This window comes from Procambarus clarkii, chromosome 29, assembly GCF_040958095.1.
Source record: "Procambarus clarkii isolate CNS0578487 chromosome 29, FALCON_Pclarkii_2.0, whole genome shotgun sequence".
Taxonomy (NCBI): Eukaryota; Metazoa; Arthropoda; class Malacostraca; order Decapoda; family Cambaridae; genus Procambarus; species Procambarus clarkii.
This window is the reverse complement of record NC_091178.1, coordinates 4,471,605-4,543,693: the sequence shown is the minus strand read 5'-3', so window position 1 is coordinate 4,543,693 and position 72,089 is coordinate 4,471,605. Positions and strand designations below refer to the sequence as shown.

General features: G+C 43.3%; 3 protein-coding genes across 3 annotated transcripts; 1 reads left to right on the top strand and 2 right to left on the bottom strand.

Annotated features, from left to right (window-relative positions):
* Window positions 1–18,406: 18,406 nt before the first annotated feature.
* On the top strand, window positions 18,407–18,790 carry LOC138369565 (uncharacterized). Its single transcript, XM_069332984.1, has one exon. It carries the CDS (start codon window positions 18,407–18,409, stop codon window positions 18,788–18,790), a length of 384 nt encoding a protein of 127 aa, XP_069189085.1.
* A 29,996-nt stretch (window positions 18,791–48,786) lies between these two features.
* Window positions 48,787–68,275, bottom strand: LOC123764951 (troponin C, isotype gamma). The gene is made up of 6 exons (XM_045753189.2): window positions 67,549–68,275; window positions 56,779–56,806; window positions 55,564–55,707; window positions 53,981–54,106; window positions 52,501–52,632; window positions 48,787–52,078 (listed from the first exon to the last, which is right to left on the bottom strand). Exons 1-6 carry the CDS (start codon window positions 67,549–67,551, stop codon window positions 52,053–52,055), a joined length of 459 nt encoding a protein of 152 aa, XP_045609145.1. The 5' UTR covers window positions 67,552–68,275; the 3' UTR covers window positions 48,787–52,052.
* Window positions 50,663–52,044, bottom strand: LOC138369564 (zonadhesin-like). Its single transcript, XM_069332983.1, has 2 exons — window positions 52,015–52,044; window positions 50,663–51,418 (listed from the first exon to the last, which is right to left on the bottom strand). Exons 1-2 carry the CDS (start codon window positions 52,042–52,044, stop codon window positions 50,663–50,665), a joined length of 786 nt encoding a protein of 261 aa, XP_069189084.1.
* Window positions 68,276–72,089: the final 3,814 nt, after the last annotated feature.

Sequence of the window (72,089 nt, the reverse complement as noted above, 5' to 3'; positions counted from 1 at the left end):
ATACCAGTTGCGTTGCTTCTGGGAGTATGGGTTCGAGTCACTTCTGGGGTGTGAGTTTTCAGTTGCATATTGTCCTGGGGACCATTCAGGCTTGTTCGCATATATATATATATATATATATATATATATATATATATATGAATGAAAACTCACACCCCAGAAGTGACTCGAACCCATACTCCCAGAAGCGACGCAACTGGTAACTACAGGGCGCCTTAATCCGCTTGACCATCACGGCCGTCAAAAGGAAGTGATAGCCGAGGCTATTTGAGCCACTTCCCCGACGGCAACTCGGATGGTAATCTTGGGCATAGCATTTCACCAAATCACCTCATTCTTTGGGGCACACGTGAGGAACACAAATGCGAACAAGCCTGAATGGTCCCCAGGACTATATGCGAATGAAAACTCACACCCCAGAAGTGACTCGAACCCATACTCCCAGAAGCGACGCAACTGGTAACTACAGGGCGCCTTAATCCGCTTGACCATCACGGCCGTCAAAAGGAAGTGATAGCCGAGGCTATTTGAGCCACTTCCCCGACGGCAACTCGGATGGTAATCTTGGGCATAGCATTTCACCAAATCACCTCATTCTTTGGGGCACACGTGAGGAACACAAATGCGAACAAGCCTGAATGGTCCCCAGGACTATATGCGAATGAAAACTCACACCCCAGAAGTGACTCGAACCCATACTCCCAGAAGCGACGCAACTGGTAACTACAGGGCGCCTTAATCCGCTTGACCATCACGGCCGTCAAAAGGAAGTGATAGCCGAGGCTATTTGAGCCACTTCCCCGACGGCAACTCGGATGGTAATCTTGGGCATAGCATTTCACCAAATCACCTCATTCTTTGGGGCACACGTGAGGAACACAAATGCGAACAAGCCTGAATGGTCCCCAGGACTATATGCGAATGAAAACTCACACCCCAGAAGTGACTCGAACCCATACTCCCAGAAGCGACGCAACTGGTAACTACAGGGCGCCTTAATCCGCTTGACCATCACGGCCGTCAAAAGGAAGTGATAGCCGAGGCTATTTGAGCCACTTCCTCGGCTTCCTCAAGCGACCAGTTGCGTCGCTTCTGGGAGTATGGGTTCGAGTCACTTCTGGGGTGTGAGTTTTCATTCGCATATAGTCCTGGGGACCATTCAGGCTTGTTCGCATTTGTGTTCCTCACGTGTGCCCCAAAGAATGAGGTGATTTGGTGAAATGCTATGCCCAAGATTACCATCCGAGTTGCCGTCGGGGAAGTGGCTCAAATAGCCTCGGCTATCACTTCCTTTTGACGGCCGTGATGGTCAAGCGGATTAAGGCGCCCTGTAGTTACCAGTTGCGTCGCTTCTGGGAGTATGGGTTCGAGTCACTTCTGGGGTGTGAGTTTTCATTCGCATATAGTCCTGGGGACCATTCAGGCTTGTTCGCATTTGTGTTCCTCACGTGTGCCCCAAAGAATGAGGTGATTTGGTGAAATGCTATGCCCAAGATTACCATCCGAGTTGCCGTCGGGGAAGTGGCTCAAATAGCCTCGGCTATCACTTCCTTTTGACGGCCGTGATGGTCAAGCGGATTAAGGCGCCCTGTAGTTACCAGTTGCGTCGCTTCTGGGAGTATGGGTTCGAGTCACTTCTGGGGTGTGAGTTTTTATTCGCATATAGTCCTGGGGACCATTCAGGCTTGTTCGCATATATATATATATATATATATATATATATATATATATATATATATATATATGTATATATATTGTACTTTTTACAGTTGTATATAATTATACATAGATTAGCTAATAATAAAATAATTAACATTACTATAAATACATCCTACGTATTAGGAATGAGCTATGATCGCATGTACAATATCAAACACGAAGGAATATAAAGACATTTAATAAATTCCTAATTTTCACAGAATACACTTTGTATATTAAATATAATATTCATTAATGTATTTTAATTATCCCAAATTGTTAATTTACTCTATCTCAGTAAGGAGTCTGGTGTCATCTTAAGTGTATTTATCGCTACTGACATGATCCGGGTTCGATTCCTGGGCCGGGTGTTACACCTGATGCTTCTGTTCATCTAGTAGTAAATAGGTACCCATGGGAGTTAGACAACAGTGGTGTGGGTTGCATCCTGGGGAATCTCCGTCTTCAAGGGCCACCTCGATAAGCCAGCCACTCAGAACACACTGTTACCGAGCGAGGCCTCATGCCGCACTCAGAACACCTCTTGAACCAAACTCTCAAGGAGCCAATATAATGACAACTGTTTCATCTTAACCTCAATGTGTGACTGTCATTTAGGTCATGGCGTTTGCCTTTCCATTGGAGACTTTCGGCGCCGTGGAGAGGGGGGATCTGCTGCATGGGTAACAGCTTCTCCACCTTAGGATAACAAGGATAAACTATTCAACACTTATGGTACGCGAACAAGGGGACACAGGTGGAAACTGAGTACCCACATGAGCCACAGAGACGTTAGAAGGAACTTTTTCAGTGTCAGAGTAGTTAACGGATGGAATGCATTAGGCAGTGATGTGGTGGAGGCTGACTCCATACACAGTTTCAAATGTAGATATGATAGAGCCCAGTAGGCTCAGGAATCTGTACACCAGTTGATTGACAGTTGAGAGGCGGGACCAAAGAGCCAAAGATCAACCCCCGCAAGCACAAATAGGTGAGTACAAATAGGTGAGTACACACACACACACACACGCACACACTCATATATATATTCCCAGGATGCAGCCGTAGTAAATGTCTAACTCCAAGGTATACCTATTTACTGCTAGGTGAACAGATGGTCAGGTGAAAGACACTCTCCCCCCTCCGTTTGTTCTACCTGTCATCTTACCAGCTGCAATAAATATCTAATTTTCTCTTTCTTTTTTGTTCCTTGGGTCATCTATATCTACAAAACAGAATATATGTGTGTTTGTCTGCCTGGCCGACACGCCGTGCGTATTAGTGCCCTTGGTGTCCTTACATTCTTGCTCTGTTGTGTACTCTCGTCCTCGTGAGGACGAGGTACACAACAGAGGTACACAGAGGTACACAACAGAGGTACACAGAGGTACACAACAGAGGTACACAACAATGTAAGGTGTACTCTCGTCTCCTCAATGTACCTTCTTGTATATAATTTAATAAAATATGTTTATGGTTGGGGGGCCAGACGCTTGAGGACAACCTTATTTAACTTTGCAGGGTGACATGTGGGTGTTAGAGGACTGTTATCACTGGGTCAAGGTCAGGTTTTCTTGAGGGGGGGGGAGGTTTCTTGAGATGATTTCGGGGCATAGCGTCTCCGCGGCCCGATCCTCGACCAGGCCTCCTTTTTGTTACAGATCCCCAGGAAGAAGCCCGTAGGGTCCATTACCTTCCCCCTTTAAGTGGGATCCGCTCCCATGGCGACTCCCATGAAGTTGAGGGGACATTAAATAGTGGCCGCAGCGCCAATAGAGCGTCAGGATCTGCTCATAATATAACAGAATTCAGATATTGCGCTGCAAAAACGCATGTTCTGAAGCCAATGTTGCGCTCAAGAGGCGCTTAATGTAAACATCATTTTTACCTTCATTTTAACGAAATTTTACTTCGCTTTATTCTTCACATTACTATCGTTTAGTTGATCAATATATTTCCCCCTTATTTTCATCGGTTTCTTGCATTGTTTATTGGTCCATGTCACCATCGTTCTTTATTTTTTTCATCTTACCTTTTAATATTGCCTCGTTCTCTGACCATAATGAACCCCACAACAAAAGCGAGCAGCCCTTACCTCTTCCTGGGGCTTCATCAAGAAGACAATGCCATCATTAGCGCACAAAGGCTTCTTCTCGAGCCTCCCCCTTCCCCCCCTCCCCCCCCCCCCGGGGCCAGGTACGCTAAATTAAACTCACCGAGTCCAGGAATTCCTATGGTTCATGGTTCCTGGAAGTCTGACGTCCGTGAAGCCTTAAGACTTTACCTACTTTATCAGTTCAGAGTCTTGTGTTGTAATGAGATCAGGAGGCCGTATGTTGTAATGTGATTCAGGAAGTCATATGTTGCAATGTGCTTCAGGAAGTCATATGTTGCAAAGTGTTTGGAAAGTTAGATGTTTATGAGACAATATAAATCTCTGCCACATAAGTGTAAAAGTTTTATATTCCATCCCGTTCTCATAACCAATGGCCAATGGCTCGTTAATCGAGACGATAAACCCCTTGTTTACGACAAGCCATCCTCCAAGCCATGACATAAATCAAATAATAACCTACTAACAGAACGAATCTTTCATACGATATAATTAAAAACAAAATCTATACTATAAATTAGTATTATTATTATGGGTTCATGCATAGTTAGACTTAGGGAAGGTTAGGTTAGGTTAGGTTAGGTGATGTGGTTACACTGATTTTGTGCAACCCGTCCTCGACTCAAGTCCATTACATCCAGCGGTCAACCCCACAGACGCATTCATAAATTTTAACATGCTGTTCATTCAAAACGGGAATTTTCTCAAGTATAAATTAATATTATAATATATTTAGCATATTGTGCATATATAGGCATAGGATAGGTTAGGTGTTTAGGTTCTGTTGGCGATTATTTGTATTTGTAGTACGTGGGTGAAGCATTTATAGCGTTGTGGTTCGAACAAAATTCGTCAGTGAAGCACTTGTTCCGGATATGTTCGAACTTCAGCAGTTGTGAGTCGTGTGTAAATCGCTTTTCATTCATAAACAGTGGGTTTGGCGGGTGCATGGAATGGACTTTTGGGTCTTTGTTTGGAGGACGAGCTGCTGTAAATGCCAGCCCGTCCTCCAAACAAAAACCCAAAAGTGATTCTATGCACCCGCCAAACCCACTGTTTATGAATGAAAAACGGTTTACACACGACTCACAACTGATTTCGTTTGAACACTTCCAGAACAAGTGCTTCACTGACGAATTTTGTTCGAACCACAACGCTGTAAATACTTCACCCACGTTCTACAAATACAAATAATCGCCAACAGAACATGAACACATAACCTAACCCACGCCTAGCTATATATAGAACTTTAATATGTAATAATATTAATTTACGTATGACAACAAACTTATTTGTAATGCACAATACGTAAACAATTATGAATGCGTCTTGGGGGACGATTGCTGCTTTAACGAGCCTGGCCTGAGGACAGGTTATTAAGTGCTTCGCCCTAGGATTGCAAACACAAATAGCTGCCAACAGAACCTAGACACATAAACTAACCTATCCTAGGCATAACTATACACACAATCATTAATATACAATATTAACACACATTCGAGAAAATGTAGTTTAGGTTCCCCCCTCCCCTATGTGTTAAAGCTGTGTGATGGTAATCTTGGGCATGGTATTTATCAAGCCGTTCAGGCTTGTTCGCATATATATATATATATATATATATATATATATATATATATATATATATATATATATATATATATATATATATATATATATATGTCGTACCTAGTAGCCAGAATGAACTTCTCGGCCTACTATGCAAGGCCCGATTTGCCTAATAAGCCAAGTTTTCCTTAATTAATATATTTCCTCTAATTTTATTCTTATGAAATGATAAAGCTACCCATTTCATTATGTATGAGGTCAACTTTTTTTTTATTGTAGATAAAATTAACGTAGATATATGACCGAACTTAACCAACCCTACCTAACCTAACCTAACCTATCTTTATAGGTTAGGTTAGGTTAGGTTAGGTAGCCGAAAAAGTTAGGTTAGGTTAGGTTAGGTAGGTTAGGTAGACGAAAAACAATTAATTCATGAAAACTTGGCTTATTAGGCAAATTGGGCCTTGCATAGTAGGCTGAGAAGTGCGTTCTGGCTACTAGGTACGACATATATATATATATATATATATATATATATATATATAATATATATATATATATATATATATATATATTATATATTATATATATATATATATATATATATATATATTATATATATATATATATATATATATATATATATCACAGATTTCTCAGGTCAGGTGATACAAATAGTTTCTATTACATTTCTTATCTGTAACTAACCTGTAAGTAAGGATAACAGGGCGTCGACCAAACTACGAATAACAGGACATCATCCCACCTAAAGATAGCAGAACATCGTTCTAATTAAGGATAACAGAGCATCGACCCAACTAAGGATATCAGGGTCACAACCAAACTAAAGATAACAGGGGCAGCGTCTCAACAAGAGCGGGTGTCAATCAGACATAAACGTTAATTTAGTATATATAAGTTTACGCAAAATACTCAATTTGGAATTTGAGGGAAATTACTATATATTGTTGATTTCAACTTGAACTCATTTTATTTCATTAACTCTTGTGAATAAGTCAAGAAAAGGAAATCCATTCCAATAATAAAATGTTGTCGATTTTTGACCAGAACACACACTAGAAGTTGAAGGGACGACGACGACAAAATGTTGTCCTTTGTCCAGTCTTAATTACTGCACTAATTTAATCACAAGCCTTACATCCATTATTAACAAGGTATGTGTAGTTATAAATTCGGTTAACACCAATTAAATTGCAAATAAATGGAAAGATTTTTTGTTAAATATTGTCACATTGCAAATATTAATTAATATCCAGTTATTAATAAAGGTAATATAAAGGCATGCAATTGTTTAATCACTTGCTGAGTGAAATCAACATATTTACATGACTGGATGTTGGTGGTAATTGGATTGACCCATTAACGAACACACACGTGTATCCTGTCTGCATGTATCTGGTGACCCCCACTTACATCAAGGGTCATGCACCGCCCCCCATCTTGAGACCCACCTAGGAACCCAGCACGCCAGTACTAGCAAGATCACCGAGGACCCACACCAGTAACTAGCAAGATCACCGAGGACCTCGTCAGTACTAGCAAGATCACCGAGGACCTCGTCAGTAACTAGCAAGATCACCGAGGACCCCACCAGTAACTAGCAAGATCACCGAGGACCCCGCCAGTAACTAGCAAGATCACCGAGGACCTCGTCAGTAACTAGCAAGATCACCGAGGACCCCGTCAGTAACTAGCAAGAACACCGAGGACCCCGCCAGCACTAGCAAGATCACCGAGGACCCCACCAGTAACTAGCAAGATCACCGAGGACCCCGCCAGTAACTAGCAAGATCACCGAGGACCCCGTCAGTAACTAGCAAGATCACCGAGGACCCCGTCAGTACTAGCAACATCACCGAGGACCCCGCTACTAGCACTAGCAAGAGGCCTTTATCGTATCGACATAGTGGATCTTGGTGGAGGTGAAGGGCTGCGTCACCCACTCCGTCAGGGTCACCAGGCTGAAGCTGCCCACACGCAGGCAGTCACGCTGGAGGAGACCAAGAGATAAATACATTATTAAAGTGATATCATTTTGCAGGAAGTTATGTAATGCTGCGAAGTTCTTGTAACTTGATATATTAGTATTTTAACGTTGCAACAAAAAATTTTAATGAAAAGTTATAGTTATTTTCTAGTAAGAAAAGAAATAAAAAAAATAGTTGTTTATTAGTAAAAAAGAAAAAAGATAGTTGATTATTAGTAACAAAAATAAAACAAGATTGTTGTTTATTAGTAAAAATAAAATAAAAAAGTATAGTTGTTTACTAGTAAAAAATAGTTGTTTAATAATAAAAAAATAAAAATAATAAAAGATAGTTGCTTACTAGTATAAAAAAAATTATCATTTTGATGACTGAGAAAATGTTTGTGAGAAGGCGACTGAGCAAATGTTTGTGAGAAGGCGACTGAGCAAATGTTTGTGAGAAGGCGACTGAGCAGAAAATGCTGAGTGAAAAGACGTTTGTTTGTGTAACTGAGTTAATAAAATTTGAAGTAAAACATATGACAACCATATGTTGGAGGAGGCCAGGAGGCCTGGTCGACGACCGGGCCGCTGGGACGCTAAGCCCCGGAAGCCCCCTCAAGGTAACCATTAATTGTAAGGATTTTTGTTTAAAGGGCTTAATATAGAGAGGAAGAGAGAGAACCACTGAAGGAAGAAAGCAAAGTAAAAACCAAAAAGAGAACTCTTTGCTTTTACTATCCACCTGTTTCATATACAGACGAGAAATTGCAACCAGATGCGCATAAGAACATTATAAAGACAACTGAGGAAGGCCTTGTGGCGTCCATGATGATTGATTGATGAATTTAAGCCACCCCAAGAGGTGGCACGGGCATGAATAGCCCGTAACCCCCATAATAGACAGATACGATTGATATCGTCAGAAATTCATTCATACATATGTCTTACTGATGCTTGGGAACTGCTATGGGTTATAGCAATTCTCAAGCGTCCCAAGCAGTTCTTTGGGTTAATTTCTCCCGTAGTTTGTTCTGTATAACAATAACTCTACAACCAAATCAGTATTTATCCAGACTTTTCCTGATTTCAACCTATCGAATTTATATCCATTGTTTCGTGTTCTAGATTACTGTTGATATATTTAAAACCTTGTTTATATCCCCCCTTTGTCATACACTTTCATCCATTTGAATACTTTAGTTATGTTACCTCCCTATTCTTGTCTTTCTTAAGAATGTAAATTAAGATAGCAGACACTAAATCACAATAACAGGACTGAACAGTACACATCCAACCCACACACATGAAAATAAAGGACAACCGTCCCTATCTCAAAAAAAAAAAAAAAAATCTATGACAGACTGTAAAGCACAAATTAAGGACTGCGTCACTGCAAGGATGGCAGGGAGCATAATTACACAATAATAAAAACACTGTTGAAAATAATTGGTCCCTCGTCGGCAGTTATACATGTCCTTGAGACTCCGGCTCAGTTGATGATGAATTATTTAATGACTTGGTCTATGCAGCTATATAAGTTTGGATTTGAAAATGAAACTTCATATGAAGGCGAGAAACCTTATTTAGTGACCTGTTTATGACAACTTATTTAAGAGAACGTTCTGCATTGCTTGGGACACAAATCCCGAAGTTTATGATAATTTCATGTTTCTTCTTCCATCTGAATGCTTCCTTGTTTATAAATGAAGACAAAGAGAGGGAGAGAAAGAAAGAGAGAGAGAGAGAGAGAGAGAGAGGAGAGAGAGAGAGAGAAGAGAGAGAGAGAGAGAGAGAGAGAGAAGAAGAGAGAGAGAAGAGAGAGAGAGAGAGAGAGAGAGAGAGAGAGAGAGAGAGGAGAGAGAGAGAGAGAGAGAGAGAGAGAGACACTCCTTCCCCTCACCTGGGTGATGATAGTGGTGGTGGTGGTGGTGTATGTGGTGGTGCTGGTGGTGGTGACGGTCAGCAGGAGGTGGTGGGTGGTGCGGTGGTGGGCGGTGAGCATGTGGGTGATGGCCAGGGTGGTGACGGTGGTGGTGGCGGTGGTGCAGACGGTGGTGGTGGTGCTGGTCTCCACCACCACATCGGTGTTGGTGATCAGCTGGGTAACGGTCACCACTGAAGCCGACGGCACTGTCACCTCTGTTCTCGCTAACTAGTTAACGAACGGGGGAAACTAATTAGCGAGAGATCTGTTGCGAGAACAAGCGTCCCCACATCTCCACAAAGCTTCCATTTTAACCCTTGTGACAACATATATATATATATATATATATATATATATATATATATATATATATATATATATATATATATATATATATGTATATATATATTATATTATATATAATATATATATATATATAATATATATATATATATATATATATATATATTATATATATATATATATATATATGTCGTACCTAGTAGCCAGAACTCACTTCTCAGCCTACTATGCAAGGCCCGATTTGCCTAATAAACCAAGTTTTCCTGAATTAATATATTTTCTCTAATTTTTTCCTTTGAAATGATAAAGCTACCCATTTCATTATGTATGGGGGTCAATTTTTTTTTCTTGAAGGTAAAATTAACGTAGATATATGACCGAACCTAACCAACCCTACCTAATCTAACCTAACCTATCTTTATAGGTTAGGTTCGGTTAGGTAGCCGAAAAAGTTAGGTTAGGTAGCCGAAAAAGTTAGGTTAGGTAGCCGAAAAAGAATTATTTCGTGAAAACTTTGCTTATTAGGCAAATCGGGCCTTGCATAGTAGGCTGAGAAGAGCGTTCTGGCTACTAGGTACGACATATATATATATATATATATATATATATATATATATATATATATATATATATATATATATATATATATATATATATATATATTGCCGGAACCCTGGCTGTTCGGATTTCAAATCATGAAGTGAAAGCATTATAAACCATTATGACTTTATCACACATGAATGACAGAAGGAAATGCATTACACCTGAGATCTTTTCGGTGTTTCTAGTGTCACCTCACCTGTCTCATGTGTCAAAGCTCGTCTCTGGTGTCACCTCACCTGTCTCATGTGTCAGAGCTCGTCTCTGGTGTCACCTCACCTGTCTCATGTGTCAGAGCTCGTCTCTGGTGTCACCTCACCTGTCTCATGTGTCGGAGCTCGTCTCTGGTGTCACCTCACCTGTCTCATGTGTCGGAGCTCGTCTCTGGTGTCACCTCACCTGTGTGGTGGAGAGTTGGAGGGCGGGAGGGTGGATGGTGAGGACTGTGGTGGAGGCGACGGTGGTGAGTCTGAAGACCGTACTGGTGACGAGGGAGAAGCGGGTCTCGTACACCGGCAGCGCCTGCGTCAGGAAGGACGTCACTGGGTGCGTCGAGTACGCCTCCTCCATCTGTTGGTGAGCAGTAAACAGTTGGAAATTCTTCCGGACTCAGCAGTGCTGTTGCTCTCTTGCATATATAAGAGTAGGATAAATTACAGAAAGGCCAGTGTCCTTTGGACGGGTGCTCTTGAGGACTCCTGAAGTCCCATACAGGTTCCTGAAGTCCCATACAGGTTCCTGAAGCCCCATACAGGTTCCTGAAGCCCCATACAGGTTCCTGAAGCCCCATACAGGTTCGTGAAGCCCCATACAGGTTCCTGAAGCCCCATACAGGTTCCTGAAGCCCCATACAGGTTCCTGAAGCCCCATACAGGTTCCTGAAGCCCCATACAGTTTTCTGAAGCCCCATACAGGTTCCTGAAGCCCCATACAGGTTCCTGAAGCCCCATACAGGTTCCTGAAGCCCCATACAGGTTCCTGAAGCCCCATACAGGTTCCTGAAGCCCCATACAGGTTCCTGAAGCCCCATACAGGTTCCTGAAGCCCCATACAGTTTTCTGAAGCCCCATACAGGTTCCTGAAGCCCCATACAGGTTCCTGAAGCCCCATACAGGTTCCTGAAGCCCCATACAGGTTCCTGAAGCCCCATACAGGTTCCTGAAGCCCCATACAGGTTTCTGAAGCCCCATACAGGTTCCTGAAGCCCCATACAGGTTCCTGAAGCCCCATACAGATTCCTGAAGGCTCATGTAGATTCATGAAAGCTCTTGGGGCCTCATAAACGCTCCTGAGGAAGCCTGAAGGCTCCTGGAGTCCCTTGAGCGCTTGTAAAGACCATTTAACGTGTCAAGACTTCATCATCAAGTCTACCAAGTAATCATCGCTGTCAGGAGATAAGAAGGAGAAGTTGTGAAATATTCAGTAATTTCACAAGGATGTAGCGTTACACAAGACTGTTCGCGCTGTTTAATACCAATGATTACTTAACCTCTTGTGCTCTTGCCAAAACTACACATTCTTTTAATTAGTTGTAAGTAATGACTTTGTGAGAAAGAACAAACGTTGCTTTTGATTCGCGATCTCATATATAAGGAAATAGGCATTTGTTATCTTTTATCTATTACTGTAGCGCCTCTGGTGATGTTCGTGAAACAGATATTTCACAATATCTTCGCAAGAGTGTGTGTTGTCTGAAGTCTTTTGTAGTGTGAACTGTGTCCACGTGCGAAAATGCCCATGTCTGCAAATGCTCATGGTTGAAAAAGCTCATGTGTGAAAATTGCCATGTATGAAAATCTTCATGTGTGAAAATGTTCATGTGTGAAAATCTTCATGTGTGAAAATGTTCATGTGTGAAAATCTTCATGTGTGAAAATCTTCATGTGTGAAAATCTTCATGTGTGAAAATCTTCATGTGTGAAAATCTTCATGTGTGAAAATCTTCATGTGTGAAAATCTTCATGTATGAAAATCTTCATGTGTGAAAATCTTCATGTGTGAAAATCTTCATGTGTGAAAATGTTCATATGTAAAAATGGGTAAATTGGGATTCCATTCACTTCGACTCTCTTGCTCAGTTCCTTCCATTCCTTCTGAGATCCTTCTACTTACACTGATTCTTCATTATTCCCTTTACCCACCTCTCCTCGTTCACTTGTTCCCCTCATAATTCCTCATCATCTCCCTTGTTTCCCTCGTTATCGCTCCTTTATTTTCTTTCAATATTCACTCCCTGTTCCTTCACCTTGTTTTGTCTACTCCTGTTACTTGTTTCTCTGACTCTTATACCTTCTCTGGACAAGGTCACTTCCCCTCTACTCTGCCCTCGTTTCCCCTTCAACGCCCAGTTCCTCCCCTTGCTTCCCCCTCACCGCCCCTTGCCGTTTCTCCCCTTTCATCATTTCACCCTCACTCCATAGCACACAGCCTGGCCCCTTCATGGCTCCAGCTTACACGAAATCCACCTGACGGCAGTCAAGAGAATGTACAAAGCGTTACGGACCCCAACACACTTCCCAGAAACATGTAACATGAAACTACGTACGTCTGACGCACATGTGGGTTATGAATGTTTCTGTGTGAAACGTTCATTCAAAGAAACATGAAAACACATACACACACACATACACACACAAGTCTGTCAGACCTTTGCTTGATTCACCTATACAACAACTTTCAATAACGTTCCCTAAACGTGTGTGCCTCTGCACACACGTTTTCACCTGAGTGGACATCACGACAAATGTGTGCGCTCTCTCTCTCTCTCTCTCTCTCTCTCTCTCTCTCTCTCTCTCTCTCTCTCTCTCTCTCTCTCTCTCTCTCTCTCTCTCTCTCTCTCTCTCTCTCTCTCTCTCTCTCTCTCTCTCTCTCTCTCTCTCTCTCTCTCTCTCTCTCTCTCTCTCTCTCTCTCCTCTCTCTCTCTCTCTCTCTCTCTCTCTCTCTCTCTCTCTCTCTCTCTCTCTCTCTCGCTCTCGCTCTCGCTCTCTCTCGCTCTCTCTCTCTCTCTCTCTCTCTCTCTCTCTCTCTCTCTCTCTCTCTCTCTCTCTCTCTCTCTCTCTCTCTCTCTCTCTCTCTCTCTCTCTCTCTCTTTCTCTCTCTCTCTCTCACAAAACGCATTCATCCCAAATTGCAGACAACATTTATATTCACGTCCACATTAATAATTTCACGCTCATCACATGCTGCGTTTTTAACTACATATTTGATTACGACAAATATTTTGCAACGTTGCAGGGATTAGAATGCAACACGTGATGCACTTTTGTCGAGATTGCTTTGACCTTGGAGGGCTATACACACTCATGATCACAGGGTGATCTTGTTGTAATCCGCATCATTACGAGTCACTTCCTCTTGCTTTTCTCTTTAACTCCCTCGCTGAAGTACTGGCGTATCTTATTAACGTATTCGGGAAAGTATTGCGTACCTTGTCAACCTCATTGTTGGTGCGAACTGCGTACTTTGTCAACTCATTGTTGGTGTCGAACTGCGTACTTTGTCAACTCATTGTTGGTGTCGAACTGCGTACTTTGTCAACTCATTGTTGGTGTCGAACTGCGTACTTTGTCAACTCATTGTTGGTGTCGAACTTTGTCAAACTCATTGTTGGTGTCGAACTGCGTACTCTGTCACCTCATTGTTGGTGTCGAACTGCGTATTCTGTCACCTCATTGTTGGTGTCGAACTGCGTACTCTGTTACCTCCATTGTTGGTGTCGAACTGCGTACTTTGTCAACTCATTGTTGGTGTCGAACTGCGTACTCTGTCACCTCATTGTTGGTGTCGAACTGCGTACTTTGTCAACTCATTGTTGGTGTCGAACTGCGTACTTTGTCAAGTCATTGTTGGTGTCGAACCTGCGTCCTCTGTCACTTCATTGTTGGTGTCGAACTGCGTACTTTGTCACCTCATTGTTGGTGTCGAACTGCGTACTTTGTCACCTCATTGTTGGTGTCGAACTGCGTACCTTGCCAATTACGCTCGACCAATGGACGGTAGAGCGTCCAACTTGGGTAAATAAATAGAAAACTACAGCAAAGCAAATCCCTAGGACATGTGTTTCAGCGGCGTACTGAGATAGGGGAGGGTTGCAAATGGTGTAACTTTGAGGATAAGAATAGATTAGTTGCACCGAGCGTTCATTAACCTAGTCTGACGAGTATTGTTGGATAATTACTTGTTCTCCCCCAGTGTCTGTAAACTACATAGACGGGTCCAGGTAGTTTTGTTGTGTTCACCTAGTTGTGTTCACCTAGTTGTGCTTGCGGGGGTTGAGTTCTGCTCTTTCGGCCCGCCTCTCAACTGTCAATCAACTGTCACTACACACATATAAATTGTACGTCACCCACAACACCTGCGTCACGAACAACAGGAGATTAACAGGCACTTACCTGAATGCCAATTTCAGTAGGACAAGCGACCCCTTTAACTTGTATATTAGACGTCTGCGGCTGTAGTGACTGCTGGAACCCCTGACGCGGCCTGGACGGCTGCGCCTCCTGCGGGAGCTTCTGTTGAACCTCAGGGGGATGTTGAACCTCCTCGGACGATACATGTTGCTGCTGGAGGTGTGGGAGTCTGAGATTCTCCGGAGGTTCTTTACGCTGGAGGGGAAGTGCCGTCCGGACGGGAGTGTTGACGGGAGGGTACAGGGACACCTCATCCCTCGTCGGCGCTGCCCTCAGACGGAAGACATGTACAGCTGGGGTACCAGACGTCGTCCCGGCCACCAACAACAGCAGCAGCAACACTCTGCAACGACAGAGGGATGACAGTGGTCATTATTGTTCACAAGTAACAACCATTACAATTGTATCACCAAGACATTCATCACTATCGCCACAATGGTGACGTTGTCACCATTAATATGACAGAATCACTGTTCTGTTATCCCTATCATCATTAGTTTATACGTCGTCACTATCATGGCTCTATTCATCCCATCACCATCAATACATCACTATCAATGCTCTGTGTTATCACTGCCTCGCTCTATATATACCTTAACTTGTTTCAAGTTATCCCTAACAATTACACCAACATAAACCAATCCTAATTCAATTTAACAATCGCCAAGCAAATCAAATTAACCATGACTAAAGAAAATCAACTTAACACACATCTAAATTGAACGACAGAAATTGCAAGGTTAAAAGGCAATTGAGAGACACATTACAACTTACTAACTGTTGTTGTTGTTTTAGATACAGCTACTTGGAACAAAATGTTCCAAGTAGCACGGGCTATGGTGAGCCCGTAAGTGGACTTAGACTTACAGGCGTGAACACATCGTAGAAGGTTGGTGTCTGGTGTCAGCAGAGAGCCTCTCCTCGACGCCCTCACCTAGACAACTGGGTTGGCATGACCTGACCTCAGGTAAGAGGTCATCTGAGGTCATTAACCTCAGCCCAGATGAGCACCCGGGAGAATATCTTTGATAGGGATCCTACGGGCTGGGCTGATTGGTTTTTAGGATATATATGAGGATGTACTTTTGTCCACGTCGACGTGGGTGTGTGTTTATGTTTAAATGTATATATATATATATATATATATATATATATATATATATATATATATATATATATATATATATATATATATATATATATATATATATATATATATATATACACAAATATTATATATATATATATAAATATATATATATATAATAATATATATATATATAAATATATATATATATATACACAAATATATATATATATATATTATATACACAAATATTATATATATATATATATATATATATATATATATAAATATATATATATATATATATATATATATATATATATATTAAACAAAAAAAATATATATATATATTTGTATATATATATATATATATATATATATATATATTTATATATATATACAAATATATATATATTATATTATATATATATATATATATATATATATATATATTTTTTTAAATATGGAAGGGAGTACCACCTCTAGCTGGAAGAAGGGGGACCCATAGCCTCGGAGGAAACCACGCATAACGCATTAGAGGGAATGTTTAGATCCCCTCCAATACAGTTTCTGTGTGCTTTTCTCCTACCACCCCCTTCCTTTTTTATTTTTTGTGCTTTATTATGCATTTGATGGTTACAAGATATACATGGGTTGATACAAAATAATAATGCAAAAGGTGCTTAAAGGTTATGGATCTCTTGAAAACACAACACTGGGAAACATTGATATATGTCACAGACGGGTTCGATCATTGTTGCAAGTCAAACACTTCTTCGAATTCCTCTGAAGTTGGACTAGTGCCCAAGACGCAACAGGCATTTCCCCTCTGAATCGCAACACTGAGGCGCTGGAACAAGAAACTTTTGCTCTCTGGTCTTTTGTAGCGCTGATCAATTTGTCCCCCAATTCCTTCAGGAACTTCAATGCACATTTTCCCCACGAACCGAGGGTCTCCGAGCCGATCGGAACAAAGCTGTAGCAGTGTGCTAGACCTCTATATTTAATAATTTTCTGCGATTCCCTGAAAGAAGCAGCACCACCGCTTTCACGTGTGCTGTAGTGGAGGTAGGTACTGGCCAGTGTGGCAGCGCACGTGTAGTCCCATACCACTTGCTTACCATCCTTCCAATATATATATATATATTTATATATATATATATATATATATATATATATATATATATATATATATTTATATTTATATTATATATAAATATAAATATATATATATACACACCACACACACACGCCAGGTGTGTGTGTGTGTGTGTGTGTGTGTGTGTGTTTTTAGTTGTGTGTATGTGCATGTACGTGTGAGTTTCTAGTTCTGTGTATATGTATGTATGTATGTGTGGGTTTCTAGTTGTGTATATGTATGTATGTGTGTGAATTTTCCTGATAGTGCCCACAGGCAGGGAGGGTGGGAGTGAGGGATATTAAGACGCGACTCCCAGCATTTGGATTCCATTTTCAGTTTCAATTTGCTCATGAATTTCCAGCGATACAAAATGTTACACATTTTCTGCAGATGTTCCCCCTGTCCCCTGGAGCCCCCCCACAGGTGCCCCCCACAGGAACCTCCAGGCCCCTGTGGCTTGTGATAACAGGGTTTGTGATAACAGGGTTTGTGATAACAGGGGTTTGGGATAACAGGGTTTCTTAAAGAATTGTGTAATTACAGAAGGATATGCTCGTCCAAATAATTGTGTGAATAACGTAATAAATAACACATTGCTCCACAAACCATCAATTCCTGGACAAATTCTTAACAGCACGCCCAAACGCTTCAGAGTGACAAGACAAACATGACAATACGTACAGCCCCGACCTATAACACCACAGGACCGGGTAATCTCTCACATCACATCAAATAAAAAAAAGAATGATGCTAATTGAGTAAAGAAAATAATTTTTGTTTTTGTGTCCTTTTGCATCTAGTGTCAATGTAATTAGTGGCCTAATGGGATTGATGGGCCGGGGACAGTGGTGTGCTCTGGGGGAAGGTGCCCTGGGGGTGTGCCCTGGGGGTGTGCCCTGGGGTTGTGCCCTGGGGGTGTGCCCTGGGGGTGTGCCCTGGGGGTGTGCCCTGGGGATGTGCTCTGGGGGTGTACCCTGGGGGTGTGCCCTGGGGGTTGTGCCCTGGGGTTGTGCCCTGGGGGTGTGCCCTGGGGGTGTGCCCTGGGGGTGTACCCTGGGGGTGTGCCCTGGGGATGTGCTCTGGGGGTGTGCCCTGGGGTGTGCCCTGGGGACCTGGTCACTAATTGCTTCCACCTGGTCTATTTTTGGCTCATACTGACCTGATATGAACCTCTCGATTCTCATCTCACAAGCATTTTTTCCGTGTTTCCGTGTCAGGTATTTGTTTCATCCAGTAGTAGAGTTGGGTTCGTTCTCGACTCACAATCGCGAATCCCGGGTTCGAATCCCGCCAGGGGCGGGGAGACAGAAACTGTTTGACTCGTTTCTTTTCACCTAATGCCTCTGTTCACCTAGTCATCAATAGGTACCACGGGAGTTAGTCAACTGATGCATCCTGGGGGAAGGGAAGTAGTTCGACATTGAAGGGAAGGAGAGGCCTCGATATAAGCCTAACAACAACAAAACAGAGAGTTATATGAACAAATGTGTACCCTGCTCTCCTGGCAAGAGTCCCCCGGCCACCGCCTCTCGCAGGTCAACCAGCTCCTTCAAAGACCTTCACGTGAAATCTTAAATGAATAGTAAGGAGGGTAGAAGAACAACGGCCTTCACAGACAACTATATGCCAACCCACGCCACTCCTGTCCGTTCCTGCCCACTTCTGCCCACTCCTGCCCACTCCTGCCCACTCCTGCTCACTCCTGTCCACTTCTGCCCACTCATGCCCACTCCTGCCCACTTCTGTCCACTCCTGCCCACTCCTGTCCACTCCTGCCCACTCCTGCCCACTCCTGCCCACTCCTACCCACTCCTCCTACCTACTCCTGCCCACTCCTGCCCACTCCTGCCCACTCCTGCCCACTCCTGCCCACTTCTGTCCACTCTGCCCACTCCTGCCCACTCCTGCCCACTGTCCACTCCTGCCCACTCCTGCCCACTCTGCCTTCGCCTTCGTTAAAGCGAGAAGCGTGATACGAAGCCATACATGCGTGTTTGCTTAAAATTAAAGACATTTGTTTACAGTAAAATATCTGTAGGCAACTGGTGATTCAACCTGTCCTCACACTTAATGCTCGGCAATATTGACACTACCGACCTCAGCCTGGAAATTTGCATGTTTTATTCAAATTAAAACTACCAACCCGCCAAACACACACCGAAACTACGACGTTGGTACAACGTTCGAACAAGTTTTAACACTTAATCCTAACCAGTTATAACAACTAATATAGCAAGTTGTAACAACTTTCTAATACGTCATAAACACATTAAGTCAAGATGTAACAACATTATTACAAGTTGTAACAAGCGGAAAATAGAGACAGTTTTGGTTTGTGTTTCCAGGGAAATTACTTACATTTTCCGGACTAATGAGAATCGAGCAGACTAGGATCGTAACGCTATACGTTGTGCGAAACCACTTAAAATGCTACGCTTGTCAGGTAGTGAGAACGGCTATCTTGCGTTTCTGGATAGTGTCTACGTAGTTAGAAAGTCCATTATTTGGAAGGTTATATAATAGATATGGGATCCCTAGGGGTGTTTCTAGCGTAGGTTAGACACGTGTATAAATGAGTTTGGGTGGGTATATATACATAGCAGCTGACTCGTATAGACCAAAAGGTCTTTTCTGCAGTTTCTCTATTTCTATATTATTATGTATTGTATACTTTGTTCTGGAAGCATCTTAGAATTTTAAGAAAAAAATGGGGGGGGGGGTCGTGGAAAATCTTCCCCTCTTTTAACCCCTCCCCATCAACCACAGCCACTCTCCCTCCGTGTGTTTGTTTGTTTGTTTTTCATGTCTCAACTGTTTCTTTCCTGAAAGATTTTTCCACTGTTTAGTACCCAGAATTACGAGGTTTAATAGCAAGCATTTCCTTTTGAACATTAGATTTCTCTACGGAAAAGATTATTTTTATTCTGGTCGTGTGTATTGATCTGATGGTATATAGACCTTGTCGTTCAGGTCAATATACCACCAGATATGGTCGTTATGGTTGATATGGTCGTTCACTAAGCTTGCTGTTTATAAACTTGGTCGTTTAGTGGTCTAGTAATTTATTAATCTGGTCGTTTTTTTTTTTATCTGGGTTGTCTAATGACCTGATCAGTCATCAACCTGGCCGTTGTTTCACCTGGTCGTTCGTTCACCTGGTCGTTCGTTCACCTGGTCGGTCAATGACCTGGTTGTGGGAACCTTTCATCTGAAGCACCAAATAGTTTAATATTAAAATGCCACTTTTTAATGTTTTGTATTAGTAATTAGTGCTTAATTCACCATGTTCTCGTCGCAGTGTTGGAAAAATTATCATACCGAAAAAAATTGAATCTTTTAATTTTCAGACTTTTATGTCATAAACGCACGAGTTAACACAATTCCATAGACTCTCGCTTGTACACATGTCACTATAAACTCTTCAGACCCTCAAGGATTCGAACCTAGGCGGCCAGGGGGTCTCCCACTGGTCGTCGCAACCTGTCCTCTTAAAAAAGAACGTCGCTTTTGGCCGTTTGCCCGTATGGCCGAATATGGACGTAATTTGAAAATAAAAAAAAAATAAAATAAATTTAGGATTTTTTTTTCAACAACAGTAAGTTAAGGGTCCTCTGATAGGTTAGGTGGGCAGGAAATTCTCATAAAGTTTCAAAACGGTATGAAAAACGTTAATGGAATGTTTCCTTTTCTAAGCTTGCCGAGTAAGCCGGACGACTCAAACAGAAAACGGAACAGAACGTCACTTTTGTGAGTCGATTTCATTTCAAATTACGTCCAAATTTGGCCATAGTGTGCATACCAGCGAAAAGTGACGTTCTTTTTAAGAGGACGGGTTGGTCTAGTACCAATACCACTCCACCGTCGATTACCTAATGGTGGAGACCCTGGCTGCTAAAATTCGAATCCTTGAGGGATCAGACGCTAGAGGCTAGCCTCTCGAAATTTTGCAGGACGAATTGGTTAAAGACAGTACAAAGAATGGTAGGGGTCAAGCCCTCTACCCTCCTCCCCCCTGTTTATTAAATAGTAAATTCCACTAATTTCCAATCTCACTATATATATAAAAATCCATCTTCACTAAGTTTCATACATGAATGGAGATTAAAAGAAATTACACATGAGTCACTAACTTCAAAAAAATATATATATAATATAAAAGAGCAGTCAAATATTTAGGACAAAAATATCTTCAAGCTTCAACAAATTCCCAAAGTAGAACTTTAGCAAGAAAAGACTGCAAATGTTTTGCAAATTGCGAGATGCTGGCTGGTGCAAAAATACGCATTGCAAGTTGCAGGAACGAAGTTGAAAATAGCTCTTTCTCGGTATTGCTCTGTGCAACTGCTGCCTCCTGACTTCGCTGATTACTAGATGGAAGTTATCAAGGAAAAGTTAAATATCTCTCAATTTACGGAATTTATATAAAGATATTTTAATGAGTTGCAACGGAGCCACAGAGTGCTTAGGAATAAAATAAATAAAATAACACAAAACATACAAAAAAAATAATAGGGGTGGTAGGAGAAGAAAAGATTAAAGAAGTGTTCAGTGAGAATCCACAAGGTCTTCTCTGAATACTCTTTATTTTCTTCTTCGAGGATGTGGGTCCCTACAATTGCACCAATATATATATATATATATATATATATATATATATATATATAATATATTATATATATATATATATATATATATATATATATATATATATATATATATATACTGACAAAGAAAAGAATAGATAAACATAAAACCTGACGATGCAATGAATTGCATTTTAAACATTTCCTAGCCCCCCCTACTCATCCACTCTCATCCACTCTAGTGAGAGTGTCTCATCCACTCTCGCACTCCCTCTCCTTCCTCCACCACTCAGTTTCCCTACCTACTACTACCCACTCTCCTCCCCGCACCCCATCACCCCTTCCCTTACCCCCCTTCCACCCACCATCCCACGCGGTCCCCAGGCGCACCCAGCGAGGTCAAGCTCCTGAATCAATCATCAGGTCAACCTGTGGTCCAGTGTCTGATTGGCCGGACATACCTGAACATCGTCACAGCTGATCTCTAATTTCTACACTCCCCCACGCCATGGAAATCCTTCTACGTACTAACATTGAGATTAAAATGGAGTCCAAATTGCGCAGTATTTGGTCAATAAATGTGACATATTATGGCTGATAGTGCTCTAATTCAGCGGGGTTATTTTTGGTGGGATTCGTAACGAGACGTGACCCTGTTCTGTGCTCCTCCTGCAGCGTTGGCGACGTGGCTCGCCTTAACAGCTTGCGTCTACGGCAGGAGCCGCCTGGAGGAGGTCCCTGGGGGCGCCGCCCCCGTGTGTCAGCCGTCAACCAACTGGGTCAGGGTGAGTCCACCTGTACCTCACCTGTGTTAGTGTCAGTGTACACCTTGTATGTGCATGCACGAGTCATTATACAAGACACGTTGTATGAGTCTGTAATCATTGTATCACTGTTCGATCGGGAGCCGATCGGCCGAGCGGACAGCACACTGAACTTGTGATCCTGTGGTCCCGGGTTCGATCCCGGGGGCGCCGGTGAGAATCAATGGGCAGAGTTTCTTTCACCCTATGCCCCTGTTACCTAGCAGTAAAATAGGTACCTGGGTGTTAGTCAGCTGTCACGGGCTGCTTCCTGGGGGGTGGAGGCCTGGTCGAGGACCGGGCCGCGGGGACACTAAAGCCCCGAAATCATCTCAAGATAACCTCAAGGTAAGCCTTATAGTGACCATTGCTAGTCGAAATGAAATGACTCTAAATGACCCCAGCCAAGATTCGAACCCATATGACACCCAGCATCCCCCACCCCCTCCAAACTATACCAACTATATCTCATCTGAGGGGGGATACAGTACTGTATCCCCCTCAGATGAGATATTGAGGTACTCTCCTAGTTGCACTCACCTAGTTGTATTTGCGGGGGTTGAGCTCTGGCTCTTTGGTCCCGCCTCTCAACCACGGTGGCCACAGTGCCGTGAACGTCTGGTTTAAGTAACACTTAGCTTACCAGGAGCTTAAATTTTTTTGGCGTTGAGGGGGCAATGGTTGATTCTTCCTTCCTTCCTGGGTGGGGCGGTGACCCAGGTAAGGAACACCCAGGTGGTGCCGACGGTGGTGTACAGGACGGTGACGACCCCAGAGGTGACGGTGGTGACGACCTTCCTCACCAGGACCGTGGTGAGCCCCTCCACCACCACCCTCACCGCCTCATCAACTCTCTCCCTCAACCCCTCAGTAAGTGAAGAGTCACACACAACTCCAATTGTGCTGTAGGAGCTTTTGCATAAGTTAAACTGTTTAGCTAGATTAACCTAACCCAGTCTAACCTAACCTAACCTAACCTAACCTAACCTAACTAACCTAACCTAACTAACCTAACTAACCTAACCTAACCAACCTAACCTAACCTAACAACCTCCTGCCTAACCTAACCTAACCTAACTAACCTAACCTAACCTAACCTAACCTAACCTAACCTAACCTAACCTAACCACCTAACCTAACCTAACTAACTAACCTAACCTAACTAACCTAACCTAACCTAACCTAACCTAACCCAACCTAACCTAACCTACCTAACCTAACCTAACCTAACCTAACCTAACCTAACCTAACCCAACCTAACCTAACCTAACCTAACCTAACCTAACCTAACCTAACCTAACCTAACCTAACTTAACCTAACCTAACCTAACTTAACCTAACTCACCCCAGTCTAACTGCAACGTAGGATGAAGGAAGTGTAGAATATTTGCAAATAGAAAAACATAGAAAGACCATAAGAATGGAAGAAACTAAAGAAGGCCTTGAGGTCCAATGTAGGCAGCTCCTGTGCAGATTCATCAACGTTCACTCGTGTATTCATCAACGTCCACTCATGTATTCATCAACGTCCACTCATAATTCATCAATGACCACTCATGTGTTCATCAACGTCCACTCATGTGTTCATCAACGTCCACTCATATATTCATCAATGACCACTCATGTATTCATCAACGCCCACTCATGTATTCATCAACGTCTACTCATGTACTCATCAACGTCCACTCATGTATTCATCAACGTCCACTCATGAATTCATCAACGTCCACTCATGTGTTCATCAACGTCCACTCATATATTCATCAATGACCACTCATGTATTCATCAACCCACTCATGTATTCATCAACGTCCACTCATGTATTCATCAACGTCCACTCATGTATTCATCAACGTCCACTCATGTATTCATAAACGTCCACTCATGTATTCATCAACGTCCACTCATGTATTCATCAACGTCCACTCATGTATTCATCAACGTCCACTCATGTGTTCATCAACGTCCACTCATGTATTCATCAACGTCCACTCATGTATTCATCAATGCTCTCTCGTGTATTTGTCCTACAAACAAAACAAAATAGCTGTTAATATGATAGTGTAGAATTGTAATCTGCTTTTGTTTTTTTAGCATTTAATAATATTATACATTTCTGTTGTGTTTGTTTTGTAAAGAAATATTTTTTTGTATATTGTGTGTGTGTGTGTGTGTGTGCGTGTGTGTGTGTGTGTGTGTGTGTGTGTGTGTGTGTGTGCGTGCGTGCGTGCACAGATCCAGGTGGTCACACACCACGTAACCACGACCCTCTACGTCACGTCTGCGACGCTCTACACCGTCACCGACCTCAGCGCCGTCACCTCCTCCCTCCACCTGACGGAGGTGGTCCTCGACACCACCTACGTCACCCACACCAAGACGGTCGCCCAGTACTTGACGCTGACGCAGACGCTGACGCAGTTCCTCAACTCCACCTCCACCTCCTACCTCACTACTGCCTCTCTCAGCACTGTCACTCAGGTCAGTCACTCGCTACGTCACTCAGGTCAGTCACTCGCTACGTCACTCAGGTCAGTCACTCGCTACGTCGCAATGGAAGGTCGACGGTCTCTACAGTTTTATTACTAGTAATCATATACTTAGTTTGTAAGTTTAATAAAAACCAAGATTATTATTATTATTATTAGTAGTAGTAGTAGTAGTAGTATTGTTATTATTATTTAATTATTGTTTAAAATCATTATATCGTAGGTCATTAAGCTTGACCTGTGGAGTTCCATAAATAATATACATTTGACTGACACTCTCAAGACAGCAGATTTCTCGTACGGAACCGGTTCATCATGCATGTATAACTTGCTACTCTTATGAACCCCGGAGGGTACAGTTGCTGAACCCATCATGATGGGACTGTGCACCCATACCGCCATCACCCACTAGATGGGTATACACAGAAATACACTTCATTACACACAGAAATGTGTGTAATGAAGTATGGGCGAAGAGGGATAATGGCCTGTTGACATAGCTCGAGTGCATGAGGGGGAGTTGTGTAAAAACCCTGGTTTGTGTCTCGGAGAGGCTGCAGGATCCAGTAAGTTCAGTAGAACTTCGGTTTCTCACTCTTTTGACCATGTTGTAGCTCAGTCGATTAAGGCAGCGTCTGGGATGCTCCCGGACGCAGGTTCGAATCCTCATCACGGCCCTTGTGGATTTGTTCATAAGATGGGTATATATATATATATATTGGAGGTCCATCAACTAATTAGACTTAGAAAAATAATATTTATAAACCCCTTTTTTAGCTTGGCAATTTTACCATGATAATTGCCTCTCTTCCCTCCCTCAGACACGGACACGGAGCGAGTACGTGACGGTGACCGACACGGAGGAGTACCCGGTATTCCAGACCTTCACTGAGACCAGTCACGCCCAGTCCTGGACCGTGGTGACCGTGACGTCCACCCGCAGACCATCGTGCTTCTGGTGAGGATGACCCTGGGGGAGGCTCCCATCCGTGTCCCCTGGGAGGTGACCATGCAGCCACCTTCCAATCGTGCCCTGGGAATGTGGGGGCAAGGTCGTCCCAACCTGAACTCATGGACGTGGGCTCTTGAGCCGTCGGACCCTAACTGTTGGGAACCTGTGTGATTCAAGTTCGTCCCAAACCTGCCCCCTGGCATGTGGCTCAGAGACATAGTGTACCTTTGATACCCTAACCCTTACATGGGTATGTGTGTGTGTGTGTATAAGAGGAATCAGTAAAGTCGTCTGTATGGGAGTGACCTCAGTAAAGTCGTCTGCATGGGAGTGACCTCAGTAAAGTCGTCTGTATGGGAGACCTCAGTAAAGTCGTCTGTATGGGAGTGACCTCAGTAAAGTCGTCTGCATGGGAGTGACCTCAGTAAAGTCGTCTGTATGGGAGTGACCTCAGTAAAGTCGTCTGTATGGGAGTGACCTCAGTAAAGTCGTCTGTATGGGAGTGACCTCAGTAAAGTCGTCTGTATGAGAGTGACCTCAGTAAAGTCGTCTGTATGGGAGTGACCTCAGTAAAGTCGTCTGTATGGGAGTGACCTCAGTAAAGTCGTCTGTATGGGAGTGACCTCAGTAAAGTCGTCTGTATGGGAGTGACCTCAGTAAAGTCGTCTGTATGGGAGAGACTTCATTATATTCATCTGAGTGTGGGAAAGATAGTGCAATCGGCTGGTAAGAGTAAGTGATGTGTGATGTCACTACGCTCCGTACAGGTGACATCCCTACCTCCCTCAGAAGGCATCACTGATCCATCAACAGCTAGCAATACTAACCATAAATTGATGTCAGTGACCCATAATCAACTGACATCACTATCCATCAGACTGCTGAAAGAATACTTCCTTCAGACACTTCATGTGCTTCCTGTAGCGCTTCCTGATGTCTGATGTCATTGCTCCCACTCTTCCTTTTCTAGACCGTTGATGTCACTGTCTTTCTCTTCTCTTAACCGTTGACATTACCAGACAACTGACATCACCAGGCAGTGACATCACCAGACAGCTGACATCACCAGACAGTTGACATCACCAGACAGTTGACATCACCAGACAGCTGACATCACCAGACAGTGACATCACCAGACAGCTGACATCACCAGACAGCTGACATCACCAGACAGCTGAAATCACCAGACAGGTGACATCACCAGACAGCTGACATCACCAGACAGCTGATATCCTAATCTTTGACTTGTGATTATCTCCACCACCGCTGAACCTTAAGCAGTTGGGCTGTTTCTCAGTACATCGTCTTTTGTCAAAACTTGAACCAGCGCGAACCAGAATCTTTCGTTCCTGTTACAACGACAGAATTTGTGTTCCACAGAGAGAGGGACAGACGGCCACAGAGGGGGGGGGGGGCGGGGGGGGTGGGGATATATGAACCAGTGTTCCATGGGACTGTTGTTTCACGCACTTCTCTTACATTTCCCGGAATGAAATTGAAAAGGCATGAACACATTCAAAATATAAATGGGAGTTTCGTAAACTGTTTTTGTTAGGGGGATGTGTTGCAAAAACAAAACAAATAAAAAGTTGTGCGCCATTTTGTTGATGGTGTTCGGTGTTGTGTGATGTATATATGTTTGATAAATTGATTTAATAAATGATATAATACATTGTTAGTTTGATACAATCTTTAATAGATTATGGGTTAAGAGCACCGTTTTAAGTTTCACTATCTATAACTATATGTTCGCATCTAAATGTGTATATAAGGAGCTAGCTCCTGAGCCCCGCCTTACCAACTGTCGGGAATCTTACATTTCTTAGGGTTCATTTTTGCATCACCCAAACCTTGATATGAATGTATCAACGCCCGGTTTTTATGTATTATAATAACCGGTACAGGGCCAAGAACTGCACCTTGTGGTGCCTCAAATCGTGATGACCTTCCATCTCTGAGGTCTCCACTCTTACCATAACCCTCTGTTTCCAATTTGATAGATACTCTCTTTTTCCATTTTTACACCCAGATACTGCTTGATTTTTTTTAGATTCATAGCGTTCTCTTGAATAGAACTTTGCGAAATGCCTATCAATCTCTGGAAGGTTATTAGAGCCACTAGTGACCAACCAGCAAATTTAACTTTAGTCCTAAACATACTTCATGGTATATCTTCATGGTATATCATACTTCATGGTATATCTATCCTGTGCAAAAAATGAGAGTGAGGATATTGTCTTATATATATCTAAAGATGTCTAATGTTTCCTTTCATAGGGAGCTACGGCTCGGCCCTTCAAGATAAGTTGCCAAGAAGGGCTAGAGTGTGGGGGTGGGGGGTGGGGGGGGGGGGTAGGGGGATAGCTGCCAGTGGACGGTCCATATCATTAAAGGATGCAGAGACTAACAGTCTGGTCCTAGATCCTAAATAACATATGGTGTTAAGGTGAATTATTGTAGTGTTTCCATTACGATGGCATAAGTGGACATGAGGGAGCTGGTATGAGAAGCAAACACTAAGGAAGAACGATCCAGGAAGTACTAGTGGAACCAACAGCTTTGTTAAGAGGCGGTGTAGTCATTTGATGCTAGTGCTGGTTTATGTGGTCTTTCAGCTTCCTTGACCAACAATCATTGCGCTTCCATAATTTTTTATACCCGTCTCGTGCTGGTTCTTCAGTTGCCACAGAGGAACTTGTACGGGGTATGTTTGTCTTCGTCACACAGTACACAAGTTCTTGACCTTTTAACGGCTGCACTTCAACACTCATCCTCAGCCTAGTGAGGCTGAGGATGAGTGTTTTCACTTATCCTCACTAGTTTATGAGTGTTTTACTCATAAGATCACTAGTTTTTTTCCTGTGCAATCTCTTTTTTTTTTAGGGATATGAGCATTCTTCATCTTATTATGTGCATTGACGTCTCCTATTAGAATAATATCAAAGGTCTCATTCTGGATACAGTTACCTAGATGATGTAAACCTCCGTGGTCGCTGTAGCAGGTAACGGGTGATGCTACTTGTGGCAGCCTCCATGTTGACGCTAGTGTGTTCTGCGTCACGGGAGCCAAAATTACCCAGAGACCCACAAATAAACACAAAAAAAGGGCCAAGTTTGTCATCACATGCTACACTGATGATGCTGGCAGATGGGGGGCAAAACTACATGTCTGTGTTTTTTTCCGAAGGTGTCTAAGAATTCGTTAAGTAAACTCGTTACCTGATGTAGGTTCATGTCTCCCACGAGGCTGAAGTGCTGACGACAGTGTTTTGATGTAGTAACTCGTCTAGATTTATGAGCTTTCGTCCATAGACGATAGAAGGTCATTTATACGCAACTGAACAGTTACTTCCAGTGGTTCAGGAACCTTCTTCTTCTCTGTTAGATTGTCTCTTCTGTACCGTTTAGAGTATTCGTTGACTCACGAAAAAGAAACTCTCAACAAGAGCCACTGTATCGACATTACTAAGAGTTGTTTACCTGTCTGGGATGACTCCAATGTTAGTATGGAGAACTCTAATGCTCTCAGAGATTATTATTAATTATTATTACAGTTCCAGGTAATAGGAGTATTATTAATAATACTCTTATTACCAGTCTCCGTGGTGTAGTGGTAAGACACTCGCCTGGCGTTCCGCGAGCGCTTTGTCATGGGTTCGTATCCTGGCCGGGGAGGATTTACTGGGCGCAAATCCTTAACTGTAGCCTCTGTTTAACTCAACAGCAAAATGGGTACTTGGTTGTAACAACGATTCTTCGCGGCGGGAATCGTATTCCAGGGACCTGCCCGAAACGCTACGCGTACTAGCGGCTGTACAAGAGTGTAACAACTCTTGTATATATCTCTCTCAAAGATAACTGAGAATTTCTTGGTTTCTAGTTAATTATTTAACATTACAGCGTACCGGTGCAGAGTGTTATCCTACGTACAGACTGGTGTCCCTACGATATAGAAGCTTTTCTTAATCTTATCCGGCGAGTGACAGGGTCGAGTTGTATTGTGGTGGAATGTATCGTAAATTAGTCTGAACTCCATACAGATATCTCTTGTTAATATCCCTTGTTGATATCACTTGTTTATATTACGCTAAACATATCTCAGGAAATATTACATAAATTATGAGCACTTTAGACAATTAGATAAACATTGCGACGTTTCAATAATATTTTTAGACAGTGACTAGCTGTGTGTGTGGTGTAAATCCAGTGAAACAGAATGTAAGTTTTGTATAATTAACGAAGAAAGCTGAAACTGGAAGCTGCTTTGTAGTTTCTGAGAATATTTAGCACATGACCATTACGTAATAGGGGAGAACCAGCTTAGAGGGTCGTGTGTGTCTCAGTTATAGGGTTTCTACTGGTAATGGGGCTAGAGCCCATTCTCAGGGGTCTCAGCCTTCCACGCAGCATCCGACCTTCCAAGTAATGGAGTTGAGAAAGGGTTCCAGAGGAAGTATATTTGAGTTAACTCTTAGTGTATAAGCACATAGAAGCGGAGTATACTTCAGCATGAGTATGTCGTTATATCCCTGGCGTTTTTTTTACTGTCTTTTGCCTTCATTTATGGCAGCATCAGTCATGCCCTGCAAAACTGTCCTCAGGCTAGTATTTCAGTACGTATTTCAGCGTAATACATACACACACATCACAACCTCCCAGGCAACAGGGGGTGACGGAGTGTGTTCCAGGCACACGCATCACGGCCTTCCAGGCAACAGAGGGTTTATAGAGTGTGTTCCAGGCACACACATCACGACCTCCCAGGCAACAGGGGTTACAGAGTGTGTTCCAGGCACACGCATCACGACCTCCCAGGCAACAGGGGTTACAGAGTGTGTTCCAGGCACACGCATCACGACCTTCCAGGCAACAGGGGTTACATATTGTGTTCCAGGCACACGTATCACGACCTTCCAGGCAAACAGGGGTAACAGAGTGTGTTCCAGGCACACGCATCACGACTCCCAGGCAACAGGGGGGTTACAGAGTGTGTTCCAGGCACACACATCACGAACCTCCCAGGCAACAGGGGTTACAGAGTGTGTTCCAGGCACACACATCACGTCCTCCCAGGCAACAGGGGGGGTTACAGAGTGTGTTCCAGGCACACACATCACGACTTCCCAGGCAACAGAGGTTTCAGAGTGTGTTCCAGGCACACACATCACGACCTCCCAGGCAACAGGGGTTACAGAGTGTGTTCCAGGCACACACATCACGTCCTCCCAGGCAACAGGGGGGGGTTATAGAGTGTGTTCCAGGCATGCTACACACGCCATCATGCCCCGCCAGGCACCGTACCATAGCCGCTCCAGCGCCTCCTGGTACGATCAATCATTTGACGAGACACGTCTCTATGACACCCGAGCCACAGCGGCGCTCTCTCCCTCTCACCTCTCACACCACACACGTACTGCCACAGGCAAGTGTTGCACATCTTTGCAGAGTCATCACGGTTTAAAACTGTGCCACAGGCTGGGGACCGCTGAGGCTTTACACACACATATTCACAATACTCAGTGGGATCCAAGCATCTTCCTGGAATTGATCAAATAACTGCATGATCCAGATGTGCGCCACGAGTGTTGCCTGGTGTTGTGTTGTGTGTCTCTCACGCCCTTTCAACCCTCCTTTTTTTTTGGACAATCGATGGTGGAGTGGTTATGGTGCCGGACGGCTATAGTGGGATCTGTTACCCTGGCCGCCTAGGTTCGAATCCTTGACGGGTCATTTGAGTTTACAATTGCAACATTGGATCCGGGATCATTAAAGATTTATATATACACACACACACACGCGCGCGCGCACACATACACACACACACACACACACACACACACACACACACACACACACACACACACACACACACACACACACACACACACACACACACACACACACACACACTCACACACACACACACACACACACACACACACACATATATATATATATATATATATATATATATATATATATATATATATATATGTATATATATATGTCGTACCTAGTAGCCAGAACACACTTCTCAGCCTACTATGCAAGGCCCGATTTGCCTAATAAGCCAAGTTTTCATGAATTAATGCTTTTTCGACTACCCAACCTACCTAACCTAACCTAACCTAACTTTTCCGGCAACCTAACCTAACCTAACCTATAAAGATAGGTTAGGTTAGGTTAGGTAGGGTTGGTTAGGTTCGGTCATATATCTGCGTTAATTTTAACTCCAATAAAAAAAAATTGACCTCATACATAATGAAATGGGTAGCTTTATCATTTCATAAGAAAAAAATTAGAAAAAATATATTAATTCAGGAAAACTTGGCTTATTAGGCAAATCGGGCCTTGAATAGTAGGCCAAAAAGTGAGTTCTGGCTACTAGGTACGACATATATATATATATATATATATATATATATATATATATATATATATATATATATATATATATATATATATATATATATATGTCGTACCTAGTAGCCAGAACGCACTTTTTGGCCTACTATGCAAGGCCAAATTTGCCTAATAAGCCAAGTTTTCCTGAATTAATATATTTTCTCTAATTTTTTCTTATGAAATGATAAAGATACCCATTTCATTATGTATGAGGTCAATTTTTTTTTTATTGGAGTTAAAATTAACCTAGATATATGACCGAACCTAACCAACCCTACCTAACCTAACCTAACCTATCTTTATAGGTTAGGTTTGGTTAAGTAGTCGAAAAAGTTAGGTTAGGTTAGGTTAGGTAGGTTAGGTAGTCGAAAAACAATTAATTCATGAAAACTTGGCTTATTAGGAAAATTGGGCCTTGCATAGTAGGCTGAGAAGTGCGTTCTGGCTACTAGGTACGACATATATATATATATATATATATATATATATATATATATGTCGTACCTAGTAGCCAGAACTCACTTCTCAGCCTACTATTCAAGGCCCGATTTGCCTAATAAGCCAAGTTTTCCTGAATTAATATATTTACTATAATTTTTTTCTTATGAAATGATAAAGCAACCCTTTTCTCTATGTATGAGGTCAATTTTTTTTTATTGGAGTTAAAATTAACGTAGATATATGACCGAACCTAACCAACCCTACCTAACCTAACCTAACCTATATTTATAGGTAAGGTTAGGTTCGGTAGCCAAAAAAAGCTAGGTTAGGTTAGGTTAGGTAGGTTAGGTAGACGAAAAAACATTAATTCATGAAAACTTGGCTTATTAGGCAAATCGGGCCTTGAATAGTAGGCTGAGAAGTGCGTTCTGGCTATTAGGTACGACATATATATATATATATATATATATATATATATATATGTAGTACCTAATAGCCAGAACGCACTTCTCAGCCTACTATGCAAGGCCCGATTTGCCTAATAAGCCAAGTTTTCCTGAAATAATATATTTTCTTTAATTTTTTTCTTATGAAATGATAAAGCTACCCATTTCATTATGTATGAGGTCAATTTTTTTTATTGGAGTTAAAATTAACGTAGATATATGACCAAACCTAACCAACCCTACCTAACCTAACCTAACCTATCTTTATTGGTTAGGTTAGGTTAGGTAGCCGAGAAAGTTAGGTTAGGTTGGGTTAGGTAGGTTAGGTAGTCGAAAAACAATTAATTCATGAAAACTTGGCTTATTAGGCAAATCGGGCCTTGCATAGTAGGCTGAGAAGTGAGTTCTGGCTACTAGGTACGACATATATATATATATATATATATATATATATATATATATATATATATATATATATATATATATTATATATATATATATATATATATATATATATATATATATATATATATATATCGTTATCTATAAAACATATAGATAACGAGCCACATAAATATAAACATTCATCAAGACATTACAATAGATTAAATAACTAGTATGACTATTTATTCAAAAATTGCAAGCGTTATCTCTCTCTCTCTCTCTCTCTCTCTCTCTCTCTCTCTCTCTCTCTCTCTCTCTCTCTCTCTCTCTCTCTCTCTCTCTCTCTCTCTCTCTCTCTCTCTCTCTCTCTCTCTCTCTCTCTCTCCCTCCCAGTAAGAGGCTAGCGGGGACAGAGAAGTGGTTGGGTGCAGGAGTGCCTTCACTCAACAATGGGCCTCTTTAAAGTGCCCAGCGGGACTATTTTTCACACCCAGCAGCTTTGCAACTCAATTTCCAAATGGATGCAAAGTGAATAATGGCGACTTGCGTACATCTGTGTCACGACCACGCGGCCCTAATAGTACTCTCAGGGCCTTGGTAATTACCATCCGTTAATCCTAATTAGAAATCGATAAAATTCGTGTAGTGAAAATGCACACACACACACACACACGCAGGAGATGAGTGGTTCAAATCCATCACCTCTCCCAACCACTTGGCCTGGCCGGTACAGCGATGGAACGCGTTTTTTGCAGGTCAGCGTTTGATCCTCCGATGATCTACATACTTTGGCACTGTTCCTTTCCTCTGTCCTACCCCAGATCCTTGTCCGTATATACCTTGCATGTGCTATATAGTCTTACTAACTCCTCGTTGCCTTACCTCAATAAGACTTTCCTAAAGTCTAATAAAAAGAAACACGCTCAGTATCATTGATGTTTTGTGTCTTTTTTTGTTTGTTTTACGTTGTTTAATAAGTTCATTGCCATTCTTCTCTATGTTCAAAATCGTTGCCATTAAATATGTCAAATGAGGACAAATGAAATAAATGGCATATGTGCTTTAAACCAGGGAATGAATATATAGAGCTCAGTCTCTAAAACGGGAGAAGACTTTTATTGTAGGTAAAGCTTAGACTTTGACTCTTAGACTCTCATTCTAAGACTGTCAATCTAAGCTTCCCAGTCTTAGAAACTGTCTAATGAGAACTTTCTACAAATAAAGTTTTCTCATAGTTTGAAATTTGAATTACTGTATCAATAAGAAATGCGGAGGAAGACAAATGAGGCTACATAGTTCTACATGGAGGCTACATAGTTCTACACGGAGGCTACATAGTTCTACATGGAGGCTACATAGCTACATCGTGATACATAGTTATTGCTACATGATGCTACATAGCTGTGAGGCTGTATAGTTTTTTGCTATATAGGACAATATAGTGAGTTCTCGTTCAATGAGACTATGCACTTCTTGCTACATGAGACTACATACTTCTTGCTACATGAGATTACATACTTCTTGCTACATGAGATTACATACTTCTTGCTACATGAGATTACATACTTCTTGCTACATGAGACTACATACTTCTTGCTACACGAGACTACATAATTCTTGCTACACGAGACTACATACTTCCTGCTACATGAGATTACATACTTCTTGCTACATGAGACTACATACTTCTTGCTACATGAGATTACATACTTCCTGCTACATGAGATTACATACTTCCTGCTACATGAGATTACATACTTCCTGCTACATGAGATTACATACTTCCTGCTACACAAGGCTGCATAGTTCTTGCAATACGAGGCTACAAATTTCTATGTAGAAAAACTATGTTGTCTCTATGAGACAACATAATTTCTCTGGCTACTGGATGTTATACTTACTCATACATGAGTCAGTATAACCCACATTATAGGGTCATTATAGTAACAAAACGGACTGGTTATTAGGACTTCAACATATAATGAACTTAGTGTTAACAAACACCTACAATGACGGTACTGATTTATTTTATTCTTGAAATGTAAATATGAAACAAACAAGATCGGTTGTATTTAATACATCGTTAAATAATGATTCAAACATACAACAGAAATATTTTCAATCCTTGGTAACCAAACACTTTTTTTTAACAAGATGCTGCTGACTTAATTATGGGTTTACACGATGGTGCTAACATAAGCATGGGTTTACAAGATGCTGCTGACTTAATCATGGGTTTACAAGATGCTGCTGACTTAATCATGGTTTACAAGATGCTGCTGGCATAATTATGGGTTACAAGATGCTGCTGACATAATTATGAGTTTACAAGATGCTGCTGACTTAATCATGGGTTTACAAGATGCTGCTGACTTAATCATGGGTTTACAAGATGCTGCTGACTTAATCATGGGTTTACAAGATGCTGCAGACATAATCATGGGTTTACAAGATGCTGCTGACTTAATCATGGATTTACAAGATGCTGCTAATAAGGGTTTACAAGATGTTGCTGACTTAATCATGGGTTTACAAGATGTTGCTGACTTAATCATGGGTTTACAAGATGCTGCTGACGTCAGCTCTAATTCCACCCTCACCCGCACATACCTCTTAATATCCGCGAGCAGACTACTCGAGGCGCTGAAGATTATGGAACATCGATGTATCGATCTCGGAGCAGACCAGCAGGAGCTGCCCTGAACTCCATTATTGGGGTCAAGGAGCTGCTCCTTCAGCACCTCCCTCAGGTGCCTCCTTCCTAACACCATCGTATTAGTGTGGTGTTAGGAATATAGTGATGCACTCTGGGTAACCCTCAGAAGTCACAATTCTGACATTATGTTTGCGTTTCTGACTGTGACTCTCTTTCTCTCTCTCTCTCTCTTCTCTCCTCTCTCTCTCTCTCCTCTCTCTCTCTCTCTTCTCTCTTCTCTCTCTCTCTCTCCTCTCTCTCTCTCTCTCTCTCTCTTCTCTCTCTCTCTCTCCTCTCTCTCTCTCTCTCTCTCTCTCTCTCTCTCTCTCACTCTCCTCTCTCTCTCTCTCTCTCTCTCTCTCTCTCTCTCTCTCTCTCTCTCTCTCTCTCTCTCTCTCTCTCTCTCTCTCTCTCTCTCTCTCTCTCTCTCTCTCTCTCTCTCTCTCTCTCTCTCTCTCTTCCTGTCTCTTCAATCCACATAAGTCAGTCTCATCTAAGATTTCCTAGTAAGCGTCCCATACAGATCTGGGAAGCTGAATCCGCCATCAAATTAATGCATACATTTTCAATCGTCAAAAGCAGAACTCCCATGAAAAAATTGTTTACTCCTCGTTAGATAAAAAAAGGAGGTCGTTGGGTCTCAGTAGCGACGCTGACTGGACGGTCTAATTGACACAGTTCTGAGGTGATGATAAACAAACTAATCATCGTATTTTGTCATCAAATACTCCGCAGTTTTCTTATCCGATAATAATAATAATAATAATTATTATTATTATTATTATTATTATTATTATTATTATTATTATTATTATTATTATTATTATTAGATTTGTGTTTTATCAACCTGTGCCGGACTTCTGAGGCCAAGATATTATCCGTTACTGACCAATTAGGAAGTATGTTTGAGTTAACACTCATTGTATAGTCACAGAGAAGTGGAGAGTATACTTCACCCTGTGTATGTCGCTATATCCCTGCGTGTTTTTTGTTGGCCTGCCTTTGCCTTCATTTATGTGAGCATCAATCATGCTCTGCAAGTGTCCTCAGGCTACCATTGTCTGAGCTACTGCTTGGACGTAACGTGACTTGAAGATAGGCTGCTGTCTTGAGGGCACCTGTCCAGAGGGAAGCTGTGTCCTGAGGGAAACTGTCCTCAGGGAACCTGTCCTCAGGGAAACTGTCCTCAGGGAACCTGTCCTCAGGGAACCTGTCCTAAGGCTCGACTCCTCGTCCAGCCTACGGCCGACCCCAGATAGTCACATACATCAATTATAATGGTGTACACAAACAAAACAAAACAATTCTATGATATATATGAACGTTCCCCTCGTCCTTCCCCACCCTTCTCCCCTCCCCACGTCTCTCTTCGTCCTCTCCTTCCTTCCAGTCCCCGCTACCTCCCCTCCCTTCTTCCCTTTTATATAATATTATTAACAAAGTTAGGTAAATCTGTATTTGTGCCGCTACGCTAGACTACATGAAAGGGAGTGCTGGGGTAACTGCACAAATCCATGTACATAAATATATTAAAAAAATTAAATCAATGCAGTAGTTTCACTACTTTCTAATATTATATGAAAGTGAAGAGTGACTAAGCCGTAAGGGAGAATTGTTGAGGGAAATAATTTTTTTATGTTGAGAAACTCTTCGGGATCCTCAACCCACGTTTCACTCTTGCAGAATTAAATCCGTGAGAATCGGAATTGGGGGGGGGGGGAAGTAACATAATTGATAATATTTCTTAAAACACTTAATTTAGGCCTACCTATTTTGTGGCTATGACCGTACCGTAGCCCAAACCATTCTCACTGTAATTTGGGTAAGGCATCTTGGTTTGGTTGGAGGCATCTGGCCTCCAAGTTTGGACAGACAAACCAATAAACAATATAATATATATATATATATATATATATATTATATATATATATATATATTATATATATAATATATATATATAACCTAGAAGGGTACCACCTCTGGTGCAAGTGTAGGGACCCATAGCCTCAGCCTCGGAGAAGAAAATAAAGAGTACTCAGAGAAGATCTTGTGGATCCTCACTGAACACTTTGATATGTTCTTCTCTCTACCACCCCTATTCTTTTGGTATGTATATATATATATATATAATTATATATATATGTGTGTGTGTGTGTATGTGTGTGTGTACGTAAAGAGAGAAGTTGACATTGTGAATGACCACGATAGATACAAAAATTTAGTTGTTTTTAATTCATTCACTTGTATACATCCAACGCCTACACTTGATTGCTCTCTCGTAATCTCCTTTGATGCTGGCGCCTCTCTCCCGCCCGGGATGTAACATACTCGCTGGAAAAGTGTACAGTTGCAAGAATAGACTAAAAAATTCATTTTAAAACGGTTATATCATGTTTTCTTGAAATTGTCAACCAAGGCATAAATACACGTGTGTGCGCGCGCACCTGCTCGCGCTCACGCACATTGACACACACACGAGAGACACACACACGCGAAGGAGGGCCCTGACAGCTGAGAGGACACCGCTCGGGAATCGTAGTCCTGTGGTCCGGGAAATAGCTGTCTAACTCCCAGGTACCTATTTACTGCTTTGTAACAGGGGCATCAGGTGAAAGAAACTCTGCCCATTTGGTTTCTGCCATCACCGGGGATCGAACCCGGACCCTAGGATTACGAGTCCTGAGCCCTGTCCACTCAGCTATCAGGCCCCTAGATCAGGTGTGTGTATTCACCTAGTTGTGGTTGCGGGGGTTGAGCTCTGCTCTTTCGGCCCGCCTCTCAACTGTCAATCAATCAACTGTTGCTAACTACAACTAATTATTTTTTACACACACACACACACACACACACACACACACACACACACACACACACACACACAAACCACACACCACACACACACACACCACACACACACACGCACATACACACGCACACAATACGAACGCGCGCGCAAGCGCACGGTTACCTAAACATTCTGAAGGAGTGTTCTAAAAAAAATATCTCAATTAATTGTAATTCAATTAACAATGAGACAGGAACAAGATATCGGACACAGGGCACGACAGCGATATCAAATTCCCTCGAGACTCGATAAGAGAGAAATTCCTAGGGTAGATATCATATATATACCGACCCAGTCTCCGGAAGCCCATCAGACGGATATCATCAACAGAATATGCTAGGATAACTAACTTAACAATGCCGCTATTAGAAATCTGAATACTGGATTAAAATATTGTCTTAGATAGATACATAACATTATCGTGTGTATCACAGATACATCACTAAATCATTCAAGTTTTATGTCATTTGATAACAAAATCTTACTAGACTGATAAGATGGAGATGTTTTCTTGTGTTTGTCTCATGAATAAGAAACAAGGGACTTAGTATTTGCTTGCACGAGAGGATAAAAAAAAATTGTATTATTAATTGTCTATATTATCAGAAAGTATATCTTTCTGGGGTGCAGCAATAGATAATTTCCTCCTTATATAATACTCTGAAACATACTTTTATTTCGTCGAAACAGAGTCTACCTTCGTTTTATTGAATGCGACACAGCTATTATTAATTCGTACTTTATTATCAGAAAAAAATATCTTTGGGGGGGGGGGGAACTCCAAAACAGTAATCAGTTCCATCGAAAAATATTGCAAATAAAATCATATTTGTCTTGAAATAGATTCAACTTTGGTAAACAAAAGCTTTGGCGTCGTGTGGGAGGCGACAAGTCCAGCTGCTGCATAATAACGGACCGTGGTGGTCTACACGGCCAGGTGGCTCCCTCCACCGTGTTCCTGGCGCCCCCCCTCACCATCCTCCAGGCCACCACCGTGTTCCTGGCTCCCCCCCCCTCACCATCCTCCACACCTCCACCGTGTTCCTGGCCCCCCTCACCCCCCTCCCTCACCATCCTCCACACCACCACCACCGTGCCCGTCCCCCCCCTCACCATCCTCCACACCTCCACCGTGTTCCTGGCCCCCCTCACCCCCCCCCTCACCATCCTCCACACCTCCACCGTGTTCCTGGCCCCCTCCCCTCACTATCCTCCACACCTCCACCGTGTCCCTGCCCCCTCACCATCCTCCACACCACCACCGTGTCCCTGCCCCCCTCACCATCCTCCACACCACCACCACGCTCCTGGCCCCTCCCCCCTCACCATCCTCCACACCACCACCGTGTTCCTGGCCCCCCCTCACCATCCTCCACACCACCACCACGTTTCCTGGCCCCCCTCACCATCCTCCACACCACCACCGTGTTCCTGGCCCCCACTCACCATCCTCCACACCACCACCGTGTTCCTGGCCCCTCCCTTCACCATCCTCCACACCACCACCGTGTTCCTGGCCCCCCCTCACCATCCTCCACACCACCACCGTGCCCATCCCCCCCTCACCATCCTCCACACCTCCACCGTGTTCCTGGTCCCCTCCCCTCCCTCACCATCCTCCACACCACCACCGTGTTGCTGCCCCCCTCACCATCCTCCACACCACCACCACCGTGCCCGTGCCCCCCTCACCATCCACCACACCACCACCGTGTTCCTGGCCCCCCCTCCCCTCACCATCCTCCACACCACCACCATGTCCCTGCCCCCCTCACCATCCTCCACACCACCACCGTGTTCCTGGCCCCTCCCCCTCACCATCCTCCACACCACCACCGTGTTCCTGGTCCCCCTCACCATCCTCCACACCACCACCGTGTCCCTGCCCCCCTCACCATCCTCCACACCTCCACCGTGTTCCTGGCCCCCTCATCATCCTCCACACCTCCACCGTGTTCCTGGCCCCCTCCCCCTCACCATCCCCACACCACCACCGTGTTCCTGGCCCCCTCACCATCCTCCACACCACCACCGTGTTCCTGGCCCCCTCACCATCCTCCACACCACCACCGTGCCCGTGCCCCCCCCCCTCACCATCCACCACACCACCACCACCACCACCATGCCCGCGCCTCCCACCTCATTATCAACTATTTACGGCCGGCAACATCCACCTCAAGTTTTAAATGATGTTGAGGTGTTGGTGTTGAGGAACAAGCCGCCCCCGACACTTCCTGGACACGGACACGCCGCGACGCTCATGACTCTTGGATCACTTCATTACCTAACCTCTTGTTGAAGGTCATAATGGCACAAGTGTCAAGATCTTCCCCAATTTAGGCATTGCCGCAAAAGCTCCTTGTCCCTGGCGCGGTAGTTTCGGTGGCTATTCAGGACAGTTCCTTGCACCTAATTACTAAAGTGGCACGAGGCGCTGCCATCAAAGGCCAAATAGCAGCATTGCCGGATTCCGTCTCCCCGGGTGATGAGGAGCTCAGGTGAAGAGCCACATGCACACCGCGACTGTTGCTAGGTGCGGGTCTCCTCATTGGAGGAGATTTGAATACACAGCGGAAGGCGGATGAACGTTTAAGGCAGATCAAAATAGAAACAGGTAGAAGAGCCACACACAGCGGCAACGACAGACACAGTGTAGCGAAAGAGGACGAAGAGGAACCACACAGGAGGAACCAGAGGGAGTCTTTAGCGCTGGAAGAGCAGAAGACTACTTAGCTAATTCACTTGAGATGTGTGAGTTGATGAGGCGTGAGGTACTTCGCCCAGGGTGTGGAGAAGGGTATTGGAATGTGCCCTTCTGGGAATGAGCACTTGAAGGAGTGAGCGGTTTAGGAGTGTTTAGTAGTAGTAGTAGTAGTAGTAGTAGTAGTAGTAGTAGTAGTAGTAGTAGTAGTAGTAGTAGTAGTAGTAGTAGTAGTATAGTAGTAGTAGTTTAGTAGTAGTAGTAGTAGTAGTAGTAGTAGTAGTAGTATTAGTAGTAGTAGTAGTAGTAGTAGTAGTAGTAGTAGTAGTAGTAGTAGTTGTAGTAGTAGTAGTAGTAGTAGTAGTAGTAGTAGTATATAGTAGTAGTAGTAGTAGTAGTAGTAGTAGTAGTAGTAGTAGTTAGTAGAGTAGTAGTAGTAGTAGTATTAGTAGTAGTAGTTGTAGTAGTAGTAGTAGTAGTAGTAGTAGTAGTAGTAGTAGTAGTAGTAGTAGTAGTAGTAGTAGTAGTAGTAGTAGTAGTAGTAGTGTAGTAGTAGTAGTAGTAGTAGTAGTAGTATAGTAGTATAGTAGTAGTATAGTAGTAGTAGTAGTAGTAGTAGTAGTAGTAGTGTAGTAGTTGTAGTAGTAGTAGTAGTAGTAGTAGTAGTAGTAGTAGTAGTAGTAGTAGTAGTAGTAGTAGTAGTAGTAGTAGTTGTAGTAGTAGTAGTAGTAGTAGTAGTAGTAGTAGTAGTAGTAGTAGTAGTAGTAGTAGTAGTAGTAGTAGTAAGTAGTATAGTAGTAGTAGTAGTAGTAGTAGTAGTAGTAGTAGTAGTAGTAGTAGTAGTAGTAGTAGTAGTAGTAGTAGTAGTAAAAGTAGTACAAAGTGTGGACTTCTTAAATATTCTTGGAGGTAAATGCTGTTACTTAGGAATGCTATCGAAAGCACTTACAACACTAACAACAAAAATACTCAGAAAAATGATATATTCTGTAACCCCTTAAGTAGCGTGTCCTGTGTCCGGCCACGCTCGCTATTCTCGGCGCTGGCTTAGGCGTCGTTTTTAACAGGCACCGGAAATAGCGTCAGCACTCGTGGATGGGGCTGAGCGTCTCGTCAGCCAAGCCAAACATCTCTAAATTGCAAATGAAAGTGATTCCATTTTCATTTTTACCTTTGACATTTGCTTGTTTAGTCACGCCGAGAAAATATCTAATATTTTTTTGGTGGATAGATTCAGGCATGGGAAATGTTCATTAGACATTTATTGGGTGTAAGGGTAAGGATTTATCCTATCCCCTGCGGCCATTGGGATAGAGTTTACATTTAGGTAAACCTGCAGAGCTTTAAATAACAAGGCTTCACCCTCGTAAGTTACGTGTGTTGTAAACTCCTCAGTAATGTTGACAACAGAGACAGTGGCCGGACCTCTCCTACCCCCCCCCCCCGCCGTGTTATGAGTAAATATTATTATTATTGTTCACAAGAAATCACATTAACGTGATAGATTGCTTGGGAGCACCCAGAGCACAAGGTTCGAATCCTCATCACGGCTCCTACTAATTTTCTCATTATTATTATTAGTATATAATAGTAGTCGATCGAACGATCGAATATTTAATTATTAACAACTATCGGAGGTATACCAGAAGAATATTACCACTATCCCCCCCCCCCCATCCCTTCCCTTCCCTACACCCCCATCTCTCCCCCTCCCACCCCCTCCCACCCCCTCCCCTCCACCCATCCTCCCACCCCCCACCCCCAATTCCCTCCCTACCCAACCCATCCCGCCCCCACATCCTCACTCCCCCCCCCCCCTCTCCCCACCTCACCTGTGTTTATATATCCTAATAAAACTATCCTCATGTCCTCAACAAAATTGTAATGAGGAATTAGCATAATTATTGGCAGCTAAAATGTATGTCTAGTGTGAAAGAAGCGTGACCAGTGGACCAACGCCACCCAACCGTTCTGGGCAGCGCAAACGAGCCCAGAAGGGTAGTTAGAGGGCCTCTCGAACACGTGATTGGCTCAGGAGGCGTCGAGGCAAGTCTGTGGAGACAGGAGGAGTTAAACGTTAGAAACACAACCTGTGTAATTGATGGCCGTGGTGTTCAGACCCCCCGGAGGTCTGTGGTGATCCAACTGGCTCAGTGTGTAGTGTTCAGTTAGTGCTTATAGTGTGTTCAGTGTTCAACCTCTGACGCAGCGTTTTCAGTGTTCGGTTAATGATTAATGGGTAGTGTTCAACCTCTGACGCAGTGTGTTCAGTGTTCGGTTAATGATTAGTGGGCAGTGATGAACCTCTGACGTAGCGTGTTCAGTGATCGATTAATTTTCCGTGCGTAGTGTTCAACCTCTGACGCAGAGTGTTCAGTGTTCGATTAATGATTAGTGAGTAGTGTTCACCCTCTGACGTAGAGTGTTCAGTGATCGATTAATGCTCAGTGCGCAGCGTTCAACCTCTCACGCAGTGTGCACACAGTTCAACAGCTCACTCAGTATGTTCAGTGTTCAACAGTAGGTAACATTTAAACCAATATATCATGTCTGAGTAGCGAGTTACGACCAAGTTCAAATACCATTGTGATAACCCCAATTGGTTGTCATGGTGACCTCTCCATTATATTTAACATACGATTATTCTTATGCTCCTGTCATTCATTCCTGTTATTCATTCTTCTGTCATTCGCTGTTGTTGTTATAGATTCAGCTACTCGGAACAAGTTCCAAGTAGCACGGGCTATGGTGAGCCCGTAGTGGACTTACCTAGCACAGGAGCGGGGCAAGTAGCACGGGCTATGGTGAGCCCGTAGTGGACTTACCTGGCACAGGAGCGGGGCAAGTAGCACGGGCTATGGTGAGCCCGTAGTGGACTTACCTGGCACAGGAGCGGGGCAAGTAGCACGGGCTATGGTGAGCCCGTAGTAGACTTACCTGGCACAGGAGCGGTGCCCTGTTCTGTCATTCGTGTTCCTGTAATTTATGGCTGACTTGCATTCCTGTAATTAATCTTTGTCATCCATTTCCCCAAGCTTGACAATCACGGTCCTCCTCCAAGCTTGACAATCACGGTCCTCCTCCAAGCTTGACAATCACGTTCCTTCCTTCCAAGCTTGACAATCACGTTCCCTCCTTCCAAGCTTGACAATCACGGTCCTCCTCCAAGCTTGACAATCACGGTCCTCCTCCAAGCTTGACAATCACGGTCCTCCTCCAAGCTTGACAATCACGGTCCTCCTCCAAGCTTGACAATCACGGTCCTCCTTCAAGCTTGACAATCACGGTCCTCCTTCAAGCTTGACAATCACGGTCCCCCTCCAAGCTTGACAATCACGGTCCTCCTCCAAGCTTGACAATCACGGTCCTCCTTCAAGCCTGACAATCACGGTCCTCCTCCAAGCTTGACGTTCACGGTCCTCCTCCAAGCTTGACAATCACGGTCCTCCTTCAAGCTTGACAATCACGGTCCTCCTTCAAGCTTGACAATCACGGTCCCCCTCCAAGCTTGACAATCACGGTCCTCCTCCAAGCTTGACAATCACGGTCCTCCTTCAAGCTTGACAATCACGGTCCTCCTCCAAGCTTGACGTTCACGGTCCTCCTCCAAGCTTGACGATGACGTTCTCGGGCTCCGGAAGGGAACTTATTGATTTCCGTTACCGTAAGCTGGAGGTCAAGGTCACCAATATTACCGCATCTCTGAGGTGCAGGAATGTCTTCACTCCCCTCCGTGGCTCGTCTTGAAGAAGTTGGGCAATTGAACCGGGACTCGTTCGCAGAGTTACTTAGTAATCTTTGGTAAAGATTTGTAGATGTTTCAGTGCCTGGGGCCAGATTCACGAAAGCACTTACGCAAAAACTTACGAACCTGTACATCTTTTCTTAATCTTTGGTGGCTTTGTTTCCAATTATTAAACAGTTAATGAGCTCCGAAGCACCAGGAAGCTGTTTATAACAATAACAACAGTTGAATGGGAAGTTTTCATGCTTGTAAACTGTTCAATAAATGTAACCAAGCCGTCAAAGATTGAGGAAAGATGTACACGTTCGTAAGTGCTTGCGTAAGTGCTTTCGTGAATCTAGCCCCTGGTTTAAGGTGTAGGTAAGAATGAGCCTTTGTCTTGGTGCCGTTCGAAGACATTTTGGATGGTAGTTGACATACTCTGTAATGGTTGGTTGTTTTACAGGAACGATTAAGTGGGTTAAGAAGATTGTAATCAAATAAATAACGTCCCGAAAATCTATTAATCTCTACCTAATCTACCCAGGACACATATTACTCTTGCCAACAATGCTGTGCAAGGCTTCGACAATTTCCAGTTATTATAATAATGGCAGTTTTGGTGAGTTGGGGAGGAGTTAATGCATCTTTCTACCGCGGTGTCTCTGGAGGTTCTCTTAACAATGCCGCGAAAGACTTAACATCTTATGTTCTCTCTATATATAGTTCTCTGCCTCGGTCTCTCCTAAAATTCAGACAAATCTCCGAAGCTCAAGATTCCTCCAAATTTCAGTCGAAATTTGATCCAAGAAAGTTCCCCACACTGGCTAATTTGACGGCTCATCCTCATCCTGAATACTGCATCTTCAATATTCCGGATGATCTCCATAATTGGGGAAAAGGATAAAGGCTTATTGGAAAATGTTTAGCGTCCAAAATGAGCCTTTGAAATATAAATCGTTTGCAACTCGTTTACGAGAGCTAGACTTGTTCAGTCTCGTAACGTGAACATAATAAAAGGGTAACTTAACGAGGGTTTTAATCCATCAATGGGCACACAAATTATTAATATTGTTATTGATATGATACAATTTGTCAGACCACGAGTAATACCCACTAGAAGCACTGAATTTAAGAGTGAAGGATTTAAACCTCCATTGTAGCGGGATAATAGCTCTCTAATAGACTTATAAAACATATTCAACAGAATATGTAACTAAGAATATGTAATAGAAAATGCAATAGAATCGAAAGTAACTGAGAACAAGTGTAGTTTTGGCCCCTTATGTCTTTTCTAAACAATGGAACTTAATATTATGTTGACGTTTCGCTCCCTTTGTAAGATGTTTTTCTTTATAACTAGCCAATTTCTTGTCAATATAAATCCCACAATAATAACTTGGGTGTATTGTGTGAAGTGTCGCTGTCGTCCGGCACTTGTCAGTTGCTCCTCCCTCTCCCCAGGTCTCTTGGTGTTGATTAGAACACTTTAATCCAAAGCTGACTTTCAGCATCTTAGTGCGCGGCCCAGGCGGCCCTATACCATCTTGAGGTGTTAGCGTGCGGCCCAGGGCGGCCCTATACCATTCTTGAGGTGTTAGCGCGCGGCCCAGGGCGGCCCTATACCATCTTGAGGTGTTAGCGCGCGGCCCAGGGCGGCCCTATACCATTCTTGAGGTGTTCACGCGCGGCCCAGGGCGGCCCTATACCATCTTGAGGTGTTAGCGCGCCGGCCCAGGGCGGCCCTATACATTCTTGAGGTATTCACGCGTGCGGCCCAGGGCGGCCCTATACCTTCTTGAGGTGTTCACGCGCGGCCCAAAGCGGCCCTATACCTTCTTGAGATGTTCACGCGCGGCCCAGGGCGGCCCTATACCTTCTTGAGGTGTTCACTAGCGCGGCCCAAAGCGGCCCTATACCTTCTTGAGGTGTTTAGCGCGCGGCCCAGGGCGGCCCTATACCATCTTGAGGTGTTAGCGCGCGGCCCAGGGCGGCCCTATACCATCTTGAGGTGTTAGCGCGCGGCCCAGGGTGGCCCTATACCATCTTGAGGTGTTAGCGCGCGGCCCAGGGGCGGCCCTATACCATCTTGAGGTGTTAGCGCGCGGCCCAGGGCGGCCCTATACCATCTTGAGGTGTTAGCGCGCGGCCCAGGGCGGCCCTATACCATCTTGAGGTGTTAGCGCGCGGCCCAGGGCGGCCCTATACCATCTTGAGGTGTTAGTGCGCGGCCCAGGGCGGCCCTATACCATCTTGAGGTGTTAGCGCGCGGCCCAGGGCGGCCCTATACCTTCTTGAGGTGTTCACGCGCGGCCCAGGGCGGCCCTATACCTTCTTGAGGTGTTCACGCGCGGCCCAGGGCGGCCCTATACCTACTTGAGGTGTTCACGCGCGGCCCAGGGCGGCCCTATACCATCTGAGGTGTTAGCGCGCGGCCCAGGGCGGCCCTATACCTTCTTGAGGTGTTCACGCGCGGCCCAGGGCGGCCCTATACCTTCTTGAGGTGTTCACGCGCGGCCCAGGGCGGCCCTATACCTTCTTGAGGTGTTCACGCGCGGCCCAGGGCGGCCCTATACCTTCTTGAGGTGTTAGCGCGCGGCCCAGGGCGGCCCTATACCTTCTTGAGGTGTTTCACGCGCGGCCCAGGGCGGCCCTATACCTTCTTGAGGTGTTCACGCGCGGCCCAGGGCGGCCCTATAGGTCCTATAGACAGGACTGGTGCTTTTTTTACAAGTTGTGTTGTTCTTGCAAGTGGTGGTGGTGGTGTTATTTTGTTCTTGTTAGTGTTGTTGTTACTACACAGAGAAATCTCATTAATATGATATAACAAAGAACAAATCCACAAGGGCCGTGATGAGGGTTCGAACCCATGCGGTGAGTGTCCCCAGACGGGCTCTAGTCATTGACCATGTCGTAGTGCCGTCGACTAGAGCGCGTCTAGGAACACCCTGCGCGCAGGTTCGAAACCTCATCAGGGCTCCCCTGGATTTGTTTGTTGTTTTTGTTGCTAGTGGTGTTGTTGTGGGTCCTGCTAGAGCTATAGGAGACCTGGGCGACGACCGGGCCGCGGGGACACTAAGCCCCGAAGCCAACTTAAGGTAAGGTATCATTATTTATAATACTATTGTCACTACTTTATTTGAATCACTGTAGTTACTAAATACAATACATTTATGATGATATTAAATGTATTTACAAAAAATATCGTTCAAGGGTGTATACATTGGGAAGGATGTTGTATTAACTGTAGTCAGTAGTGTGTATTACATAAATCATAGTACTCGCAGCATCTGAAGCATCATTCATCACTCTCCACACACACACACACACACACACACACACACACACACACACACACACACACACACACACACACACAATATCCCTCCAATTTGCACAATGTATTTGAAAATGTGTTTACTGCGCTTGATTCACTAAATATTTCGAATCAACAGAGGCATGATATATGGAAAAAAATTAACACAAATTTTAGATATTTTTTTTTAATATTCAGTCATACACAGTTAATCGTAAATTATAATGCCCAAAAATCCAAGTCAGTATAATAGATTGTTTTAAGAAACAATGAAACAAAAACATTAACAAGACATTTCTGAACCAATTACACGAGTCTCTGAATTGCACAGAAAAAAAAACTTCATGAACAATGAACAAAAACTTCATGAACAAAATTTATTTAACGTATTTATACAATGGAAATAAGTTTGGTTATAATATACTGCCATCTCTCTGTATTGGAATTAATAATAATTGAAATTGAAATTGAAATTGAAATTGAAATAAGTTTATTGATGTAAAATACACACAAAGGGATGAGGTAGCTCAAGCTATTCATATGCAAATGCGTATGGAAATGAATATGGAAATATAGACAGCATAATTAAGCAAACAGTGGTTTACATAAAAAAATAATTAATGATGCATAAAATCCTATTGGAAAGAAGAAAATTTATTGCAGTCATTTTGAAGCATTGAATTAAAACAAACGACAAAACAACAGCCATACAGATATTAAGCACTAGACATATATAATACCGTATTCGAAAATATAAAATGTATTAAATAACATTATTTAATCATTTAAAGATTAATATTTTATATAATATAATATATATAATATACTTAATATATATTTTTATATAATATACAATATCATTTAATATTAATAATAATTTGCCCTGCTTACCAAAATTGTTATACACAATTGGACACTTAAGTGAAATAGGGAGGATTATGAAATATGGTTTAATTTCGTTTCTCACAAAAGGAGGAAAATTTTGAGGTCACACGAAATGAACGGGACAACAGGAAACAAAATTAACCAGATAAAATTATATTAGCGGACACTATTGTTCACAACACGTAAAAGACAGCAGCTCAAATTATTTTGCAAAAAAAAAAAAAATATATAAAAAAATTCAGGTTAGTAATTATCATTGAGGACTCCCTGGCCCTTCCCTGCCAATCATGCCCTTCTACCCTCCCCACTCTGGGTCTCCAGAGTCCTGATTGCCACTCATATTGCCAGATGATTGATCAGAGAGGATAAACTTTTATGTCGAAAACCTGAATTGTGTCTACTTATATCTCTGTCTCTTTCTCTCTCTCTCTCTCTCTCTCTCTCTCTCTCTCTCTCTCTCTCTCTCTCTCTCTCTCTCTCTCTCTCTCTCTCTCTCTCTCTCTCTCTCTCTTTCTCTCTCTCTCTCTCTCTCTCTCTTTCTCTCTCTGCCCTTTCTCTTGACTGAGGGAGAATACACATGTACTAGGCCAAGCTCTCCTCTCTAACCTTACAATCGCTCTTCAACATTAAAACATCACTTCAGAAAACTCTTTGATTTCCACAAAACGTTGACTTTTTGAGTCCAAGAGCAGAATTTGTGACTATAGGGAGTTGGGTGAGATGAGAGTCATAGAGAAAGGAAGGGGAAGGAGTGTGGGAAAGGAGACAGGAGAGAAAGATAATCTAGAAAAGCGGGAATTGACGTGATGTCCAGTTTTCTAATTGTGGGGTCCTCGGTTAGGTTAGGCTCGGACAATTTAGTACATCAATTTAGTGACGTTGTGAGCGTTCGAGAGGACGGATTGGTTCCTTCACATACACAGCCGCCGAATAACAGACAAAACACAAGCCTTTACGTAAATTATATATATTCTATAAGATAATGTGCTATATGAAGCAAAATTAATCGATTAGTAATGAAAAGTATTATTAAATATTCAAATATTATGATCAAATTAGCCTTCCATTTTCGTGATTTTTTTTCATGATTTCGTAGCATTATCAATCGTATATTTTGAGCTTAAATTATCTCTGTCTACTTGGAGGTAATCAGGAAGTTATCTTAATGTGATTTCTGGGTGATGACAGCTGTTTTGTAGGTGACGACAGCTGTTTTGTAGGTGACGACAGCTGTTTTGTAGGTGACGTTAGCTGATTTGTAGGTGACGACAGCTGTTTTGTAGGTGACGACAGCTGTTTTGTAGGTGACGACAGCTGTTTTGTAGGTGACGTTAGCTGATTTGTAGGTGACGACAGCTGTTTTGTAGGTGACGACAGCTGTTTTGTAGGTGACGACAGCTGTTTTGTAGGTGACGTTAGCTGATTTGTAGGTGACGACAGCTGTTTTGTAGGTGACGACAGTTGTTTTGTAGGTGACGGCAGCTGTTTTGTAGGTGACGACAGCTGTTTTGTAGGTGACGACAGCTGATTTGTAGGTGACGACAGCTGTTTTGTAGGTGACGACAGCTGTTTTGTAGGTGACGACAGCTGATTTGTAGGTGACGACAGCTGTTTTGTAGGTGACGACAGCTGTTTTGTAGGTGAAGACAGCTGCTTTGTAGGTGACGAAAGCTGTTTTGTAGGTGAAGACAGCTGTTTTATAGGTGACAGCTGTTTTGTAGGTGACGACAGCTGATTTGTAGGTGACGAAAGCTGTTTTGTAGGTGACAGCTGTTTTGTAGGTGACGACAGCTGATTTGTAGGTGACGACAGCTGTTTTGTAGGTGACGACAGCTGTTTTATAGGTGACGACAGTTGTTTTGTAGGTAACGACAGCTGTTTTGTAGGTGACGAAAGCTGTTTTGTAGTTTTTTTTCTCCTACAAAAACGGTTTTGTAGGAGACGAAAGTTGATTGGAGATCACCTTTATTCAAGCGATGTGCTTCCTGAAGTAGGCGAAGGCGACCAAGAGATGGCTAGTATATACAACCTTGAGACCCTCCCTCGTGGATCTTCAAGACAGGAAAGGGACCCCCCCTAAAGTGACCTAGAATTGACTTGGATTGGACATTGACCAAAAAGTGACTTGGATTGGACATTGACCAAAGAAGTGACTTGGATTGGACATTGACCAAAAAGTGACTTGGATTGGACATTGACCAAAAAAGTGACTTGGATTGGACATTGACCAAAACAGTGACTTGGATTGGACATTGACCAAAGAAGTGACTTGGATTGGACATTGACCAAAAAAGTGACCTGTAGACGACCCCCGGAAGTGACCCCCACAAATATAGGTGACCTTCAGTAGACCAGAAGACCATTAGGAGATGACCTGGTTGCAGCCTGGAGAAAACTGGCCTGTAATTGCCTTGTTGTTGTTGGCTTAGAGACAACCAGAAGGAGATCTTTAGAGTCGCTAAAGATGACCTTAAGCTGACCCGAAGACAGTCACAAGATAACCTGGTGGTTGACCTGGGCAAGGTCGAGGCTCGGTGCCGGCATTGACCACATTACCCAGTCATCATTTCCATGAACTCTGCAATAAGAGAACAATTATATATTACTATATATAATTGTTAATTTAATAATAATTGAACAATAATTATATATAAGGTGCAACAGTAATCTTAAGATAATAATAATAATAATAATAATAATAATAATAATAACGAAAATAATTCATTACGATACAAGAAATAGTCAACTCCTGAAGGCACACCCGACCCAGCAAGAACCTTTAGTTGAAGACAGTCTTTTTCCCTCACAGCCATTCAGTACCGCCTTCCCCCGTGCCTTGGGCCACCACGGTCCCTTTGAAGCAATTCCTTCGTCAGCATCAGAGTCTAACCCGCCGTCAATTTCACCGTCTTTCTGTCAATGCCAGGTCTCATACGCTGTCAGTGCCACCATTTGTCCTCCCTGTGAGTGCCAGTGCCGCCCTGGCTCCTACCAGCTCACCATCAAAGTCGACAGTTCCGGAGCCATCTTCGTCAATCTCCTCAATAATGCCGTCCAGGTCCTCGTTTGAAAGCTTATTGTCGAGTTCCTTGAGGATCTCCTTCAGCGTACTGGTGGTGATGTAGCCGTTGCCTGGCGGGGAGAAGGTTAGGTTAGGTTAGGTTAGGTTAGATTCACAATATATCTTTACGCCACAGTGGATAACCTTGATTGTTAATGACAAATATATTTTAGCTACCGTGATACAAATGGTTTTCCTAACGACTAATTGGCCCACAACAGACCCCGGACTCATCGGTCTCTACCCGGGAATCGAACCCTGGGCCATTCGAGTGGGCGCCTACCGAAATCTCGCATATATGAATGAATTTACGAATAACTCATTTTAAATCGATTTCGATTATGTCAGAGGGCAAAAAATGCCAAGTACGTTCATCATGAGCGAGCGTTCGTCCACTTGAAGTACACGTTACAGCTGGGACGAGGTACAGTGACACACACTCTACCTACACCCACCTACACTAGCCAGCACCCACCTGCACTAGCCAACACCCACCTACACTAGCCACCACCCACCTACACTAGCCAGCACCCACCTACACTAGCCAACACCCACCTACACTAGCCAACACCCACCTACACTAGCCAGCACCCACCTACACTAGCCAGCACCCACCTACACTAGCCAACACCCACCTACACTAGCCAACACCCACCTACACTAGCCAACACCCACCTACACTAGCCAACACCCACCTACACTAGCCAACACCCACCTACACTAGCCAGCACCCACCTACACTAGCCAGCACCCACCTACACTAGCCAGCACCCACCTACACTAGCCAGCACCCACCTACACTAGCCACCACCCACCTACACTAGCCAACACCCACCTACACTAACCTCCACCACCCACCTACACTAGCCAGCACCCACCTACACTAACCACCACCCACCTACACTAACCACCACCCACCTACACTAACCACCACCCACCTACACTAACCACCACCCACCTACACTAGCCACCACCCACCTACACTATCCACCACCCACCAACACTAACCACCACCCACCTACACTAACCACCCACCTACACTAACCACCACCCACCTACACTAACCACCACCCACCTACACTAACCACCACCCACCTACACTAGCCACCACCCACCTACACTATCCACCACCCACCAACACTAACCACCACCCACCTACACTAACCACCACCCACCAACACTAACCACCACCCACCTACACTAGCCACCACCCACCTACACTAACCACCACCCACCAACACTAACCACCACCCACCTACACTAACCACCACCCACCAACACTAACCACCACCCACCTACACTAACCACCACCCACCTACACTAACCACCACCCACCAACACTAACCACCACCCACCTACACTAACCAACACCCACCAACACTAACCAACACCCACCTACACTATCCACCACTCACGTACCTTCCCTGTCGTATAGTCTGAAAGCCTCTTTCAGTTCCTCGTACATGGCCTCGTCGTCGTCGTCATCGTCAACCATGTAGCAGCTGAGAATGGAGACGAAGTTGTCGAAGTTCACCTTTCCCATCTCTGGAGAGCCAAGTCCACCAGTTAATGTGTATTATACATGGCAAAATACATAACATTCATTGATAAAACACATATTATTCATTGGTAAAACACATATTATTCATTGATAAAACACATATTCATTTTTAAACACATATCATTCATTGATAAAATACATAAGTCATTGATAATATATATATCATTGATTGATAAAACACATATCATTCATTGGTAAAACACATATCATTCATTGGTAAAACACATATCATTCATTGATAAAACACATATCATTCATTGATAAAACACATATCATTCATTGATAAAACACATATCATTCATTGATAATATTATATCATTCATTGAAAAATACATATCATTCATTCATTCGTTAAAAAATTATATCATGAATAGCGCATATGTTATTTATAATATGTAAATAACATGTGAATACATATGTATATCATACATAGACAAAGTTGTGGGACAAAATAGATACATAATTGCTAGGAGCTATATATATATATATATATACTGGAGGTCAATATTTATCAAACTAAATATGTTAAAACTTCATTAACAAGGACGAGGGGATTTGTGACATGCATTGAGTGGGAAGCGTGAGAGCCAGTGTAATGACCCAGTGTAATGACCCGGCTTAATGACCCAGTGTAATGACCCAGTGTAATGACCCGGCTTAATGACCCAGTGTAATGACCCAGTGTAATGACCCAGTGTGATGACCCGGCTTAATGACCCAGTGTAATGACCTTGACATGTCACACTTGTTTCCCCTCTTCTTGAGGGCTTCCAAACTTAACGCTAAAAAGTGTGCTCTCTCTCACCTACTTTAACACCTCATCACTTAACACTCTGCAGAACCCCTCCTAAGTGCTTGTATCCCTTAAGGGTACACTTAATGTTGTTTCATCAACACTTACCTCCTGACCAACTTATCTGTTGTGTACCTGAACACTTAGTATCAGAGATATTACTGGCAACTTTTTTTTTTGTCTTTTATACTTCTTCTGACACTTGAAATGATTCTATATTTGGCGAGCCTCTTTGAAGGTACACGCTATCTGCACTTAAGTGCATCTCAAGGACTCACTTGTAAAGCACTCCATCCTTCTGATGGCTGTATACTCTACTCTTGCTGTGCCACACTGACCACTTGGCCACTTTGCTATGTTCTTGCAAACATATACTTTGTTGTGTTCGTGCAACATAACTTGCTGTGTTCTTGCAGTATACTTTGCAATGTTCTTGCAGTATACTTTGCAATGTTCTTGCCATATATATTGTGTGGTTTGGCCAACATTTTTCAGCCACGTTATTGTGACTCCACATCTGCATTCTTGCCATATACTTTGAAACAGTTTAAGAATGCCCACCTGACACGTCGCAAACCTGTTACACACCAGACACTTCACACACACACACACACACACCTGCTTCCCACCTAACCCCTGATAACTTACTCGGCGAGTCGAACATCTTGATGCGTTTGGTGACGTCCTCGTGTGTGTACTTGAGGTCCAAGGTGTTGAGAATGGCCACGATCTTGTCCGTGGGGACGAACCCAGACTTGTCGTGGTCGAACATGGAGAAGGTCCGTCTCAACACTGCCCAGGGGGAGAGAGAGAGAGAGAGACAGATGAATAACGAGGAACAGACGGAAAAAAAGGGGGTTATATTGAGGGGGAAAGCGAAACAAGGAAAGGGGGAAAGAGAGGAGGAGGAGGAGAAGCAGGGGAATATAGAGGGATGGTGAAGTATGGAAGGGAAAAATACATGGCAGACGAAATAAAGATTAGCGGAAATTAGGAAAAAATGGTGAATTGTGGGGAAGAGATGCTTCGACTTCTTCACCGGGAGGAAGCCAAAAAGAAACTCAATAAGGAAATAGGAAAATGGGTTAACTGTGAAGAGAAGAAAGCATATTTTTTAGGGGATACAGAGGTTATTGTTAATGATAGATATAATCTCAGGAAGAGCAGATAGATATACCTGTGAGCTAAGACGGTACAACTCTCATGTCATCTATGCAACACTGCAATACAGCATCCTGATTTCGTGAATCTGATCGTCCATCAAAAACATTCATTCAGAGGAGAAAACATGCAACCTTTTATTCTTTTTCTCGTTTCCACCTTTTTTCATTTTTCTTGATTTTTAAACTAAGACTAGGGGTTCATAAGGGATGTCAACTGACGTACCTAGTGAAACTGCAAGCAAGAGCTGTTATCCTACCTTATCTCATCTGAAGCCTGCATCCTAGAAACTCATTTATTTCATGAGAATGTACTTAGAAACTGTCACATAAGGAACTAATCATATAAGAAACCTGGTGAAACTGCAAGCAAGAGCTGTTATCCTTCTTCAGCTAAGTTGAAACCTACTCCTAGAGGCCTATTTATTTCATGAATCTTTTATATATATCTGTAGGAATAGCCTTTATTCATTAACAACATTAGGTAATAATTCTATAAGGAAGAGGAAGAGCCTGTAGTCCGCTGTGTGCTAGAGTCTTCATGTGATCAGTTGACCTGATATCCCGTGTATCAACGTGTTGGGCGATCACTCTCTCTCTCTCTCTCTCTCTCTCTCTCTCTCTCTCTCTCTCTCTCTCTCTCTCTCTCTCTCTCTCTCTCTCTCTCTCTCTCTCAAGAGGAGCATACTTGTGTGTTACTCACCTTGCATCTTCTCTTCAGTGAGGTTATCCTGAAAGTAAAAAATTATTGATTATTGGTTTGTAAATATTAGACAGAGCCGTGTGTGTGTGTGTGTGTGTGTGTGTGTGTGTGTGTGTGTGAGTGTGTGTGTGTGTGTGTGTGTGTGTGTGTGTGTGTGTGTGTGTGTGTGTGTGTGTGTGTGTGTGTGTGTGTGTGTGAGTGTGTGTGTGTGTGTGTGTGTGTGTGTGTGTGTGTGTGTGTGTGTGTGTGTGTGTGTGTGTGTGTGTGTGTGTGTGTGTGTGACCAGTTTGAAACAACAATAGTGGCGATTATTATTGCACAGTGCCCCATTTTATGACTGGAGTGAGACTTAAGAAGTTTTCTTCAGAGTATCTTAGAGAATGATAATCGGTGGAATAGGAGATATAGACTGCAACATTTTTTACCTGAATGATAAGGTGGTCATATACCTATAAAATGACGCGACCTAACCCACATTTTCTCTCAAAATCACTGCGCACATTTTTGTATTTCAGTTCGTTGTGTTCTTCTTAAGAAATCTGGAAGACATGCTATTAAATCATGTTCCCACCAGGTATTCAGCGGTTATCTTGAGGTTATCTTGAGATGATTTCGGGGCTTTTTAGTGTCCCCGCGGCCCGGTCCTCGACCAGGCCTCCACCCCCAGGAAGCAGCCCGTGACAGCTGACTAACTCCCAGGTACCTATTTACTGCTAGGTAACAGGGGCTGATTCAGGGTGAAAGAAACTTTGCCCATATGTTTCTGCCTCGTGCGGGAATCGAACCCGCGCCACAGAATTACGAGTCCTGCGCGCTATCCACCAGGCTACGAGGCCCCCTTCTTACTGCTCACCTAATACCACAACGGCTCCAGGTTCCTAACTGTAAATCTTCTTGATAAAAGGAAACCGTATTTTACACGAAACGAGCTCAGTAAATGATGGTTGGGTCCGCAGGTTGTCATTACACGAAAAACTCTTCACTACTCAATTCTTCAAAAAAAAAATTACAGTTGAAAGCTTTACACAAATTGGCTTTTCTTGTAGCCAATTCCTTTCCTGAAGGAATTACTGTTTAAAATTTTACCCAGATTGATCAAATTAGTTACCCTTTGAATAGAAAACCGTCTTATTCCTTTCTCGAAACCTCCTCAAGCAATGTATTAAACCTCAGATTTCTAAGAACCTCCTTCGACTTGGTTACCAAGGGTATGTTGCACAAGTTGCCTCAATGACGTCTCAGAAGGTGTATATGGAAGAGGTGTGAAAATATGCCCTGTAGTCTATATTACTGTAGGGTTAAGAAAATGAGGAAAACAAAAGGAATAACTATGTAGTCATGAGAAACTTATGAGGTTCGAACCTGCGTCCCCGGATTTCCAAGACACAGACACTTTACAGACAGATCCACGATGAGCTCATAGGTACATTACATTCTTGTCGATTCATTGTGCAATTTATAATCAGGTTGAGTGCGTGTATTCCTGAGAAGCAAGGTAAACATTGCTTATACCTTATACAAATTATTCCCTCCCAAATTAAAAACAAATCTTTATTTAGTGAATATATTATTCAATTCAATTGCATATAGCATTCTGAATTTTTAATGGTCTTAGATTTTCGTAATGTCTGAAATTATGTATCCCTCATACTCCCAAGCAAGCATAAGAAATATTGCCGGAACAACTGTGGACATTTTCAAGAGGAAACTAGATTTCTTCCTGCAAGGAGTGCCAGACCAACCGGGCTGTGGTGGGTATGTGGGCCTGCGGGCCGCTCCAAGCAACAGCCTGGTGGACCAAACTCTCACAAGTCAAGCTTGGCCTCGGGCCGGGCTTGGGGAGTAGAAGAACTCCCAGAACCCCATCAACCAGGTATCAACCAGGTATCCTCAAATACACAGTATTCCATTTGCAGGAGCTCTCTTGCAAAATAAAATCCCATTGACGGACGCAAGTTAAAAACTAATCATTTAACCTGTGTTTCTCCCCTTTTCCCAGAACAATGTAAATATGTTTCAGATCATTCTAATATGTCGAGGAAAGTCTTCTGATGCTGAAATATTCCCCCTCGGTCATTTTTGTTATTATGACCGAGTACAATTAATATTGTTCCAGATTTATACAACATATAAGCACTGGGTTCTCGTGTCCACTACGGGCTCACCATAGCCCGAGCTACTTGGAATTTTTTGTTCCAAGTAGCTGAATCTAAAACAATAACAACTCGGGAGCTCCTCCGCTACTGCTACTGCTCCTTGCGCTCTCTGTGCCGGCACCACCACCACCTTAACTACTTCGTTAAGATCAGCCGTAAATTCATATCCGTAAATAATTATTTAGCTTTTTTTCTGTTTCACAGTTCCGTAGACTATTAGACTCGTGAACATAGCACTTGAATGATGACATTAACATTATTTAATAATATACAGAAATAAACTAATAATGGTTTAAAAATAAATTCAGGTCTATTAAATTTTGTTTTGAAAGAGATGGTCTCACTGTGTGAGGCTACTGCCCGTGTCAGTACTCGACTTAAGACGTTCAGTTGACTTGCAGAGGTGACGTATCGTTGCACACACACATAACTTGCGTTATTACCTCCAAACTATTTCGGGCTTTTCATGCCCGTGCCACCTCTTGGGTGGCGTAATCTTCGTCAATCTCCAAACTGAAAATGCAGTCGCAGTGTGAAGAGTTTATTGTTGGACATGTTGTCTGTTTTCATATTATAAAAATTACTGGACTCACTTATGGATTTAAAGATTTGTCAAATATATTAAGGCCTGATTTTCAATAAGAGTAAGCCAAAATTTTACAGCAGACTTACGGATAATTTGTGCTCATAAACCAAGTTAAATTCCATTTATTTGTGTGTAAAATAGTAAGTTAAAATAATATTTTATGTTCTGCTTCCGATATTTAAATATTTAATCAGTTTTTTTTTATTAATATTCATAATTAAGTTTCATCAAGGACCTTAACAGAGATTTTTTTTTTTTTGGCTTGCCCAAAGCATGTTTTAGCCGACGGCGAGGCGCTATGGTCACGCTCCATTGTCCATTGGCTTTAACTTCTCGTGACACTAAGAATCTATAAGTCTCAATCATGAACCAAATTTTTAGATTTAGACATTTGATCAACAACTTCAAATTTTTCTCTATATGTATTTTAGCTTATCCAGCATTTTCACAATTATATAGGATAAAGTCAGATTATTATCAGGTATAAGTGCATTGTTGCTTGGCAAGGGAGAAAATAATTTATGTTGTCAGACTCTGAAATGAGAGAAATTTGATGCGATGCGGATTGAAAAAAGCTTTTTTTTACAGACAGCTTTAATGTCCTGTGAAAAAAAAGTGTATTTCGAAAGATTTTACTTAAAATTTATACGGAAATAGAGGCATCAGTTTGTCCGGAAGATGGCCAAAGACAGAGGCTGTACATTAGATGAGATTTAGGCTATTGCCGAGCGAATATATATATATATATATATATATATATATATATATATATATATATATATATATATATATATATATATATATATATATATATATCGCTTTATCCTCATATAATTGACCACGTTCTTAGTCTATCTCATATCCTTTCCTAGTGATACATAGTCGCACTGGCTTGGCGCTTTCTTCTCATCATCATCATTATTAGTATTGCACAATAAAGAAGGAAGATGAATCTGGGGATGATTTACGCATGGACTATGCCCCAGCAACACAAGAGTCCTCTTTTGGAATGATGCAGCAGAGTACAATGACGACCAAGTATAATGTAGCCGTATAGAAACAGATCATCATATTAGTGGCCAGTATTAGTGGCCAGTGACGTCAATTAGTGGCCAGTGACGGCAATTAGTGGCCAGTGACGGCAATTAGTGGCCAGTGACGACAATTAGTGGCCAGTGACGGCAGTTAGTGGCCAGTGACGACAATTAGTGGCCAGTGACGGCAATTAATGGCCAGTATTAGTGGCCAGTGACGACAATTAGTGGCCAGTATTAATAATCCTGGCCAGTGGATTAGTGCAATGAAAACTATGTTGTACAAAAAGGAAATGGAGATCAATTCTCGTATTTAAGCATCAACAAGTATGAGCTGTGAGAAGATCTGAGATAAACGTTATCTTGACCCACCCAGTGTACGAGGCGGCCTTTTCCTCTCAGCACCTCAGCCTTACTCTCCTCTCAGCACCAGGATCTCAGCCTTACTCTCCTCTCAGCACCAGGATCTCAGCCTTACTCTCCTCTCAGCACCAGGATCTCAGCCTTACTCTCCTCTCAGCACCAGGATCTCAGCCTTACTCTCATCCCAGCACCAGGATCTCAGCCTTACTCTTCTCTCAGCACCAGGATCTCAGCCTTACTCTTCTCTCAGCACCAGAATCTCAGCCTTACTCTCCTCCCAGCACCAGGACGTCACTCCTCCTAGGTGCTCCTCCCAGCATGCTCAACAGCTCCTTAGAGCCAAAATTAGCCGTAAAATTTATTTCCCTAATTAATTCGCCATGAAGTCGTGCTATGTCAAGGCTCATGACAGCCATAAGTCAGGATCATACGTTGACTCATAAGGGTCTGACACGGTGCCAAGTTATCGTTGTTGTGATGGCACTCCGCTCTCTGGGGTGCCGTGCTGGGGATCGCCCATATTATAACCGCTTGTCTGAGCCTGGGATTAGGTAAATGTATTGAAGGAGTTTGAATTGATTGAGTGTGTGTACTCACCTAGTTGTACTCACCTAGTTGTGTTTGCGGGGGTTGAGCTCTGGCTCTTTGGTCCCGCCTCTCAACCGTCAATCAACAGGTGTACAGATTCCTGAGCCTATCGGGCTCTGTCATATCTACACTTGAAACTGTGTATGGAGTCAGCCTCCACCACATCACCCCCTAATGCATTCCATTTGTCAACCACTCTGACACTAAAAAAGTTCTTTCTAATATCTCTGTGGCTCATTTGGGCGCTCAGTTTCCACCTGTGTCCCCTTGTGCGTGTTCCCCTTGTGTTAAATAGACTGTCTTTATCTACCCTATCAATTCCCTTCAGAATCTTGAATGTGGTGATCATGTCCCCCCTAACTCTTCTGTCTTCCAGCGAAGTGAGGTTTAATTCCCGTAGTCTCTCCTCGTAGCTCATACCTCTCAGCTCGGGTACTAGTCTGGTCGCAAACCTTTGAACCTTTTCCAGTTTAGTCTTATCCTTGACTAGATATGGACTCCATGCTGGGGCTGCATACTCCAGGATTGGCCTGACATATGTGGTATACAAAGTTCTGAATGATTCTTTACACAAGTTTCTGAATGCCGTTCGTATGCTGGCCAGCCTGGCATATGCCGCTGATGTTATCCGCTTGATATGTGCTGCAGGAGACAGGTCTGGCGTGATATTAACCCCCAAGTCTTTTTCCTTCTCTGACTCCTGAAGAATTTCCTCTCCCAGATGATACCTTGTATCTGGCCTCCTGCTCCCTACACCTATCTTCATTACATTACATTTGGTTGGGTTAAACTCTAACAACCATTCGTTCGACCATTCCTTCAGCTTGTCTAGGTCTTCTTGAAGCCTCAAACAGTCCTCTTCTGTTTTAATCCTTCTCATAATTTTAGCATCGTCCGCGTGTGTGTGTGTGTGTGTGTGTGTGTGTGTGTGTGTGTGTGTGTGGGTGGGTGGGTGTGTGTGTGTGTGTGGGTGGGTGGGTGAGTGTGTGTGTGTTTGTGATCGTGTATGCGCTTGTGCTAATTTTCGGGCGAATTTCTCGTATGCACATGTTTGCATTCGAAAGGGAGCGTCTGTACTCACTTTTTTGCGTAGATTGAGCTACAGCTCCTGGCCCCCCAGGTCTCTTAACTAGTGAGTGTGGTCATTGCCTGACGCCTCACAGGCCGCGTTTTTGGACCTTGTCGTATAAGCGCTGAAGGACCAGCACGGAGACCTAACCATTTGTGCCACCTCCTCCTCCGCAACGCGTTAATGACTGACGTTTATTCTGGTATACGGCCTCCAGTGGTTCTGGTTCTATTTGAGACTACGAGCCCAAGGACACTTTACCGCGTCGCCTTGAAATACATTACATGATGTCAGCATGTTCCCTGTGCCTATAAGTTTATTCCAAGTGGAGAGATGGTCGTCGAGGATGTCCCTGAAGGTTCTGGCTCCTCAGAGAGATCAGTCTCCATCTTTTCGGGTTTCCTTATATATGCCTTTTGTGTCTCACGCTGGAGATGTATACTCCAGTATAGTTCTCCTGTGAAATTACTTTTTTGATACTTCGGAAGGCTGTCGATATGTATAGAAGTGTTGTGTGGTGTTGTGTGAGTGCTCGGCGGTGCACTGGGTGTCGTCCACTCTCACACTGACACAACAACGCCAAACCAACAATTCCAACCCCTTAGGTCCTAACCTGTAAGTTATATGTGTGAGTGGGAGAGTAATGTCTCTCTCTCTCTCTCTCTCTCTCTCTCTCTCTCTCTCTCTCTCTCTCTCTCTCTCTCTCTCTCTCTCTCTCTCTCTCTCTCTCTCTCTCTCTCTCTCTCTGCAGGCTTAGGGGTGTTAGCCTGAATCGGCTATAAAACGAATTCTAGACTTCACCCCTACACCCCACCACTAGACACGACGTCTCGCGGATAGTTGGAACACGTTTAGGTTAGGTTAGGTTAGGTCAGGTTAGGTTAGGTTAGGTTAGGTTTTCAGAATATGTTACTCGTTTCGATTATAACCTCTCCACTAATAAGTCGCGAATTTTACGTTATCGTAACCATCGTCACAAATACAACTTATTAAAGAAAAGATACTGCTAACAAATTCCTACGTTTTCTAAAGTTCGAACTCGATCCGTTTTCTATGTATAGGACTCGGTGGGTTGGTTGGGTTCGTATGTTTCTGGTGAGGCTAAAAAGAACTGTGTGTTTTAAAGAGGATTTCTTCATGCATATATATATAATATCTCAGGCGATATATAAATTTTCTTGAATATATGAAACAATTGCCAATCAGCATTCATCAATGGTTATAAATATACCTTTTTTGTATTATTGATCGTTGATTTATAGTTGATCAATGCAAATCAGTACAAAAATATTTCCTGTAAGACTGTTGTGATCAAGAGACATGCAGAAAGAAACCATGTTAAGAGGAGATGTGACGTGTTCCAGATGATGTGATGTGTTGGAGATGACGTGACGAGTTACATGTGGCATGTTAGACACACACACACACACACACACACACACACACACACACACACACACACACACACACACACACCCATCCTCCCCCATGTTGTGTGTGTGTGTGTGTGTGTGTGTGTGTGAGTGTGTGTGTGTGTGTGTGTGTGTGTGTGTGTGTGTGTGTGTGTGTGTGTGTGTGTGTGTGTGTGTGTGTGTGTGTACTTACCAACTAGGTGAGTACACACACACACACACACACACACACACACACACACACACACACACACACACACACACAACATGGGGGAGGAAGTCCTTCACGAAAAGGACAGAGAGAAAGATCTAGGAGTTGATATCACACCAACCCTGTCTCTTGAAGCCCACATCAAAAGAATATCATCGCCGAAGTATGCGAGGCTGGCAAACATCAGAACTGTCTTCAGAAACCTGTGTAAGGAATCATTCAGAATCTTGTATACAACATATGTAAGACCAATCCTGGAGTATGCGGCCCCAGCATGGAGCCCGTACCTTGTCAAGCACAAGACGAAGCTGAGAGAAAGTTTAGAGGTATGCCACTAGGCTAGTTCCAGAACTAAGAGGCATGACTTATGAGGAAAGGCTGCGTGAACTGCACCTCACGTTCCTGGAAGACAGAATAGCTCGGGGAGACATGATCACCACACACAAAATTCTCAGGGGAATTGACAGGCTAGACAAGTAGGGAAGGATGGATTATTTAACACTGGTGATACACGAACAAGGGGACACAGGTGGAAACTGAGTACCCAAATGAGCCACAGAGACGTTAGAAAGAACTTTTTCAGTGTCAGAGTAGTAGACAAATGGAATGTACTAGGAAGTGATGTGGTGGGGCTGACTCCATACAAGTTTCAAATGTAGATATGATAGAGTCCAGTAGGCTCAGGAACCTGTACACCAGTTGATTGACGGTTGAGAGGCGGGACCAAAGAGCCAAAACTCAACCCCCGCAAGCACAACTATGTGAGTACAACTAGATGAGTACATACACGCACCATGTATGAGGCGAGGGGTCACGCGGCTGAGTGGACAGCGCTCGGGGGTCGTAGTCCAAATGGCCGGGTTCGATTCCAGGCAGAGGCGGTAACAAATAGGCAGAGTTTCTTTCAACCTGGTGTACCTGTTCACCTAGCAGTAAATAGATTCCTTGGAGTTAGACAGCCGCTACGGGCTGCTTCCTGGGAGTGTGTGTGCGTGTGTTAGAAATATATTTAGTAGACATAATGGAGGAAAATAGATTGGCTGGAAAGGCGGAGTCCAAGAGGTAAATAGATTGATTCTGCAGACACAAATAGTAAATACACACACATGCACGCACGCACGCACACACACAAACAGGCAATGATGTGGTGGAGGCTGACGCCATACACAGTTTCAAATGTAGATATGACAGAGCCCAGTAGGCTCAGGAATCTGTACTCCAGTTGACTGACAGTTGAGAGGCAGGACCAAAGAGCCATAGCTCAACCCCTGCAAGCACATCTAGGTGAGTACAATTAGGTGAGTACACACACACACACTCACGAGTCCAATACACGTTTAAATCGAGGCTGGCGAGCGCATAAATTCCAGCAATACTCATTACCCTCAGAGACGCACTTGACGTGAGGAATTTTGTCTTTTTAAAATCTAGATTAAAAGCTGACGTTTGTTGAACTTTTTCTACGCTATATATAAGGTGACGTCAGAGCGTCACAAGGCAAGCTGACGTAGGGACATTATATACCTGATTACTGTCGTTGTACGTCGAGCTGCTTGACGTCACACACCTGAGCGCCACGTCACGGCATTGTACAATTTTTGTTGAATTATAATTTTATACATTTTATATTTGGCCGCACTAATGTGTGACTGCGCACTAATGACGCACTAATGTGTGACTGCGCACTAATGACGCATTAATGTGTGACTGCGCACTAATGACGCATTAATGTGTGACTGCGCACTAATGACGCACTAATGTGTGACTGCGCACTAATGACGCACTAATGTGTGACTGCGCACTAATGACGCACTAATGTGTGACTGCGCACTAATGACGCATTAATGTGTGACTGCGCACTAATGACGCACTAATGTGTGACTGCGCACTAATGACGCACTAATGTGTGACTGCGCACTAATGACGCACTAATGTGTGACTGCGCACTAATGACGCACTAATGTGTGACTTTTCTGTAGCCGTCCGCCTAAAATGTATTTAGTATTTATGGTCGCTAATTGGCCGAACGTACAAAAATTGACTGTTGCAGACGACAATGTTCGTACACACGAAAAGCACAATAGCGTGATATATCAAATGAACAAATCCACAAGGGCCGTGATGAGGGTTCGAACCTACGCACGGGATGAACATTTGGTTGACAGAGCCTTGGTGCATGTGAGGGGGGGGGGGAATGTGTGAAACCCCCATTGGGGTTTGGAGAAGCTTCGGGATCCTAGTGAGGGCAGTAGCACTCCAGGTTGCAGTTATTTTTACCATGTCGTGGTATAGTTAACTAAGGCGCTTTTGGGAATACCCCGTGCGTAGGTTCGAACCCTCATCATGGCCCTTGTGGATTTGTTCATTAACAATGTTCATGTTTTGGTACTATGATGGCCACGACAAAAAAAAAAATCAAACTTTCCTAGATTGAGTATAGCACACATATATATGTACTAATTTATTTCCAAGATAGCAGATATTATGCCTGGGACTCTTAATTTATGCCTGGGACAGGTTAGGTTATCTTGGCTCTGTTGGCACGTGATCCATTGTGGAGGTAATCCAAAAGTACAAAACACGAATATTTTTTGGAGGATGGGTTGCATACCTGTTATGAACGCATGACACGAATTTCATGAACTCATGACAGGAGGATCATGAGCTGGAATGTCATGAACTCATGACAGGAGGATCATGAGCTGGAATGTCATGAACTCATGACAGGAGGATCATGAGCTGGAATGTCATGAACTCATGACAGGAGGATCATGAGCTGGAATGTCATTAACTCGTGACAGGAGCGCCGTGAGTTCATGACAGAAATCTCAGGTCACCACCCTTCTGTAGTATCATATAGCATGGTTAATGCAAATTATTATACCCCATGTAATAATGATATATATATTTGCTTTTTCTTGCTTTTTTTTGTGGGGGTTGGGAGGGGGGTGTTAAAACTATCCAGCCACAGGCACAAACGCTCACTCAGACGTTATATCTAAGATGAGATCACTAACCAAGAATCACTAACCACTCAACTACTCTCCTCTTGCGTTAACCAGTCAACCGGTACTCAAGCACCGACTACATATCCATCGTTCTCCTCCGTCGAATGGAGAGGCAGTCTGCTCTCACCATTTGACAAGCGTCGAATTGAATGAGGTTTTGCGTAACTAGAAGCCTAAGCACCTAGAACACCCATTATCGAGGCCAGTGCTTGGTAGTCAGAGGCAGCGTTTCAGGCAAGCACCTCCTCGCCAAGCGGCCTCAACCGTGCTTCCTAAACACAAAAGAAAACGGTCCCGCTTCCCCAAGACAAAAGGAGGAAAAGAGCCCCTGTTGAAGTCTTACCATTTTTGAGCGTCCAAAGGGAGGAGTAGGAGGCGGTCGATCACACTCTCGATGCCTTGCACACGCTCTTGTATTCACTCAAGAGCAACACAGCCCTCTTGAGAATACACTCTTCTCTTTAGATATGCCCTCTCGAAGCGTCGAGCCTCCCAGCGGAGGTGCAGGTAGATAAAGAAGACCTGATGGATGTCCTCGTTCTTCGGGAAGCTTTCTCTGCGTCGTCGTCGTCGTCGTCGTTGTCCTCTAGTAGTGTCCTGAAGGAGGTAGTGTTGAGGGCTCTCGCTGTGTGTTTTACCCGCTGTGTCTCAGCCCTGTTTATCGACAGAGACGATTGTGCCCTAGTGCTGTCTGTCGTTATTTTGTCGCTTGGTGTGGCGTGTTCTGTGGTGGCTGGTCAGTGTTCGCTCTTGTTGTGTTGTACCGCTTTTAGAAACAGTGGTATGTTCTTGTCACGGGGCGCTACGGGCGTGTTCAACTGTTCAACCACCCGGCAGAGTTCTTGACGCAATCACTATGAGGTGTTCAGTATAAGATGTTTATTATGACGTCCCCTTCAAGTGTTCAGCTCGGGGTTGGAGTCGGTGAACACTGAAGTTACAACAACGAATAATATATAATTAATCAACGCAAGATGTTCAACGCAAGATGTTTTCCACGGTGCGCTGAGAGCCGAGTGAGTTCTGAGAGCGTGTGACTCTCTGTATTCCGGGCGAGAGAGCAGCGCTTAGTGTGTATATATATATATATATACACACGCACGCACATACACCGCTTCCCTTCCTCTTCTCCATACACAAGATGGCGAATGGAGACACGCCCATGACGACTTTCCCCGTGGTATTCGTCTCTGATTCAATAACGTTCACGACTATCAGACCCATCCCCTTAAATCCTAAAATCCTCGCGAGAACTGAATGATTCAGTGACGTCAGAAATCCCTAAGAATGACCCAATTTCGTTGCGTTTTCAAAGGGAACAAGGTTATTGGTAATGATAAATTAATTCAGAACGTATTGGATCGATCGGCCACCGTGAAGCCCCCCGGCCAGGTTGCCAACTCAAACATAGGATACAGTTGCTTCATAACACCCCAGCATCCCCTCTACATTGTCGTGCAGTGGTTTGGTATGGAAAGGTACCATATATGTATATATATATATATGCGATAGGGTTAAGGAGGAAAAAAAGTAATGATATATTTGGGGGCCACATTTGGGTCCAAATGCATTTTTTATTTATTTGTTTTCTCTTTTTTTTTTAAGTTTTGCCACCCAAATATTATTGCTTAGAAGCAGCAGGTATTGCCCAGGTAAGTTAATTAAGCTGTTTACGCCTGAGATTAACTTAGAGAAGAGAGGTAGCAAGGTCGCCTGACGTCACTCTCGGAAGGCGGCTGGTTTTCAGCGATGAGTCGATGATAAAATATTATTATAACCTTGATAATTACTTTATTACTGCTATTACCAGAAGAGCTCAGTGGGGGGAGGGAGGAGGGAGGGTGTGAGGAGACACAGGGAAGAAGGAATGAGGGAGTGAGGGGACACAGGGAAGAAGGAATGAGGGAGTGAGGGAACACAAGGAATGAGGGAGTGAGGGAGTGAGGGGACACAAGGAAGAAGGAATGAGGGAGTGAGGTGATACAAGGAAGAAGGAATGAGGGAGTTAGGGGACACAGGGGAAGAAGGAATGAGGGAGTGAGGTGATACAAGGAATGAGGGAGTGAGTGGGACACAGGGAAGAAGGAATGAGGGAGTGAGGGGACACAAAGAAGACAGAATGAGGGAGGGAGTGGGACACAGGGAAGAAGGAATGAGGGGATACAAGGAAGACGGAATGAGGGAGTGAGGGGACACAAAGAAGACAGAATGAGGGAGTGAGTGGGACACAAGAAAGAAGGAAGGAGACGAAAGGAAACCATGGGAGAGGATAGAAGAGAAAGTAGATGATCTCTCCTGAGAGTATTATTGTATCATCAGTTACTTAACACCGGCTTTATTTTGTTTATATTCGTCACTTGCTTAACAAAATACATTTTTGGTTGTATAATAAATCATTAATTCTGTATATACAATCGTTCTTATTTATTAAATCTTGTGCTTTATCACCACTAAATATCGTCAGTAACTTCCCAAGTAACTAAACTGTAGTTAATATTATTTGATAATTTCCCTGTAGGAAAAAGTAGGAACATTAAGAGGGTGAAAAAGTCCAATAATGTATTTGAAGAGCTTTTAAGATCAAATAAAAGTGAATAACGTGAATAAAAATACAGTTTCTTCGAAGCATAATGGAAAAGTCAATAGAAATAAACATCGAAAAGAATGTTACATTTAAACACTTAGAAAAGTGTTTGGGGATATGTTTTACTTAAACAATAACCTGATGATAATATGATGATCATCATATTGATATTGAATTGTCATCATTATATTATCATCATATTAAATTGAGAACAAATAATAATGAATGACTTTGATCTCTCATTTATCTTAAAAACTTAGACTAAGAAATCAAATTTGATATCTGAGGGAAGAGAGGGGGTGAGAGATGGGGGTGAGAGAGGGGGGGTGAGAGATGGGGGTGAGAGAGGGGGGGTGAGAGATGGGGGTGAGAGAGGGGGGGTGATAGATGGGGGTGAGAGATGGGGGTGAGAGAGGGGGGGTGAGAGATGGGGGTGAGAGAGGGGGGTGAGAGATGGGGGTGAGAGAGGGGGTGAGAGAGGGGGGTGAGAGAGGGGGGGCAGGTGGTTGTGTCAACACGTACAGCTGGTGAAATCCTGGCCACGTGACCACCTGCAGTAGCTGGTTCCCCGCCTACGTAGCGTTGCTCCGCCACTTCGAAAAGGTCTGACCTTGATCATCTCTAAGGTGTGGCGCCTTTCTCCAGTTTCAATAGTTTGGTGAACTTTCTTCCAGGGCCATCACAGCTATATACCTCAGCCTTGAGCCTCTTTCTATGGATCAGAAAGTCAGAGCCGCTGGCACTCTTGAGCTTGGCACCACTGTGCCATCATATGGCAAGCAAAAATAGGATATTAAATGAATGTCCAAAGTGCCATCTCGCTTCTCTCTTCCCGATCCAGGCTAATACAGGATGGATTCTCAGTTTATTAATTCAGTTGTGATTTTGACACTCATAACTAGACAAAATATAACAAATTTTGGTATTGAGGGAATCAGAGCTCTAAGGAAGGAGCTCTTAAAGAGGGAGCTCTAAGGAGGGAGCTCTAAGTTTTTGACTGTGCTTGATGCCTTCTTTAGATAATTACTTACTTTTTCACCCAATTCCGTCATTCCTTTGTTTTACTTGACGCCCTGAATGAACTCAACTCCCAAGAGAAGATTTGAAGCCGTCCGTGTAACTTTTTGTGAAATAATTCGCTGTCGTATTGGCAATGGTGGTCTTTACAATAATCGGCCTCGTTGTCCGCTCTACTGATGTAGTAGAAGTAGAAGTAGATATCTTCATGGTAGTGACTACTTTTCACTTGCAGTATGACTCGTACAGCTGGTACAGTCTGCCTGTGCCACGTCGCCCTCTATGGCACCTAGTTAAAGAGAACCGGTTTTCCGCTGTGTGAAGCTCGCTACTGGACGACGCTGAAGTTTTTATACTGTCAGAATATTATTATTACACTTTTTTACATTCAAGTAATACGCAGCTGAGATGGTAACATACCAACAATGACGTGCAGTCCCTTGGCACTCACCTAATTGCTCAGGCGAGGGTTAAGCTTTGGAAGCCTGTGGTAGAGTATATACGTGCAGCCACAACCCGCACATTATTACTAGAAAGCTAAAATAGATTTCAGTTGTGGGCGTACTGGCACCAGCGTCCTAGTGGGGAGGTGAGAGATCTCCGGCCAGTACACACCATTTTATCCATCAGTGTTGCGGCTTTATGGAGATACAGTGGTAGAACCTGAGGCTGTTTCTACTGTAATTAGATGAGCACTTTGCTGGAAGTGACCCCAAAATACTCACTTTCTTCAAGAAAATGAGTATTTTTTATATTTTCTTCAGGACTACAGGAAGATCTCCATCGTCGTTAATGGCGCCAAGAGGAGACGTGAGGCTTTGATGTTAGCTCTCAGGGAAGGAAAGTGTACAGCATCCCTTACACTTTTCTTAACTCCCTGAGATAAGAGCAGCGCTCTCGGCGTGTCGGGATGCTTCCTCTGGACACAGTAGTATTCCATGAGCTCTGATTTGTCCCTTGTCTGATGAGTTACTAATTTATCTTCCATGGCATTCCATAATTAAAATAATCATTAGAGATAGTGTTTTAGAATTGTAGAGGTCCTCAAGTTACTTGGTAATAACTGGAAACCAACACGGGTTGTGTAACAGATGATCCTACATAATTTATCTATTAAACTTTTTCTATTAAATCTATTAAACTTATTTAATTACATGCACGAAGCAATGTCAAGCCGCGAGCAGTGCAGTGAGTAGTGCCGCGAGCAGTGTCGCGAGCAGTGCTGTGAACAGTGAGATAAACAGAACACTGGGTTTCATTGTTAGACATTGTTTTTATTATTC

Excerpts from the sequence above, each read along its gene's own strand:
- LOC138369564 (XM_069332983.1), bottom strand. The coding sequence starts at position 52,044 with ATGCCGGCACCGAGCCTCGACCTTGCCCAG. Across the intron at positions 51,419-52,014 it reads CGAGCCTCGACCTTGCCCAG|GAGAAAAAAAACTACAAAAC; the intron begins GTCAACCACCAG and ends CCGTTTTTGTAG.
- LOC138369565 (XM_069332984.1), top strand. The coding sequence starts at position 18,407 with ATGAATAGTAAGGAGGGTAGAAGAACAACGGCCTTCACAGACAACTAT.
- LOC123764951 (XM_045753189.2), bottom strand. Across the intron at positions 54,107-55,563 it reads CAAGATGTTCGACTCGCCGA|AGATGGGAAAGGTGAACTTC; the intron begins GTAAGTTATCAG and ends TTGGCTCTCCAG. Across the intron at positions 52,633-53,980 it reads CAGACTATACGACAGGGAAG|GCAACGGCTACATCACCACC; the intron begins GTACGTGAGTGG and ends TCTCCCCGCCAG.